Source organism: Vulpes lagopus, chromosome 10, assembly GCF_018345385.1.
Source record: "Vulpes lagopus strain Blue_001 chromosome 10, ASM1834538v1, whole genome shotgun sequence".
Classification (NCBI taxonomy): Eukaryota; Metazoa; Chordata; class Mammalia; order Carnivora; family Canidae; genus Vulpes; species Vulpes lagopus.
In genome coordinates this window covers 9995008-10067096 of record NC_054833.1, presented here as the reverse complement: position 1 = coordinate 10067096, position 72089 = coordinate 9995008, and the positions used below count along the sequence as shown (strand labels likewise).

Below are 72089 nucleotides of genomic sequence, written 5' to 3'. Positions count from 1 at the left end.
GGCTCAGTCCATAAGTGTGTGACTCTTGATCTCGGGGTTGTGAGTTTAAGCCCCACACTGGGTGTAGACACTACTTTAAAAATTTTTTTAATTTAAAATAAAATATTATATAGTAACCTGTGCATTGTATGGTGCTGACAACATAGTAAGAATTGTAATAGTAAGAGCTGTCTGTCCATGAATAAACATATAATCTAAATTTGACTATTAATAAAGGGCTGTCAAATCTGGAGAAAATACCCTGGCAGGGATTTCCAGGTCATGCTCAATCAAGAAGAGATGAAAAAAGAGAGTCTTAAAATAACCACAGATGCACAAAATTTTATCAGCAAGTCTGTCTATGTAATATATACATGATATGATAAAAAAATAGATAGCATCAATGACCCTCCTCTAAGGAAGCAGGATAATATATATTTTTTTAAAGTAGAGGCAATTCAAACATCCATCAACTGATGAAACAGGTAAATTTAAAAAAAAAAAGGAAACAGGTAAATAAATGTGGCACAGTCATGTAATAGAACAGTATTTAATCAGAAAAAGAAATGCAGTTCTAATAAATCCCACAACATGGGTGACTCGAAAATAATTATTCTAATTGAAAGAAGCCAGACACAAAAGACTACATATTGTATCATTGTATCATATATGAAATGTCTAGAAGAGGCAAATCCATGGGAACAAATAGATTGGTAGTTGCCAGAGTTTGGAGCAGGGAGGAATGGGGAGTCACTGATAATGCATATAGGAATTCTTTTGAGATGATGAAAATATTCCAGAATTAGGTAGTAATGCCCATGTTAAAAACCATTGAATTGTGCACTTTAGAAAGAAGAGCTTTATGGCATGAGAATTACATCCCAATAGGCAATTATTAATAGAAAAGGATTATGACAGAAAAGTAAGTCTGACTAGATCTTTATGATAAGAGACATGACATGAATAATGAACCCATATTTTTGATCAGTAATCAAAAAAAATCCAGTAAAAAAAGCAGGGGGAAATGATTCATAACTACAGAAGAAATTGTCCAATTCTGGAGCCAGCAGGATAATGCCTAATACAGGGATTTTGCCTGCTTCTATTTCAGATTTACCATGGGATGTAATCTCTTCATACTCAATACATTAATAATCCTACCCTTACACTACTTGAATTGCCAGTTGACTGTTGGAAGCTTTAATGTGATTATTCATTTATTCATTAAATATTTGAGGGTTAAGATGCTGGGTTCCTAAACTGTTGAAGAACTCTGCTTCCTCTGATAAATTCTGGTGGGCTCCCTGGAGGAATAGTGGTCTCTGCTGCAGCAAAGAGGGAGGATGTCCTGAAAGAGGTGGGGGCAGGGTGTTGATGACTGAACAAACCTAGGAAGCCTTCCACAGATCTGTCTGGAAGGAGAAAGTCTAGAATTGCTTGAGATTGCAGGAGGCATAGACTGGTTACAAAGGGAAGTTGATACAAAGTCAAGGTCAGGAATTATTAACGGCATTAACAATCAAGTTCAGAGCAAGTGGATACAGGGCTTGTTGAGGCAATTATAATTCCTCCCTTTGACATAAATGTGGACTAATGTCATCTATGACACAAACATCACTAACAATCCATGAGTCTTGCATTAGCATTACATTTGTTTCAGTAGTAGGCTAAATTGGTGAGATGCTATTAGGCTACTTTGTTAGGAAGAGGGTAAAGGACTTAGCTAAAAAGGGCAGAGCTGCCAAAGGTAGAAGGAAAGGTGCATAATCATAACTGACATTTACTGAACACTTAGTATGTCTCAGGCACGGTACTAAGGGTTGGAAATGTGTTAATTCTTTCAATCCTCACTGTGACCCTCTGAGGGAAATATTATTACCTCTTTACATGGGGGCAAATGAAGTTTAAAGAAGGAATAAACACTTGCTCACCAGGCATATGGCAGGGGAGCCACAATCTCTAACCAGTGTCAAACACCCGAAATTTCATTCTTGCCCCTTCCACTCCATGACCTCAGGGCAATGTGAAGGCCAGGGGTTGTTAAAAATAGAGATCATCTGTTCTAAAAAATGTGACCTTCATATAGGAAGGGAAAGTTGAAGCGAGAGTCAACAAGGCAAAATGAGTTATGAAAAAGGGAAGTTGAACATGAATATGTAATGAGCTTAAGCTCACTATGACCTAGGTGAGAAAGGAAATTTACAAGTAAATTTGACTCACATTGCAAAACAAGCAAAAACCGTACAATGAAGTAAAAGTGAAGAATCACTGTAATTAGCCAAATAAGCAGAGTACATTCCATAAGAATAAAGACCTTTATGAATTATTGGTGGGCATGAGTACGTAAGGGTTCATGTTACTGGTCAAATCAGAAGTTAGGAAAGAAAATATGTTAAGCATTGCTAGCAGGCATGTTGAATTCCAACTACACTGAATGCTCATTAGGTTGATGCAGTAATTTTGGAATATAATGGTGCAAACTTTTTTTAAGACTTAGCTTCACTTTTATTGAGCCCAAGTGAACTAGAGAAATAAAGCATTTTTTTAGCACGGAACACCAAAAATTTCTTGGAATGAAAAAGCAGATTTCCATTGGCCACAAGTCAGCAATAATTATGTGGACCAGGAATAATCAAAGGACAGACTTGCCTGGTCTGGGGTGGGTTGGGCAGGGTCATGTATTTCTTGATCATGTATCACTATTAGGTCATGTATCACTAGGTCATGTATCACTATTAACTTCCATGCTGAAATTACCAGGGCCCAGAGAGGTGGAAGCCAAGTACTCTTAGTTGATAGTACATCCGAGGAAAAGCCACCTACCTACCTACACATAGGTACTCCCCTTATCCTGGAGACTGGCATGGACTTCTAGATTTTCTTCTTCCCATTACCTTCCAGGTCCCTGATCAACTATTTCTCAGAATGTAACATCAGGTGTTTTATATGAGGAGTGAAAATAAATGTGCAAGATATAGTCCCCAGCCTTAGTAAGGTTTTAGTTATGTTTCAACTGAAACATAACTAATATTTGTGAAACAGGGAAAAACAACAACTGGTATGATTAAGCAATGAGCATGTTATAGACTTTAGGAAAAGGAGAAACTAATGTGGACTCTCATCATTCGTAGTAGGTTTGACGGGAAAGCTTGCACCTAAAAGGATTTTAGATACATGTAAGCTAAAGTGTACCCATCAGCTCCTATTGTATCTCTTGATGCTTTAGTTTCTGTTCAAAAAATGGAGGTAACACTTGTCCTGTCTTACAGTGTAAGGGATAATAGCCAAGATCCTTGGGATGAAGGTACCAGGATGCAGAGATACCTGAAGGAAGGATGTCATCATCTTTTTTTAAGAAAAGATTTTATTTATGTAAAGAGAGACAAAGAGAGAGAGAGAGAGAGAGAGAGAGAGAGACGGGGAGGAGCAGAGAAGGGGATGGGTGAGAAGTGCAGAGCCTGCTGCAGGGCTCGATCCTACGACCCTGAGATCAGGACTGACGTGGAAACCAAGAATCTGACGCTTAACCAACTGAGCCCCCAGGCACCCCAGGATGTCGTCATCTTAACCAAAAAAAGAAAAGGCAAGAAAGTCAGGAATAAGCCTCAAAACCTGCACAATTGCATCCTTTAATGTAACCCAGATTTGCCCAATGGCACAATATTGGATGTTTCCTGTGTAATGTTTCTCTAGCATTGTCTTGGGCGGAATTTAGTATGTGTGTCTCTTTTCACACATTTCTTATTATTTGGCAAACTTTGGAATCTTCGACAAGAGCAAATTCTATAGTGCCAGGGACTATTTCAAGAGCTTCAGAGACATATCGATACACTTAATCCTCTTGAAACAATTCTATGTGGTAAGTGCTATTATTATCACCTTGTTTTACTGATAAACTGAAGCACAGAGAAATAGCCTGCCCAAGGTGTCACAGCCAGTGAATGGGAAGTTCTGGATTTGAACAGACCGTCTAACTGGAGCCCATGCACTTAATGTCTAAGGGTTACGGGACTCTCCCAGCACACCATTATGAGGCTTTGCAGTTGGTCAATATTGCCAAAGGGCCAGCAGAAATGTCTCCTAGACAGAAGTGGTGCGAGAAGTATTGTACACAGGGTGTCCACAGATTGCAAAGTCGCTGGTGTTCCAGGGAGGGGTAAGAGGCCACCTTTACCAACCATCTGCACGCCTACCAACAATTCAAGCAAGACAGAGCCTAATATGGAAGCCATGACTAGAGAGGGTTGGGCACAAGAGAAACAAAAGACAATGATGGGAGGAGGCATGTGGAAGTGGGACAGCACGAATGGATGCAAAGGGAGATTAGAGTCTGGAAAGGGTTGGAATGCTCATTGTGTTTCATTGAAATAAAATTTCCTGGCAACAAATTATCTCAGTATCTCTTTTGCCTGTGCTGAAATATTAATGTAATGAGTGTAATTTTCAAATTGGTGGGCCAGCAGCACAAACTGGGAAATCTTTGTTTATTTAAATTTCTATGACAACAAGATTTGACCAGGGTTAGTTTGTGATCCTTGGCATGTTCACAAAGGTATGGTCAGGGTATTTTTCTTCTAGATGCTCTTAATCCAATTGGCAAATATTAATATTGTAAACACTTTGGAGGCACTTGGGTGGCTCGGTTGGTTGAGCATCCGACTCTTGGTTTTGACTGGGGTGGTGATCTCTGGGTCCCGGGTCGTGCTCCGTGTCCTGCCCTATGCCAAGTTCAGTATTGAGTCTGCTGGGGAGTCTTGCCCTCCTCCTCTATTCCTCTCCATGCTTGTGCACTCTCTCCCCCACCTCCCTCCCTCTCTCTCTCTAAAATAAATAACTAAATAACATCTTTTTAAAAATATTATAAACACTCTGGAGTAGACACTCTGGAAGATGTTGGGGAAATAATTGGAGAGGCATGGCTCCTCCCCTCAAGGATCTCACACTCTGAGGAGCAGTCAGACCCATATGTGATCAATGACAACATAGAAGTGTGACAAGAGAGGGTATTAGGTGCCAAAGGGCAGCGGGGGAAGAGTCTATTTAAGAAGGCTTCAGGGAAGAAGTGCCATGGCTGACTATTGCAAGAAGAATTGGATTCTGCAGGATGAAGGGGAGAACGAACAAAGAAGGACAATCCTGGCAGAAAGCACAGCTGGGCAGAAGTATGGAGGTATGAGAGAGCATAACGAAGTCATGCACTTATAAGAGGATGGTCTCTCTCTCTCCCTGTTGGTGTAATTTCCAGTTTAACCAGCACATATTTAATCTCGTGGTTTGGGTACTTTGGGTCAGGAGGCTGAGCATCATTTGATTGAGTTCTCTGCTTTGGGACTGCAGGACTGCAGTCAAGGTGGGTCTAATTTTAAGGCTTGACAGTAGAAGGATCCACTTCTAGGCTCATGTGATTGTTGGTAGGATTCAATTCCATGCAGGCTATTGGGCTAAGGGCCTCAGTTCCTTGCTGACTGTTGGCCAAAGGCCATCCTGAGCTCCTTGCCCTGACGGTCTCTCCAACATGTTAGCTGGCTTCATCAAAGCCAGCAATGGACAGAGTCTGCTGGCAACTTGAAGTTGCCATCTTATGTGGTTTAAATACAGGGGTGACATGCAACATCTTGCTGGATTCCATTAATTAGAGACAGATTACTAGGCCAGCCGGAACTCAAGGAGTGATACTGTATGAAGGCCTGTATACTAGAAGGTGGGGATTTGGGGGGCAAGGGCATCTTAGAGTCTGCCACAGACACACAGTTCTATTTAGGGATTAAGATCCTATTCCTTACCCCCATCTCCCTTTTATTCCCAATTAGGAATAGTCAGCAATAGGTCAATGGTAGGTGGTGGGGAAGGCAAGAGATTGGTAACTTTCGGCGCAAATGCCCTGCCTTGTAAGATACCCTCCCAACTGAAAACTCAGGATGGAAAATTCAGGCTGTATCTATAACATTCTCCTAATTTGCTTCTTTCCCCTTTATTTTCTCAGTCACTGCAAGGAATTGGTGCACCTCTCTGGTACCCATGAAACCAAGCTCCTTCCTAGGATGCCAATGGCACCAGATCCCAGTCTCTTATTTCCTGTCAATGGCGAATTGCTCCCTAATCTGATTACTACTATATTATTAGACTTCATTATCATATTATCCTTTTTAGCATATAGATAGAACTTTTAGTTTTCCTAAATACTTAAAATAATTTTACCCCTTTAAACACTATTTAAATGCTTTTCAATGCCTGTTATTCAATATTGGTGAGATTTATTCACCTCTGGCTCATTTCAAAGGGCATAGCATTAAGGAGATAACAGGTTTTGACAAGTTATTAAGGGAAGGGTTAAATCCACAGATTTCATTGTAATTCCTGGCACAGAATTTGAGGTAATATAGTACATTTATTTTGTAACATTTATCATAGAATCCCCCACCAGCTACCATCACCCAAGGACCTTACTATCTGAGAGCTTCAGTGACAAAGCTGGCTTGTGAGTTGCCTGAAAGAGATCGGAGGGTATCTTAGAAACAAAGTAGAATTTGTCTCTCTCTGATCACGATAACCAGAAATGGAAAAGAACACCGAACCAAAAATAGTAGCACCATTTACTCTGACAGAATAGGAAACTAGCAGCTTCTGCTTGTGAGTTTTAGGATCTCGAGCAAGCAACACCTCTGTGACTCCTTTTACTCATCTGTCAAACAGCAAGGATGATAGAGATGCAAATGTATTTCCCTAAACAGAGTCCAGAATTAGTACAATTTTGAGCCCAATTTGTACAGCTCTGAATTCAACCAAAAGAAAGGCCCAAAATAGTCAAGTAGTCCACCAGCCAAATGACAGGCAGAGATTGCCATGGGTTTTAATAAAATTCTGTTGACAGCCAGAATTCTGGTACCACAGTCACAATTGTCTGTTAAATAAAAGAAATACAAGATTATCGTATGCATCATTTAGAATGCAGTTTAACAGAACATTCTAACACAGAAATGAACAATCTTGAAGAACAATCTTTAGATGCTATGTGGGAAGGTAGAAAAATCACATGCTTTTGAGTCCAAAAATATGATTCCTAATCTCCACTTGGCTTCTGTGTGACTCCCATACCCACTACAGCCTAAGTCATTGGTTTTCAGACTTTTCACTCAAGTACCTCTACCTACAAAAGGGAGCAAACAAGTCACGTGCCTAGGAATTTGAGGGAGAGCCACCTCTTGTAATCATGACAACCCATTTAAACTATTCTGATTAGCCATAAAAATCTATTTGAACTTTGTGTTCTAATAATCCATTTTTATGTGTTCTTGGATTTTAAATAAAAATGTTCTAAATTAATAAGTATCATGTAAAATTTACCTTCCAGAAATTGTGCTATGCTTATCCTTCAGCCTTGAGTAGCCATTGGCACATTGCCATATATCTCATGGTGGGGGCAAGGAGGAACATATTCCCTGATTTTAGTTCTGAGCAAAGTGATTATACAAATGAGAGAACTAATATCACCATAAACTCATGATTCTCACCTTCCAGCACAGCCCAACTATATACAATGACAAATCCATCCTACACCCACTCTCAAGCTATGACCCTTCCTCTATAACCATTCTTCTGAGCAAATAATCTTTTCTCACTCAAAAAAGGACAGTGAACCCATCAGATAAAAACAGTCTCATGTTCCTTCTATACAACTCACCCAGCTACCTGTATCTATCTCAATCCCTCCTTCCTCTTTCTTGTTATCCACATACAAAGAGTCTGTCCTCCTATCAAAATAGTGTGAACTCAACTTCCTCTTGCCTTCTCTTGGACCATAGTCGGGGTTATTATCCCCTTAATCCTTTGCATCCTTGACCTCCCTATCTTGAATGCTTTCTTCATTGATACTGCCCGGAAGGAGAAACTCTTCCCCTACTCTTCAAAGTCTTCCAGTTGGACTAAGAATTTGGTTTACCTGAGACAGGTTAACAGCACAAAAATAAAATTTTCTTTTTTTTAAGATTTTACTTATTTATTCATGAGAGACACAGAGAGGGAGGCAGAGACGTAGGCAGAAGGAGAAGCAGGCTCTCCACAAGGAGCCCAATGTGGGACTCGATCCCAGGACCCCAGGATCATGCCCTGACCTGAAGGCAGACACTCAACCACTGAGCCACCCAGGTATCCCGAAATTTTTACTACATCCATATGGTGGCCCAGTATTGAAATTGAGACCTAAAGAGATGACCAAAGCAGGCAGTTGTTGTTATTATCTTTTAGACAAAGAAAATAAATTTGTGAGAAATTGACAGAAAAAAGAAAACAGATGTTTGGAAGCTTTATTTGATAAAGAATTCTAAGCAGAATTTGAATTGAGGTAGTAGATCAAGAAAAAGTAGATAGGTAGTAGAAAGGTAGTAGATTAAGAAAAAGTAACAAGGCTTGTTTCTACAGATTTCTCTGCCTTAAAGTTCCTATCCCTGGTGGCAAGGATGTCTTTCTACTTCTTAGTAAAGGGAAGGTGTCATATGGGAGATTTATTTCCTGTTTTCATGGTGACAGAGAAGGGTCTGAGTATCTTTCTTGCATTGTCATGTCTTAAGTAACTTTTATTTGAAATAACAAATATGCCAAAGTGGCACATTTGGGGGAAGCCTGCCTTGGCCCCTACTGTAAGTATCAAATATATTTTATCTTAAAAAGAAGGCAGTCAAAACAAGCAACCCTCCCTTGATCTTATCTCCTACTTCAACGAACTATTCTCTCCATATTCCTTTCAAATCCAAAGTTGTTCAGAGCTGTCCCTCATAGAGATTCTATTTCATTACCTCTCCTTTACTTTTAAGATTACTTTTGGGGCACCTGGGTGGCCCAGTCAGTTTAGCATCTGACGTTGGCTCAGGTCATGATCCCAGGGTCCTGGGATCAAGTCCTCCATCAGGCTCCCTGCTCAGTGAAGAGTCTGCTTGTCCCCTTTCCCTCTGCTCCTCCCCTACTAGTGCTTTCTTTCTCTCTCTCTCTCTCTTTCTTCCAGACAAATAAAATCCTTTTAAAAAGAATTCTTTTACATTTTTAATTAAAATAATACATGCATATAGTTTTAAAAATTCAAATATCACCAAGTATATTAAAAACAGTGTTCTGCACTACTCTCTATTCTCAAATCTGCTGAGAAATGGCAAATGTTTTCCATTCTTTTTGCTTTTTCTTTGGATATTGATATTCATATTTCTAAATAGCATTCTTGAACTTTATCTAACTCGTCTCAATACATAATCTTCTGCACATTGAATGTTTGGCTCAATGTTACATGTGTGAGAGATATTCATGTAGTTTAACCACTTTCACTACAGCTGTGATGTGTAACATTTTCTGTTCAATAAATATACACAAGTTTATATATCATTGCTTTTGAGATTGGTCATCTAAACTGTTTCTGGGTTTTTGCTTTTATGGACAATGTTACCTTGCACATTCTTACACACATCTCTGGGTGTGTGGGCAAGATTTTCTCCACATTTCTAAATATGCGACAGAGGGATCATGGGATATACAACTTGGTTTTTTATAATCTTTATGAAGCAGAGTTCTTAATATTCAATTAATATTAAAGTAGTCAAATTTATAAGATGTACCTTTTATGATTTGTTCTTTTTTTGTGTATCATTTGAGAAGTTGTTTCTTACTCTAAATAATGAAAATGTTCTTTCACATTCTCTTCTCAGAGTTTTTAGTTTCCTCTTTCACATTAAAGTCCCTGAACCATCTATGATTTATTTTGGAGTATTGTGTACCCATTTCTTTTTCAAATAATCTGACCTGGTTTTCATTTCCATCACTTAACTGACAAGTGCCTGAGGGAAGGTAACCAAGGGCTTCCATGTTGCTTAATCCAATTCTCCTCTACGGGCCTTATCTTACTTAGTAATCACTCTGTAACATTTGATCCAGTGGCTTAGTCCCTCCTCAAAAGATCCTCTCATCTTGGCTTCCATGATACCACATCCACCTCATTTTTCTTGAACATATCTAGCAGTTCATATATTGTCACTTTTGTATGCATCCATTTCCTATCTGACCTCTAAATTTTGGCATCCTCCCAGGACCAGTTCCTGGCCCTTGTTTCTTTCTATTCTGTTTTTCTATGAGGTATCATCTATTCATGAGGCCTTATGCTAATCATCCTTAAAATTGAATCCTTAGCCTACATCTTCCTCCTGAGCTCCAACCTTTTATCCCCATTTTGATAACTCCTTGACATTCCAAGTTATCATGTCTAAAACTAAACATCTGGTCTTCTGTTCCTCATCCTGTCTTCCCCAATTCAATAAATGTCACCTATCTATCCTGTCAGAATCCAACTCTGTGTGTGTGGGGGGGGTCATTCTGTATCCCCCCTTCTCCTCTAACCATGACATCCAAAATAGCAACACCTTTTACCCTGTCTCACTCAGAATACATCTGGAATCTATTTATTCCTCTCCAACATCACTATTAAGCATTCATTGTTTGTCACCTGATGACTATAATGATCCCCTAATAATTATCTATTCTCTAACTCCTATTCATTTTTTTCTCCAAATGGAAACCAGATTGGTCTTACAAAAATGTAATTGAATCCATGTCAATCCTCCATACAAAATCTTTCAACATTTATTATCATCCTTAGGATGAAATCCCAAACCCTGGACATGGCCTACTGGGTACTTGGCCTGAAATGGGCCTAGCCTGTTTCTATAATCCTATATACCTTAGAGTCGGCCTGAGATACTCTTCTCCAGGGTTTTGTTGTTTCTTCCCTTGAGCTTCAGGTTAAGTGTCAATTTTTGACATCACCTCCCATTATATAATCTACCACTAACTTAGACTTTCCTTTATATCATCTAATATAGTTTGTGATTAGAGTTTTGTTTGAGCATCAACTCATTATCTATGTTCCCACCAGACCCTGAGTTCCTGGGAGCAGGGATTATGTTTGTATTATTATTGTTGGTGTTATTAGTCCTCCAGTACAGCCCAGGCCAAGCACAGTGCCTTGCCTATATTAGGAACCCAATAAGCCTGTGTTAAATGCTGAGGCATATGGAGGAGATCATCATCCTCCTAGAAACAGGATCAGAGCCCATAGATGTTGAGTCACTTCTCCTGGGAACCTAACTGAGAAGACTGCATAGTCTTATGGGGTTCCTAGTAGATGTGACTCAACATCTATGGGCTCTGATTCTGTTTCTAGGAGAATGATGTTGAGGGATTCACTCTTCATGTCTCTGGGACTCATTTCTTTATCTGGAAGCTTGCCTGCACTTGTCCATTGCACCCCCACTCCTTACCTCATGATTCCCATCATAATCCCTGTTAAGGCTAAATTTCCTTCTAAGGGGAAGGGTAGTAGAGAGGAATAAAAGTTTTCCCCACAAAGCCTGCCCAACTATACAAGCTGCAAAGGCTGATTTTTATCGTTATTTTAAAGCAGATATGTAATTAGTATATCAGTACTTAATGGTATCAAAGACCTTGAGTAGCACATAATCCATTCACATAAGATTATTTTTATAGATGATTTGAACACAGTAATGGCAAGTTTATTACGATTTCCAGCCAGCATCGCCGTGGTGTTATCGCCCCCTGGTGGTGATATTAATTACATAGCCCTGTATGTTTGAAGACGCTGCTGTTTAAGACAGGTCCACAAATTTTCCTGGAGATCGTGGCGTTTACTTTTCTCCAAGTTAAACTAGAGACAAAAGCATCAGAGTATCCTCTTGATAAAATCTTATGTGTTGACTTCACCTGCACCTCTTCTTTAGGGGCAACCAATCTACTCTTTTTGTTCCCCTTCTCCTAGGAGGCGTTTTGTCCCCTCACAGGGAGGCAACTACCAGAGCCATGAAGCCATTTGGTCTCAAAGAACAACCCCCATTTTAGAGAACATATGTGCAATGATCAGTCTGATAGGAGCTAGCTTTTCCATTGGACTAAAGAGATTCAGGAATAAAAATTTTGCAAACGTATAAAATAATAGCACTGCCAACAATCAGACTGGAAGTCACATGTATTAGTTGCATATAATAATTACAATGCTAAGGCAGTGTCACCTGCACACATTTTCATAACTACATACATTTTTTTAAAAAATATTTTTATTTGTTTATTCATGTTTATTCATTCACAGAGAGAGAGAGAGAGAGAGAGAGAGACATAGGCAGAGGGAGAGGCAGACTCCCTACAGGGAGCCCAATGCAAGACTCAATCCTGGGACCCCAGGATCATACCCTGAGCCTAAAGCAGATGCTCAACCGCTGAGCCACGCAGGTGCCCCTAATGCATTTTCGTTCCAAATCAGAAACTGACTCATGAAACACAATTCAATTGCTCACAACTACACAGTCTTGTTCTAACTTTTAAGATGAAGTAGGAGAGAGGTACATATGGGGAATAATGTTTCTAATTGAAATTAGAAAGTGCTTTGGCAGAGTTTAAATATGTGTGTGTGTGTGTGTGTGTGAGTGAGTGTGTACACACACACACTAGTCTTTGCTGTATGTTCTTTCCAGCAGAGAGAGCATTTCCCAAAAGCTGAAGATGGCTGCATTTATCTTTAATGGAAACAATTCAATAAGAAATGACAAGCTGTTCAAAAAGCAAAACTAGCAGGGGAAACACAGATTCTCCTGATATCTGCCTTCCTATTTTTTCTCCATAGTACTGGATTTAGAATCAGACAGCTCTGGGTCTGAATCTCGACTCCTCCCTTACTAGCTGCATTACTTTTGGCAAGTTACTTAAAACTCCTAAACTTTAGGATCTTCCTTTCAACTACAAGATGAGTGTAATAATACCTACCTCACATGCTTGTTGTGAAGATCTAATGTGATATTATATGTAAGATACTGTGCAAAATGTCAGGCTCATGCATTCAAGAAATGGTGGCTGTTATTGTTACTGTAATTATTCTTAAGTTTATTCAAAACCCTCTCAATGGTCTTGAGGAAGAAAAATAATATAAAGCCAATCAAAACTAATTGTTTGCATCCAGGAATACTCAGGAACTTACAAGAGATTTTGAATAACAAATAATACCCTTTCCTATTCTTATTCCCTTCTCTCTCGGTGGGGAAGGTGGAACTCTAAGATAATTCTTAAAATCCCAGGACTCTGGCAGAAAACCCCCATATAATCCCTTCTCCTTAATGTGGCTGGCCCTGTGATTATGATGAGGTGTCACAGTCATGATTGGACTACATAGTATGGTAAAGGTGAAGGCATTTGCAGATACAGTTAAGGTTACACATTTGTTGATTTTGAGTTAAACAGAAGGGAAATTATCCTGAGTGGGCCTGACCAAATCAGGTGAGCCCTTTAAAGAAAGGTCTATAGGTCAGAGATAAAAGCAGCAGCAGTTTCTCCTGTTAGCCTTGAAGAAGCAGGCTGAAATGAGTTCCATAGCTGCCGGATAATGAATTCTGCCAATAACCACATGAGCTTGGAAGAGGATCTTAGGTCCAAAGTAAGACCCAGCCAACACCTTCCTTGCACTTGTAGGATCCTTAACAGAAGACCTAGCTAAGCCATGCGTGGACTTCTGAACCATGGAGACTGTGAGATAATAAATGTGTGTTGTTTCAAACTTAGTGGTTTGAATTTGAACAAATTTAGTGATTTGTTACAGAGCTATGGAAACTAATACACTTCCCAATTACTATTACTAGTCATAACTATTACTCACCCAAAATACTATCATGATACACACTGGTGTTTAAATTTCCCAAAGAACTGGGAAAAACAGATGTCAAGACTCTTTCTTTCCGTTATTTGGTTGCTGCTTTGACTCAGGGATTATTTAGAAGAATATTATTTGGTTTCCATATATCTGGGAGCTTACCCAGCAAGCATGTTATTGTTTTTCCCGTATGCTCCCAGTATATTTCCATTCTTCCCCTCCTGGCCTTTGTGCTATAATTGCTGTCATACATGGAACTTTCACATACAGTATAAACCCCACACTGCATTGTTATTATTTTTGTTTAAACAATCAATGATCTATTAAAAAGATTTAAATAGTAATAAAATCTCATCTATCTATGCATGTAGTTACCGTTTTCAGTGTTTTTCATTGTTTTGTGAGATCCATATGTCCATTGAATATCATTTTCCTTCTTCCTGTAGGACTTCCTGTAACGTTTCCATATATGGATCTGTCGGTGATGAATTCTCTCACTCTTTGTATATCTGAAAAGTCTTTGTTTTGCCTTTATTTTTTGATAGATATTTTTGCAGGGTATAAAATGATAGGTCACACTTTTGCTTGCAGTATTTTCACATGCTTTAAAACTACTTCATGTGCTTTAAAAGTTACTCTGCACCTAGTAGATTTTCTTTCTCTATTTGCTATTAAGATTTTCTCTTTGTCACTAGTTTTTTTTTCTCACTAGTTTTTTTTTTAAGATTTTATTTTTTAAGTAATTGCCACACCCAACATGGGGCTCGAACCCACAACCCTGAGATTGAGAGTCAAATGCTCCTCTCACTGAGCCAGCCAGGTGCCCCTTCTTTATCACTGGTTTGGATCAGCTGACTATGACATACTTTAGTGTAATTTTATACCTCTTGTGCCAGTTTCCTTGAGTGTCTTCTATCTGAGGGTTTTCATCTAATTTGGAGCTTTTTCAGTCATTATTTTTTCATATATTTTTTCTATCCTCCTCCACCCCCCTTCTCTTTCCTCTCCTTGGGAAACTGCAACTACAGGCATTTTAGGTTACGAGAAGTTGTTCCTGATGCTCTGTTCATTTTCCAGTCTTTTTTTTCTCTGTATGTTTCATTTGGGATAGTCTTTATTGCTATATCTCCAAGTTTTAGCCTTTTCTTCTGGACTAATTGCTCATTGCAATAGACTGAGTGCTTGTGTCCCATTCCACCCTGCCCCCCAATTCATATATTGAAGTCCTAATCCTCCAATGAGATGGTATTAGGAGGTGGGGCCTGGGAGGTAATTAGATCATGATCATGGAACCCTGGTGAATGGGATTAGTGCCCTTCTAAAAAGGACCCAGAGAGCCCTCTCTCCCTCTTTCCGTCATGAGAGGGCACAGGGAGAAGTCTGCAACCTGCAAGAGGTACTAAGTTTTGATGTTGTCTACAAATTCTAACATCTGTGTTCATTTTAGGTCTGTGTGGGCTGACTGATTTTTCTCCTAATTGTGGATCATATTCTCTTGTTTCTTTGCATGCCTGCTAAATTTTTGTTATTAGACATCTGATATGATCAATTTTGCCTTGTTGGGCCCTGGGTGGTTTGGTGTTCCCATATTCATTTTGACCAGAAGCAGAAGTCTACCAGGACCATGATGCATCAGGGAAAAGGGAAGATGGTGGGAAGCATCATTTCATTGTCCAGGATTTTTATGAAGCTGTCTAGGTATGGGATAATCATATCCTTGAGAAAGTTTTTCTGTTTCTCACTCTGTTTCTTTTTATAGAACAGACTGAAAGAAGAGGACAGGTGAGATGCTTCTTTTTTTTTCTTTTGTAACAACTTTGAAACATTCTTTTCTCTTCCCCTCCCCAACAGAACAGAAAAGAATTCTTAAGTTGTTGCTGAATTTAATTCAACCAAAGCCAGAAGGATAAGATAATAACACGCTGAGTATTTCCTTCTAGCGATATTCAATGATATCACATCTGCTCTGAACCATTGAAAGTACAATTTGGCTACATCATTTAGTGTCCCTTAAAATAAGATTCTCCCTGCTAGGTGAGTCTCACTGCTAATATCACAGCAAATACCTATCTCAAATGAGATATGAGATAGGTATTTGCCGGTTCAGCACTTAGCTGGTGAATACTCAGTCTAATTAATAGCCAGTTGGGATTAAATCTAGAGGGGAATGAGAATAAGCTTATCAGGAAGGTTTTAGATCTGCCCACTATGGAGAGTTGTTCAATTATTCCATTTGAGTCTTCAGACACTACCCTGAATGGAACTCATGGTGCCATTAGCTACAAAACCTGTTAGGGGAGAAGAGTGGTCTCTGCTGTGATGCTTACTGCAGCACATCACTATCTAAGCAACATTCTGGGTCCCCCATTGCTGCTAACACCACCTGTTTGCAAAGAAAATACATTGGTGGGGAGATAGAGGCCCTGAAACACAGTATTATTCTCTGCTGAGTGCCAGAGAAACTCTACTAAGGGAAGAAGAAATAGCAAGATCCATGCAGGCAAGGTGGACTTAGAAGTATTGGAGGCAGCTACATCCTGGGCCTGTCACTTGATAATTTATCCCCTTTTCTGATCCTCAAGCACCTCAGATGATTAGTGGAATCATACATGACTGCCTTGAGGATAAGAACTGGATGGTACTATTTCTTTAGGGGTCCCACCCAGTTTGAAGAACAATGATACTGACATTAGGTATCTCTCTGACCTCATCCCTACCTTCTCCTGTCTACTCTGCAGCCACACCAGTCCCCACACTCTCCTTCACGAGTTTCAAGCATGCTCCAGCACACAGCATTTTTGTCTACTGTTCCCTCTCCACCCACATACATACCTAAGGGTCATTTCTACTGTACCCTGCCAGTGGCTTTCTATTTATTTCTCAGTGTTTTTTGTTTAATTTTTTCTGCATCATACTTTCCACTTTCCAGCTCCTTTATGATATATGTCTACTTATATGTTTATTCTGTTGCCCCTCCATAAGCTCCATAAAGGCAGGGGCTTTGTTTTGCTTTCTCCCATATCCCTACACCATGGCACAGCACTTGGTGCCCAACAGATATTTGTCTAATGAATAAATAAGCAATCATGTAGAACAAATGGCAGGCTGACTGGATGTGTGTGGATCATAAGAAAGTTGGCTTGACTAGACCAAAGTAACAAATGATGTTTGGTCACAAATTAAAATGTAATATGTCTAGGGCACTTGGGAAGAGCCATCAATTAAGCCTCTGACTCTTGGTTTCAGCTCAGGTCAGGATCAGTGGAATTGAGCCCCACATCGGGCTCCATGCTCAGCGAGGAGTCTGCTTGAGGAGTCTCTCTCCTTCCCCCTCTGTCCCTCCCACTCTCTCTCTTTCTCTCAAATAAATAAATATTTTTTAATGTAATACATCAGGCGATTGGAGATACTATAGGAGTCTGTAGGTGTGAGAGCAAGGCCCATCTGGGTAGCAATCTAAGAACGTAATGAGGAAGGATTCATAAGAATGGGGTAAATGGCCCACAAGAAAATATCCCACAAGAATATCCCACAAGAAAGAACTAGAAACAAGAAGGACTAGAAGGACACAGCATAAACCACAGATCCTGTGCAGCCTCCCGCAGCAGGATGATGTAGACTCCATGGAGAAGGGACCCGCACAACCTTTCTGTGTCCTGCATAGTTAGCCGATAGTACTCAAAAACACGGTGGCAAGTTACCCAACTGTAATCAAAAACTATGAGCAGCCACCCAGGATGGTTTACAGAACTGAGCTGGAGTTTGGCATTCACACATTCCCCTTCCACTCTGGCATTTCTAACACAGACTTTTTAAAGAATGGACATTTTCTCATTTTAAGTCCACAGCATCTGCCTGAATCCTCTCTTCTTCTGACAGTTGTCACCATGACAATTCCACCTGCAATACACAGCCCAAAGCTGTGCCTGATGCAGACTTTACCATGAGCCAATGACAGGCCCTGCAGAGCGCCTGACCCTTCATAGGCCTCCAATCCATGTTTGAGGAATTGATTGGAATTAAGCCATTTCTGCAAGCAAAGATGTGGGTGCCCACTGGAGTGTGGATGCAACCCAATCAGGCACAGGGAAGTTGAGGATCAGAGTCCCTCTTTCCCAGTGGATGTTGGTCCAGAGTATACTCAGCACCTCATCTGTCTGGGAAAGTAGTCCCCTTAGGAACAATCTCTCTCTCTCTCTCTCTCTCTCTCTTCTCCCCCTCCCTCCCTCCTCCTCCATCCCTACCCCCAATAGCGTGTATTTCTGCCTGAGTTCCAAGTCTTCGCACAGAAAGAAATCCAGAGTAGCCTCTCTGTGATGACTCCTGGCGAAGCTCAATAGACTTCTTGGGAAGAAGAGCTATAATTTCACTCCAGGTATTTCCGAATCTGAGGCCCTCACTGTAGCTTGCTCTACAAGAGAACAGAGAACAGGCAGCTTGCTGTAGCTACTGTAATTGCAGAGCCTGATCAAAGGAAGACAGGGGGTGGAAGGTGACTCCCAGAATCATGGGGTTCATGTGAACCCTGCCTGTCTGTGCTCAGAAGGGGTTTCTCCATAAAAAAGAACGTTGGTGACATCTACTGTGAAGAGAACCAGGCCATGCTCGAGTCAGGCCTGTGGTAGGTGACACTTGATACTTGTGCTCTTTTCTTAATTTTTCTAGAGCTTTTGGGGACTGACACAACAGGCGAAGAGCAGTTGAACCGTCCTCACTGGTGTAAAAGTGAGATATCGTCAAGCTGGTGTTAAAAAAAATCAAAAACATTAAATCTTGTTTTAAAAGCCAGATTACTCAACCAAAAATTGTTTTCTTCACTCGCAGTGATGTTAATTTGATAAAGTTGTGAACTTCCAGTCAGAATTTACAATTTTATCAGGAACTTCATGCCGATGGGGATTCCTTGTATGTACACTTATTAAATTTATTTTATCTCATTAAAAAAAAAGAAAGATAAAATTTAGAATTTTATCTACTTTACAATAATGAATAAGTCAACCCTAAATGTCAAGATGTAGCCTTGGTCATCTTAGCTGCTGTTTCCTACATCATCCCTGTGAGTCAATGAAGTACTTTCTATGCCTGTTTTCCAACTTATTTTTAACCATAACCCTGGGAGGTAGGTATTATCACTATTTCCTATTTTAAAGATGAGTAAATGAGACTCGCTGAAATAATTTCCCAAAGGTCAAAGGTTGGTCTTCTCTCCAAAGCCCGAGTTCTTGCTTCTCTTCCGGCAGTGCAGCAAACCCACTGGTGCATTTGAACAACCCAAGAAAACTGGAAAATACAGATCCCACGGCACCCTCTGTGGAGATTCTGATCCAGTAGGTGTGTCCACATTGCTGGGAATCTGTGTTGATGACAAGATTTTATTTGTTTATTCATGAGAGACACAGAGAAAGAGGCAGAAACATAAGCAGAGGGAGAAGCCGGCTTCCTGCAGGGAGCCGGATGAGGGACTCTATCCCGGGACCTCAGGATCATGACCTGAGCAGAATGCAGACCCCCAACCACTGAGACACCCAGGGGCCCCAACGAGCTCATTTTGAGAACCAGGCGATCCAGGTGACATCCAGCATCTCCTAGTCCGGCCTCTTCATTAGAAGAGGGAGAGGCCAGGCCCCAGAAATCAAATACTTCCTGGAGGGTGGCCCACTAGCCCAGAATGGGACTAGGGTCAGAATCGAGCCAGCTGGCCCAGCACTCTTTCCACCACATTCCAGTGGGGGGGAAAAAAATCCAAGTCTTTTAGGGAGCTTTGTCCTCCTCCTAGTCTTTCAGGTCTGCCAGCAGCCCAACTCCCCTGGAGCGTCAAACAATACGTTCAAGGCCGCCCCGACAAAATCACACCAGCAATTCCAGATGTCTCGGTGCTTTGGGCCACGTACTGCCAAAATTGGAAACAGCGAAAATCATTTCAGTATTACTGTTCTTTAATTGTGAAAATATCGGTGTGTGAAAATTGCCATGTGTAAGCTTGGGAGCTGTGACAGCTTTCTCAAAAGCAAGCTTGCCTTTCCAACTGCCGCCCAATGGGTATTGTTTCTCCTTGTACACATCCCCATTAAGCTCTCCGCCCAGAATTAGACTCCTATGATGCCTAAATGTGGTCCCGAACAGGCTCTTAAGGTAGGTGTAAATGCAAGTCTTCTAATTCCATGACACTGTTACTGCTAAATTTATGGTCAAGCTGCCGTTCTCTGAGCCATTGCCCTGAGACTGGTGTTTTCTCTCTGCATTTACCCAGTTTGTGTTGAATGAGCAAACATCGAGCTTGTTGGCTTAATGCCAAAGTTTGGCAAACAATCTTCCCCTGTTGGAGGGCTCACTTCTCTATTTCTGGATGTTCTCTGCAAGCATCTGTCATATCAAGTCCTTTAAAGAGATGCCTGAGATGTGCCTGCCCTCTGCATTTTGAGGCAATGCCATTAATTCATTGCTGAGGTTACTGCAAGCATCCAGACCGTACCACAAAGATCTTGATGATGCAGATGTGTCGCTGTGTCTTTTTTGCAACAATATTCTGGTAGTTGGTCCTCGTTTACTAGTGGTAGTTCATAGACAGATTCAGGAGGTTTCTAAATGTGCATGGTACTGTCACGGAGGCAACCTGCCAGAGACGCAAACTTCAGAGGCCCCTCACATCTGAATGACACGATGTGAGTATAAGGGAGAGGACTGTTTTCCAGATAAACAATGTTTGGGTTGGAGTGTCTGACAAAGGAACATGGAGAACCAGAACGAGATGGGGGTTTTTAATTAGGTCTTTAAATTCAAGAAGACACTCAAAATGCCACTCGTTTCTGACAATCTGGCGCTCTCTTTTCTTTTTCCAGAAGCTACAATGTTCCCTGCACTATATCCCAGAATACAAAACAGCACTTCCACATAGTGAGGTGGTGTTCCCCACTCCCCAGATGTCCTGCTGAACGGGGCGCTCCAGGGAAGCATGGGGGTGGGAGGCAGGGGCTGGGGGGGGGGGGCTAGCAGCTGAATGAAGCCACTTAACAGAATGGTTTATAGGCCTGGGACTTCAGTTAGTTAATGAGACAAATTCCTCCTCTTTGTCATCTATTTCCCGGGAAACTTTTGCCTTTCTGGAAGCGATACAAACTCTCTTGCAGGCCATTAGGGTTCCACACAGTTATTTAATACCCTTGTGGGAATTGCTTTATCATTTTAAATCATAGATCAGCAAACATTCTCCATAAAAGGCTGGATAATAAACATTCTCAGCTTTGCAGGCCATATGGTCTCTGTCACAGCTACTCAACTCTCCCCCCCTGGCACAAAAGCAGCCCTCGATAATATGTATACAAATGGGACTGATTGTGTTCCAATAAAACTTTATTTATGGACACTGAGATTTGAGCTTCATGAAATTGTCACAAATGACTAATTAATGTTCTTTTTTCAATTTTTGTTTAAGGATTTTATTTATTTCTTCATAAGAGACCCACACAGAGAGAGGCAGAGACATAGGCAGGGGGAGAAGCAGGCTCCCTGCAGGGAGCCCAGTGCGGGACTCTATCCCAGGACCCCAGGATCACAACCTGAGCCAAAGGCAGACGCTCAACCACTGAGCCACCCAGGTACCTTCAATTTTTTTTTTCAACTGTTTAAAACCATAAAAACCTGTCTTAGGCCATGTGTCAGATGAAGATAGACAGTGGACCCAATTTGGCTTGGGGGGGCCAGAGTTTTCCAATCTGTGCTTTAAGTCAATAATTGACTAATAAAATAGAAACAAAATAGAAATACCAACATAGCCATCAGCCTCCCTCTCTCACTTAAGCCTTAGCAAGCACTCAAAAATGTCAGCCATAAGTGTTGTGATTAGTCATCTGGGACATGTTTGGGAATGAAGGTCAGCATGTAATTGTTCTACTCAGTACAGCCTGAAATCCCTCAGCTGACGGCACCGACCCTGCCCTGATGCACCAATGCTCTCGGCGCTGCAGGAGACGTCTCTGTCTGCCCTCTGCTTTACCCGCCATCCCTGGAAAGATCCCTATCTCAGAACAGACAGAGGAGGACAACCTAACTCCAGAGCTTGGGTGACAGCAAGTAAGGATTTTCTTTCCTTCCTTGCTGTGACCTAGTTATTCACAAAGACCCATCCTCTACCAGAGAAGAGGGATAAGAAGCTGGCGTGGCCCTGGGGCTCCTACTTGTCATTTTATGCTTAAAGGTACTTCCTAGATGGAAGTAAAATGAAGTATGGCCTTTGTGCTCATTCTCACCTATCATTCTCCTCCTCAATTCTTTCTCCTTCTTTCCATTTTTCCTTTTTGTCTTTTGAAGTAATGATTTAATATTCAGGTGCATTCTATAACCTCCCTACTCCAAGTGGGATGGTCCACCAACAGTAGGTACCCCTGGAAACTTGTTAGAAACGTGGTCTTGAGGCACCTGAGTGACTCAGTGGTTGACCATCTGCCTTCAGCTCAGGGCGTGATCCCAGGGTCCTGGGATCGAGTCCCGCATCTGGCTCCCTGCAGGGAGCCTGCTTCTCCCTCTGCCTATGTCTCTGCCTCTCTCTGTGTGTGTCTCTCACCAAGAAATAAATCTTAAAGAATGAAAAGGAAGAAATGTCATCTTGGAGCCTGGGCTCCAAACCTACTCAATGGGAATCTGCATTTTGTCCAGGTCTCTTGGGGAGTGCACATCACAGTCTGAGGGGCACCAGTCCTTATAAAATCCTCCTCACTCCCGAGATAGGGAAGAGCTCAGATCAAAACTCAGGTTTAAATCCTGTAGGGAAGTAGAGAGCTCACCTTCTTGGGATTATTCAAAACTGAAGAGCAAAACCAAGGATAGTAGCCAAAATCTAAAATAAGCAAGTGATGGGGCATCTGGCTGGCTCAGTCCTTGAGCATGTGGCTCTTGATCTCAGGGTGGTGAGTTTGAGCCTTGCCTTGGATGTAGAACTTACCTTAAAAAAAAAAAAAAAGAGTAAGTGATGCCCCTCTTTTGGTGAAAATCAGACTTTTTCACACTGGCAACCTTCAAAGTGGAAACAAGTTATCCAAGACCAGAGCATGATCGTTAAGGGCCTTCAGCACAGAGTCTCAGTACAAAGCTCCAGTGTGACAGGAGAAGGACAAATGATATACACACACGCTTCCATGCCTGGGGGTGGGGGTGACCACTTCACTGCAGAAATCAGAGAAGGGTAATCAAGTTATTCCTTGATGTTCTGAAATATAAGAGAAAGGGCCTCAGTATGATGGTAAATGTTTAATAACCAGCTCCAGGGATGGGAGTGGGGGGCAGAAAGTCCTGATTGTCACCTTTTATCAGTTTTCATTGGTGTCCATCTTCCTCTTAGACTGATTTCAAACTACCGATATGATGCCACTGGAGGTGGAGTTGGAAAGAGAGCCACAGTAGCACACCATGCACACACAATAAACATGAACAAACTCAAACACACAATAACAGTAAATTGTAATAAAATAATTAGGAATTGATGAGTTGTATTTATCAACTTTATTTTTAATATAACTAATTTAATTGTAAATTTATACAACTTAATTTTTAATAATGACCGTGTGTAACAAGGTCCGAATCTTCCTGACAATCAGCTCTCAGGAGGCAGTTCAAGAAGACTCTAGCACATTTCTAGAAAAACAGCATCTTCACAACTTTGGAAGTTACAGGATGCTTCCAGGGATACCTGCCCAACACATTTGGGTTCCACCCCATTTATTCACACTGATGTCCTAGCAAATCTCTGTTCACAGATTGCCTGAAAAGAAAGAAAAGAAAAGAAAAGAAAAGAAAAGAAAAGAAAAGAAAAGAAAAGAAAAAAAAAACCCTCTCACAATTCATCCATCCTGCAAATTTTCATTAAACTTTCTCAAGAACATTTCATTGGTGTCCTTTGTGTCAGATTATTTTAGTTGAGAATTTTTCAGTTCCCAGTTGGAATATTTCATGTGACTTACTACAACCATGAGTTAATACTCTCAGCTATGTTCCCCAAACACCATCTGAGCCTTGTTTCAACTTCATTCACAAATCCTTAATGCTCCTTGCTCGACAATTATAATGCTTCAATTTGAGTTTTATCCCATCTTTCCTCTCTTTTCAATTTTCGTGAAAGGAAAATTGACAGGTAACAACTATCTAAGCAGGAAGGGAGGCAGTGAAATGAGTTTAAATGCTATAAGAAAATAATCAGCCTCTTCTAACAGAGCTGACCAGTAATTTCCCAGGAAGGATCCAGGATTTTTACATTTCCAAGAATCCTTACTAGAATTTTCCTGGTGTTGTGGCTTCATGGACCCACTGAGTCAGGCCACCCGGTTCCTCATTCCAGATCACTCAGGAGCTAGCCTCCCCACCCCAATCTGAGTCATTCAACCTCTCTGAGCTTGGGTTTACAGCCTGTAAAATAAGGGGTTGATAGATGATGTCAGCTTTTTTTTTTTTTTTAATTCTTGAAAATAAAAATTAATTAAAAATAAGGCAAAAGGGGATCCCTGGGTGGCTCAGCAGTTTAGCGCCTGCCTTCGGCTCAGGGCGTGATCCTGGAGACCCGGGATCGAGTCCCACGTCGGGCTTGGAGCCTGCTTCTCCCTCTGCCTGCGTCTCTGCCTCTCTCTGTGTGTCTCTCATGAGTAAATTAAAAAATCTTTAAAAACAAGTAATAGGGCAAAAAAAGGAAAAAGAAAAATCTAGGAAAGAACTTGTTGCTTAGGTGAGCGGTCTTCCCGGTCTGTCTCTTTTGGCGGATTACACCATTTTCATTTAATTCTCTGCGACCAACATGCACAGCCCGCACCTTCCTGACCACTAACAGCTCATCAAATGCAGTTTCCATGAAAATGACTTGCTCGGCCCGTTTCGCGCCTGCCGGGCTGTCAGGAACCGAAGGCCTGGCTGTCTTCATCCTGGGCTTTCTGGGTGCGCGACGGTCCTCCCCGGGTCGGCCTGTGACTCTGCCGTCGGGGTCCGTCTGTCCGTCTGTCTGCACCTCCCGCCCCTCGGAGCCGCTGGCGCCAGTCGGGCCCCCCCGCCCCCTCCCAGGGTGCCTCCCCGAGGGGCACGGAAGGGGTCCCCGCAGGACGCCTCCCGGAGGGCACTTTGGAAAGCGGACTCGGCCGGGCGGCGGCTCCTCCCACCCCTCACTCCCTGGGGTCCGCCTCCGAGTTGTGAGTCCGGCGCCTCGGATCTCCCAGGTTCCAGTTACACAAGTCCCGCCGCCGCGCAGGGCCGGGGCCGCGTCTGGCGGTTTATTGTGGCAACAGTTCCCGGCAACTGCCCGGCTGCCGAGCGCCTCCAGCCCGGGCTCCGGGTGCGGGAGGTGGGACAGGCGGGGGTGCAGGGGCGCAGCAGCTGGGGCGGGGGTGCAGGGGCTCAGCAGCGGGGGCGGGGGTGCAGGGGCTCAGCAGCGGGGGTGCAGGGGCGCAGCAGCGGGGGCAGGGGTGCAGGGGCGCAGCGGGGGTGCAGGGGCTCAGCAGCGGGGGCGGGGGTGCAGGGGCGCAGCAGCGGGGGCAAGGGTGCAGGGGCGCAGCGGGGGTGCAGGGGCTCAGCAGTGGGGGTGCAGGGGCGCAGCGGGGGTGCAGGGGCTCAGCAGCAGGGGTGCAGGGGCGCAGCAGCGGGGGCGGGGGTGCAGGGGCTCAGCAGCAGGGGTGCAGGGGCTCAGCAGCGGGGGCGGGGGTGCAGGGGCTCAGCAGCAGGGGTGCAGGGCCGCAGCAGCCGGGGCGGGGGCGCAGGGGCGCAGCAGCGGGCGCCCCGGGAGGGCGAGCATGGGCTGCGGACCTTCCCAGGCTGCGGAGGACCAGAGACGCGTGCCCGCGCCCAGGAAGGGCTGGGAAGAGGGATTTAAGGTAAAACGAACACGCACGACATCGAAGCGGGCAGAACGCCTTTTGCCAGGCTTGGGGCGGGGAGGGGGGCTGGAGTGGCCTGCAGCTGGGTGCCCGGCAGTGGGTGGGCCCCCTTCCCCGAGACTCATGCGCCAGAGGCCTAGCTTTGGGAGCCTTTTGTGTTTCAAGAACCTGAGAAGGTGATCACACCTCAGAGCAGAGGCAGGGGGAGCAGGTGTGTTCTGTGCGGAGCTGGGGCTGCTGAGGGGAGCTCCTGGGAACCGTCTCACTCCGTTGGCTTCCAGAAAGGGGGCCCTTTGAGGATTACTTGGCCCTCAAAGAGATTTTAGAGGCCTTCCGTCTGGCTGTGCCCTCTCGCTTCCCCCTGAGGACCCAGAGAGGTGGACGTCTTGCCTCAGGCTGCCCAGCTTATTTGGGGGCAGAGCCGGAGATAGAATCTGATTTTCAAGACTCTCATTCCAATGCTCTCTCTCTTCTCTCTTTCTCTCTCCCTCTCGGTTGCAAACCCCATGATTCTTCTGGAGACACAAAGGGGAATTTTTTCCAGAGTGGGGCATGGAGGGATGGGTTGGTCCCGGCAGAAATGAGCTCCAGGATGTCTCCCCATCCTCACCACCATCAGTATTCCACGAATGAAGCTGGGAACCCACAATGGTATACATTGGAGAGGGGTCACCCAAAGGTAATATTACCATATAATCTGTCATCACAGCAAGATACTTTTAAGAGTGAAAAGGAACACTATTAACAAATTGGCCCAGCCTGACTTAAGCTCATACAGTCTGCAGAAAACCAGGGTTTATGGTCACCCTTTTGAAAGGCCCTTTTTGGAGCTACTGTCTAAAGAGCACACCTTTCTTTCAGTAGACAAAGTGCAAGATGCCATTTGGTGCCACTTACAGCACCTACTGTGTGTGTGGCACACGTGCTGGGTTCTTGGAGCACATCATAAAACAAACCAGAGACTTGGGCTTAGGACTTGGTGCCCACCCATGGTGACACTGTTTTCTATTTTCTATCCCAACTGCCTCTTCTGACTTTAGGGTCCTATTACCTCTTACTGGGTCTTCCTGCCTCTCCCATTGGCACCCTACCCCATCTGCGTCCTACACTACCACTTGTCTTTCTAAGAAAAAATTCCCTGGAGTGTGCAAAACCTTTTACACATGGTCCCACTGGTCTTTCTAACATTATCTTGTCCAGTTACAGACACTTGCAGACTCTCGGCTCTGCCTCAGGAACCTGCAGTGCTCCCTTCCTCCAGTTATCAACATGGTTCCATGCTGTTCCCCATGCCATTCCCTCTTCCTGGAATGCCCTCCCCAGACTCCCATTTCCAGTCAGCTCACCTGATGAATTCCTACTTATCCTTCAGCACTGAGCCCAAACACTACCCTTGTGACACTCCCTTCTCACGTGGTAAATGTTTGTTTAAAGCTCCTTCTGGGGGCGCTTGGGTGGCTCAGTCCCTTAAGCATCTGCCTTTGGCTCAGGTCATAATCCTGGGGTCCTGGGATGGAGCCCCACATTGGGCTCCCTGCTTAGACGGGAGCCTGCTTCTTCCTCTGCCCTTTCCCTGCTTGTGCTCACACACCCTTTCTCTCTCTCTTACTTGTGCTCTCTCTGGCTCTCTCTCTGGCTCTCAAATAATAAATAAATCCTTTTTAAAAAAAAAAAAAAAGCTCCTTCTGCCTCATAGATTTATGGGCTTCTTAGAAACAATTTGGTCGTCTTTATTACTCATTACTGCTTTGGATGAATATATAGGAATACATTTTCTCCCTTTTTCCAAAAACTATATTAACGTGATTTAAAATATTAACTTATTGTGCTTTTGTCTTTTTTGTAGGAAAAAATCTTTATTTTTTAATTTACTTTACTGTCATGCATGTGTATAAGACTTCCACAGAAGGAAATTTTCACTATTCGTGTTTCTTATCTGGCCATTATTATTTGTTTCACTTCATGGTTATTACTGAAAATGATGTTGTTGCATAGAGCAGGAGGAAATGCTAAAAAGACAATCCTCTGCATGTCAGATCCACTAGGTCCCTATAAGCCAAGCTTCCTCAGGCTTCGGAGGGTTTCAGTGTTTTTTCCTGAATTCCCTGGGTATGAAAGTCATTACCTCTCTGTTGGATTTTTGTTGAGTCTCTTAACTGGTCTCTCTAGATCCTTCCTCCACTGCCCACCCCCACCTGTGCTCCAGGCTTCTGCATGACCTTGAGAGCAATCCTTCTAAGGTAAAATCTGATTATGTCATCCTCTGGTGACTAAACAGTTGCCAACCCATTAGGTAGTTATACAAACCAGTGGTCAAGAATATCGTTACTTCAGTTTGACTTCTGGGTTCACTGTTAGCTGGGTGACTTTGGTCAAGTTATCTAACCTCTCTGTGCTTATCTGTAAAATGAGGGTAATTCTAATACTAGCTATTTTATAGAGTTGTCAACAGAGATTAAATCCACGGGAAATGATCATACCAATGCCTGGCACAGAATAAGTGTTTAATATGAGTTAGTACAACTGTCGTTATCACAGTGATTTATGTAAGATAAAATCCTAAATCCTTAGCGCATCTTACCAGCCATCCTTGAGCTGCCTCCTGTCACATTCCCCTGCTTCATCTCTTCCCACACTCATTTCTCATTCAAATCTCACTACTCATTGCTCTCCAAACCCATTCGGTCTCTATCTCCATGCTTTTGCACCTGTTGCTTACCCTCCCTTCGGACTCCCCCCTCCTCCCTGAGGGACCGCATGCAAATATATACCCATCTTTCAAGACAACTCAAGACCTCCTTCCTGCCTCTGTCCCCCTCACCCCTGCTATTGCCACCATGCTGGCAGAGTTAACCTTATACCTTCTCCTACCATGTTTCAAAACATCTATTGTATTTATTTTCTGTTTTCATATCTGCTTCCCATCCTGAGTTACTACATTCTTGAGGACAGGAAATGGTTTTTTTGTCTTTGTGTCTCCCACGCTTACTACAGTGCTTGATGCAGACCAGGCACTAACAAACATTGCTTGAGTGACTCCATGTCCCCCCTGGCTCCTGCTTGGTATCTTCTTATCTCTTAGTCACATAACTAAACTAATGACAGTCAGCAAGGAGGAAATTCAATATTAAAATATCCTGGAAATAGACTCAGAGTCGATTCAGGCATATCCCTCCTTCCCCACCCCAAACACTTTGACTTTGAAAATCTGATCCAGCAAATGTATGATTATTAATTAAATGCTCTCTAGCTATCAGAACACTGCTGCTTTTGCTAACTTCCTAAATGCACAGGCTGAAAGTTCAGTAGTTCACTGGTGTCTTTAAAATGAGATGAACATGGTTGCTTGCTTGAAATATTTATGTTTCGTAGTGGTACAACTTTAAAAATTCTGGGTCGAAGTTCTTGAGACCTGCCTACTGGCTTTCTCCTCCCTTGTATCTTAGTCTAAAGTGCTAAAAAGACACGGTAATAAAATAATGCATAATTAGAAAAAACCTGGGAAACTTTTCTCAGTTGGAGAAATGTTCTTCTGTATGATGAACTCCGAGTTCTGGGCTTATTATGAGAGGGAACAGACTAGATTGAAATAGATAATCTCTAAGGACCTTTCACAGATCTTACCTAATCTTTGACAAGAAAAGTCTTATTTATCACCAGTAAACAGGACTAAGTGACCTTGACCAGTCCAAAATTTTAAAAGATGATATTCCGGGGTGTTTTTTGGAGGGTTGCTATTTGTTTTTACCACTCACTAGATGTAAGCTAGAAAAATCAAGTTTTGAAGAATACTTTTTTCCTATATGTCTAAAGACAAATACATTTATAAAATGCACCTGCCAATAATGTGATTTAAGATTCCAGCTCAGGGGACACTTGACAAATGACTCCAAACTGGCAATGTGTTTCCCAAAAGCTTTAGAACACAACCTATAGTACCTCCAGACCCACAACAAACAAAACAACTCTCTCTGTAGTTAAAAGTAATATCTTTTTTGGAATGCTGATGGTTCCCACGTGTAGCTGCTAGCTTAGCATTCACTGCTTTCCAATTCTGTCTAAAATTGATAAGATTTGGGATGCCTGGGTGGTTCAGTGGTTGAGCATCTGTCTTTGGCTCAGAGCATGATGCCAGAGTCCCGGGATCGAGTCCCATATTGGGCTCCCTGTATGGAACCTGCTTCTCCTCCCTCTTCCTATGTCTCTGCCTCTCTCTCTGTGTCTCTCATGAATAAGTAAATAAAATATTTTTAAAAATATATAAAACAAACTAAAATTGATAAGATTTTATCCCCAAGACAATGATGTATAAATCATTGATGTATGGATCATTGATGTATGGAATCAATACAAAATATGGAAACTTCTTGAATCTGTATTTCTGCCACAACTGCATCTCAAAGAAAAAATAAAACCTCCCACCCACCTCCCCACCCCTTCCGCCAGCACCATGGCTGAGAGACTTCTCATTGGTGTGAACATGTACACCCTGAATGAATTAAAAAGAACAAGAAAACTGTTTTGCCATATCCCTGAGAGGCATAAATAATATAATTAATTTGTAAATATCTCTGGTCTTTGAACTCTGTCTATTCTCAAGCCTAGATTATGAAATTTGGTTAAAATTTTAGAATGTGTTGCACATAGATAAGATATTTGAAAGGCATTCTTAGTTTTCCAAAGAGAAAAACTTGACATTTCTGCTCATGAGGGCTGAAGGCTGGTATATGTTATTTTATGTCAAAAGATTGTGTTTCATCTGTTACCATTTAAGCTGTGGTCGCTAACAGATCTTGAAGGCAGACTGGATCTAAGGAAGCATACATGGGTGAAGCATTCATGGCTTTGATGAAGCCATTGGGAGATCATTATGGGTTGTGGCACTTGTGAAAAACTACCATTGAGATTGAGAATATTCAAATTTGCTCTCAGCTCCAATATGGGCATTTTTGTTGTTGTTGTTTAATTTTTCAAGGTCTCCAATAGGAAATGTTAAATGGCAAAATTCATCCCTGTTGGGATCCCTGGGTGGCGCAGCGGTTTGGCGCCTGCCTTTGGCCCAGGGCGCGATCCTGGAGACCCGGGATCGAATCCCACATCAGGCTCCCGGTGCATGGAGCCTGCTTCTCCCTCTGCCTGTGTCTCTGCCTCTCTCTCTCTCTCTGTGACTATCATAAATAAATTTAAAAAAAAAAAAATTAAAAAAAAAAATTCATCCCTGTGTTTAACTCTGTGCCTTGCTAGGCTCAAGAAACAAAGGGTGTGCAAAACAAAACAACTTGTGAAATTACCTGTCAGTGCAGATGCTGGTTTTTAGTATTTTATTTGGAAAGAGGGGCAAGAATACCTAACACGATCTTTGCTTTACCTTCAGTATGAACTGTGAGCCCCTGAAAAAGCATCAGTCTCCTTTCCTTTTGTTATATGTAACAATATATATTTTTATATATTTGTGATATGTGTGTGTATAAATGTGTCTGCGCACGTGAAAGAGAAAGACTGTGATAGAATAAGATTTTAGTTATAGGATAATTATAATAATACATAATATACATTAGGACTTTTCCTGGGTCAGCTTTCTGTACAGGAACTACACGGCAGTAACTGTGTCTATGAAGAAAGACAAACGGAGGGAAAGAAAAGCACATAGTTGCTCTCATGCTTTCTCCTTATGCCATTTGTATTTCAACTCGGTTGACTTTTTGTTTGCTTACTGGTTTGTTTGTTCAGTTGGTCGCTTTTTCATGCCTTCCCGTGTAATCTTGAAGCACAGAACTAATTAACCCTCAGCACAATGAAGTGATGTTGATTTAGCTGGAGCGATTGTGCTGTGTAAAGATGGTGATAAGGAGCTATGTGGGTCTCCCTACAAACATAGGAGAATCCTTAATTGAGTGACAAGAACCTGAAGGTGTTGGAGCTGCCATGACCTAGCTGCTGTGATCTCTACTTTAGCCTCTGAGGGATTTGAAAGCACTTTGGAGAGCTTCCAGAAAGTGAACAAATGTGCTTATATATATTTTTTTAATTTCCATGATTTTTATTGTGGGAGTACCAAGAGTTTCAGGCTGATGTCCTATTTCTTTAATTCAGTTTTCCCAAAGGAAATGCTTTCTGTTTAGTCCCTGGAGTCATAACTTTTAACCAGAGAAAACCCTTTCCTTTAAATGGAAGTTCTGAGGAGTGTGCTGTCTTCCTTCCTAATGTTTCTGGGCCCATCTCTATATCCCAGTGTCACTGCCACTGTCTTAGTTCATATTCAATAGGACCTCACCTGGACAATTGCAATCGTTGTTACTGGCTGCCCTCCTCTGTCTCTTCATTGCTTCCTTCAGCTCCCCTAGTTTGCACTAACCCCAGTGATTTTTCTAAAAACACATTCCTGATCGTTTTATTTTACTTCCTTTGTAGGATATCTGTTACATTTAAAATAAAATCAAACTCTTTAACTTCTCTTTCCTACCTCAGCACCTACCCTTTCTGCCTTCTTCTGATTCTGCTCCACTGGAATAATTCAAGTTCATATGCTCACAATATCGTTTCATATCCTGACTTTGTTTGTGCTTAGCCTCTGTCTAGAATGACCTTTTCATCTTGCCAACTGGAAACTCATTCAAGACCCAATTCAAGCATCTTTTCTTCTTCTACACCTTCTGCTGCCCCAACAAGATACAATGTGGTATTTAGTGTATCAGGGCATTGCTGGAAATAGTGGGGTTTGGAGGTGGGGTCCTGGGGCCCTCAAATACTCAGAGGAGAAGAAGAATTGGTTAAACAAATTGTGGTATATTATGTAATAGACTATGCTACAGTCATCAAGTAAATGACTACTCCCCACCATTAAAGAGAATGAGGTAGACCTATATATACTGATATAAGCAAATGTCTCTGATATATTGTTAATGGAAAAAAAACAAGTTACAGAAATATAATACAATACCATTTAATATATAGCCTGATTTATTTGATTCATAAATATCTTTATTAAAATATAATCCACATATCATACAATTCACCCATTTAAAATGCACAATCCATAGTCATCACCACAATCTAATTTTAGAGCAGTTTTATCCTCCCCACAAAAGAAACCACTATCCATTAGTGGCCAACCTCCACTTCCTAAGCAACCACTAAATTTATACTCTGTTTCTATTAATTTGCCTATTCTGAATGTTTGGTAAATGGATCGATCTTTACATCTGGCTATTTTCACTCAGCATAATGTTTTCAAATGTCACCTATGTAGCAGCATACATCAGTACTTCATCTCATTTTTTGCCATATAATATCCCTTGGTCTGGATAGACTACATTTTATTTACCCATTCATCAGTTGATTGACATTTGGGATGTTTCTACTTTTTTAGATATTATGAATATTAATTTTGAACATTTGTGTGCCAGGTTTTGTGTAGACATATGTTTTCATTTTGCTTGGGTCTATATACCTAGAAGTGGAGTTTTGGGATCAAAGGCTAACTCTCTTTTTGACTTTTTGAGAAAACTGTTTTTCAAAGTGGGTGCACCATTTTACATTCCCACAGCACTGTACGAAGGTTCCATTTTCTCCACGTGCCTGTTCACACTTATTCTGTGGTTTTATCATTATAGTCATCCTGGTGGAGGTGAGGTAGTCTCCCTTTCTGGTTTTGGTCTTGCAGTCCTTACTGACTAGTGAAATTGAGAATCTTTTCAGGTGCTAATTAGCCAATTCCAATTTGTTTTTAAAGATTATATTTCTTGGAGCAAACACATCTGAGAAGTTACATACTAAGATGTTAATAGTGCATTTGTCTAGGGAATGGTACTTACTTTCTACTGTGTTTCTGATCATTCTATTTCTACCAAAAGAACAGAATCAAAATTATGGCTGGGGGCTGGAGAGAGAGAGAGAGAGAGAAATAGATAGATAGATAGATAGATAGATAGATAGATGCATTACAAGGAATTGGCTTATGCAATTATGAGCCCTGGCTAGGCAAGTCCAAAATCCACACAATAGCATAAGTGGTCAGAAAGGAAAGGCTGGCACTGAAGGTGCAGTCCACAGAATGAACTCCTTCCTCAGGGAAATCTCAATTCTACTCTTAAGACCTTCAACTGATTGGATGAGGCCCACCCAGATTATCAAGGATACTCTTTCTTACTTAAAGTCAACGGATTGAAGACATTAACCACGTTTACCAAATACCTTCACAACAGCACCTAGATTCATGTTTCATTGAATAATAATACTATATGGACTAGCTTAGTCAACACATAGACTGATCATCAATAATTTCCTTCTATATTATTTATGTTTACAAGGAGCCTGTATCTTTTAATCAACAAAAACAATAAAGATACTTTCACTTAAAAAAACCTTTTTTTACACAACGATATCTTTACTTTTCACATTTAATGAACGTTTCATTGTGGCGTCATCTGAGGTGCTCAGCATAGTAGCTTGTATCTGATAGATTCCTGTAAACACTATATTCATTTCTATGGCTGCTATGACAAATTATCATACATTTGGTGGCTCACTACCATACAGTTTTATTCTCTTCCACTTCAGGAGATCTGAAGTCCACAGTCAGTTCCACTGGGCTCAAGTGAAGGTGTTGGCAGGGCTCTTTCCTTTCAGGGGCTATGAGGAAAGAATCCTCTTCCTTGCATGTCCTGGCTTCTAGAGTTGCACTGCTCTCACTCCTTGGCTGGTGGCCCTTCCTCCCTCCGCTGCCAGTAACATCTTTGATGAGTCTCTGCATTCCTGGCACATCACCTTCTCCACTTCTGTAGTCACGTCTCTGTCTGCCTCTGCCTTGTAAGGACACTGGTGGTTACACCTGGGTAATCCAGGATAATCGTGCTATCTCAAGGCCCTTAAAGAAACTGTTTTCTAAGAAATCCTGACTCTCATGAAGCGGTTCCCTTTTCGCAGGCTGACATCCCTGTGACTCATTCTGGGGAGGGCTGCAGGCCCCAAGATGAAGCTGCATTTCCCAAGGATTCAGGGAGCAGCCCCAACGGCCTGGAAAACCTGGGAAGCTTACCTGGAACCATACCAGAAAGCTCCCCATCACTTAGTGAAAGAAACAGAAGAATAAATTCAGGTAATAGCTCTCATTTTTATATTCATCATTACATTGTATGATGTGTGTTCACAACCCTTTCATCACAGTTTTGTGGGCCAGGCAGTGCTCCAGATGGCAAAGTCCCTATCTCTGGGACATTAAGGTGTGGCTTTAGGCCTTTATTATTTGAATAAATAATGCGAACCATTAATCATCTTGTAGATAAAGCAATTGAAACCATCTTGGGGGATGCTGGGGAGGTGGCTCAGTAGTTGAGCATCTGCCTTTGGCTCAGGTTGTGATCCTGGGGTCTTGGGATCGAGTCCCTGCATCAGGCTTCTTGCAGAGAGCCTGCTTGTCTCTCTGCCGATGTCTCTGCCTCCTCTCATGAATAAATAAAGTCTTTAAAAACACACACACACAAAACCATCTTGGTTTTTTTTCTTTTTCTTTTCCTTTTTTTTTTTTTTTAAGCTGACAGCCCTTGCTGGCAGACCTTGGGAATAGGAGTCACACAGGCTGTGGTGAAATTCCTGTAAACTTCTGCTGTATTCACATCTCTCCAAGAGAAAGTTCTACATTTGAAAAAAAAAATAAAGAAAACCTACATCAAACTGTTTCCCCTCTGTCTCCCATTCAAAGGATCACCAAGTATACAAAACAATCATCTTTCAGAAACACGGAACAAATGATTATGACCTGGTGTGCCCCTAGAAACTATTTTGGTTTTTCCCGTGGTGGTTTTGGCTTTACTGAAGTTACCCCCCTGGTGTTGATTGAAGAGCCCCTAGTTATATTTTGTCAGCTTCTGAGACAAACTGAACTCGACAGAACTCAAGGGAATGTGCTCTGTTTTATTTGAGGGGAAGGCTTTCGTGTCACTCCTCACCACTGTCCTGTCTTCCCTAGGAAATAGATGGGTTTGTAAATGAGATTCTTTCCCTTGGACTTTGGTGGCTCACTCTACTTGTGATAGATTTCAGATTAGCCTTGATCTTGTGGTTCTGATGTGAGGCAGACGAGACCTCAGAGGACGGTGGGAAGGGTGGGGGGCGGACAGCAGGGAGGCCCCTCCTCTCTCTGCGTGTCAGGCCAGAATGTATAGTTCTTGCTGATAATTTTGTCCCTGGGAATCCCTCCTGGACAGTGTCTATGGCGCTCACAGACTGAGGACTGTCAGGTGCACAGGGACCTGGGGGTGCCATCAGTCACTCTGTCCAGTGGGCTAGTGCTGTCAGACACACCAGCCTGTAGAAGGAGTGGAAATATTCAAGCAGGTGTTTCCAGGGGCACCTGAGTGGCTCAGTGGTGGAGCATCTGCCTTCAGCTCAGGTCCTGGGTTGAGTCCCCCGTTGGGGTCCCCGAAGGGAGCCTGCTTCTCTCTCCTGCCTATGTTTTTGCCTCTCTCTCTTTGTGCCTTTCATGAATAAATAGTCTTTGAAAAAATAATAAAGCAGGTGTTCCCAAAATGTGGTGTAGATTAGTTTCCAGGAGAGACCTTGCCATGGAATGAATAAGAACCAGTGCCCTAAGCTTTATATTTGTCCTCTGCCTGATTTCTTCCCTGTCTCTTTTCTGCATCCCTGCTCTGCCCATCTTTAGAGTATTTGTTACAGATTTCAAGTTTCACAGGAACACTTCCCAAGTCTTTCCTTTAAAAAAAAAAAAAACAAACTTCTTATTATGAATAATGTCAAATGTAAGTAAAGTTGCAAAAAAACAAATACCTGTATTCTTTCCCCCCAGATTCCCTAAATGCTAACATTATGCCACATTTGTATGTGATATAATTGCATGCATCGTGGTCCCTCTCTGTCCCCCTCTCTCTCACACACACACACATAGATTTTTTTTTCTGAGAGCAAATCCTAGACATAACGACACTGTACTCCTAAGTACACCAGTATGTTTCCTAAAACAAGGATAGTCTTTGTATAATCACAGTACAAGGATCACAATCAGCAAATTACCCCTTATGCAGTGCATTATCTCATCTGCATATTCAAATTGTATCAATTGTCTCACAAATGTCCTTTATAAATAAATTTCCAGTTTGAGATCTAATCCAGAATCTCATGTTTAATTTAGGTATCATGTGGTCTTTTTCTTCTTTTATCTGGAGCCGGTCCCTCAGCTTTTCTTTGTCTTTTATCTGATTGATGTATCTGGAGATATAAGCCATTTTATTTGCTAGAAACTTCCTCAGTTTGTGTTTGATATTTCCTCACGATTAGTTTCAGGTTATCCATTTTGAGCAAAAATACCAAAAATGATACTGTACTCTGTTTAGTATATCAAATCAGGAGGTTTGCAATGTCTGCACTTGAACTTTATTGCTTTTTTTTCTTTTTTGCCTTGCAAACTATTTTAATGTAAAATTTATCAATCTTTTCTTTTACTGAATCTGGATTTTGAGTCATAGTTAGAAAGCCTTTTCCTATGCCAGAGTTAAAGATGAATTTACTTTCGTTTTCTTGTATAGCTTCACTCTTGACACTTATGAAGAATTTTTAACCTTGTGAGAAAATGCTAATTTATATGTTAAGTGCATAGGAAACATAATTGTATGTTCAGTATGATGTCAAATTTGCAAAAATAGAATTTGATATATCAATCGTGGTAATCTCTGAATGGTAAGAGGATCACATTTTTTTCCCTTTTTTTATTCTTTTCTATATTTCCCAAGTTTATTATGATAAGCATGTACTACTTTCATAAGCTGAAAGAAGCTTAATGTCACTTTCAAACACTCCTCCAATCGTCTTCAGTATCCCAGGAAATCATGAGGATTTAGTTGAAATGACTGCCATAGCAAGGGGTCTCTCTGTAGGTTAGCCACTGTCAATGTCAAGCCAGCATTTGGGTGGACTCAGAAAAATAATTGAGAGATAGTTAATTATTTTTTTATTTCATAATCATTTTAACAATGTAACAATTGTATAATGTTAGTGATAGTCATCAACGATGACATTCTCTTTAGAAACATCCTGGGATGGAAATGGACCACACAGTGGAGCTCTTTCCTTGACCTTAGAGAATGCAGTGAGGTGGCTGAGAACATAGGTACTGAAGTCAGACATTCTTGGATTTAAATCTTAGTTGATTCTCTTCCTACTCATGTCACCTTCCACAAGTTAATTCACCTTTCTCATATAGTTTATTTATATGCTAGAGAATCATAGAATTCACAATGTTATAAAATATATAAAGTATCTAATAAGATGCCAGGCACATAAGTGCTCAGTAAATAGTTAACTATTATTTTGACCTTTCCAGAGAAGCCCACCTTCTAAAAGTTAAAAAAAAAAATCCTTCTGGGATGCCTGGGTGGCTCAGTGGCTGAGTGTCTGCTTTTGGCTCAGGTCGTGATCTCGAGGTCCTGGGATGGAGTCCCGCATCAGGTTCTGCACAGGGAGCCTGCTTCTCCCTCTGCCTATGTCTGCCTCTCTCTCTGTTTCTCTTGTGAATAATTAAATAAATATCTTTTAAAAATCCTTCTAATTCTTTGAAGATAATTTACCTCTTTTTATTGCGTTTTTTTTCTATTGTTTCAAGCTCTAGCTTACGAGTTTACCCACCTGAAAGACATGCTTTACCGTTCTGTACCAAAATCTGTATATAGCTCTTTAAAGTGAACATTGAGTCTATTCCAAACACTAGAAGACACAGCACTGGACGAGAAATGAGATTATAGTTGATTTGTTGAAGTTACTTGCATGGTCAATTAGAGAGGTCTCTTGTAACAACAAGGTGAATATTCTGAAGTGAGAGACATCTGGTTAGTGTGTGTGTGTGTGTGTGTGTGTGTGTGTGTCTGTGTGTGTGTGTGTGTTTTGCAATCTTTTCCCTGCACATTCGTGAAAACTGTCTTTGTTAACCAGTGAGATCAGTTTTCATAAAAAGACTCTGTCTACTAGATGGGATGAATTTGGTTACTCTCAGGACTTCCTGATGATTACAAAATAGAAGGTAGCTCATGTCTGAGGACTCCTCATTGCACCTTTATTGTATGATGTGAGTCTGTAAAAACAGATGCTTGCTTGCTTGTTTGTAGAATTGGGTGATTTGTAGTTGGGGGGAGGCTTAGTACAGGTTATAAAGGCTTCCCAAGAAAATGTTTCAGTGCCATTTTTAGAATCAATAATAAATTTTTAGCTGATATCATTTGACTTCAATTGTGATTTGGTTCAAAGACCCTTTTCGAAAAAGCATGCTCTTACATAGATTTAGCAGATGGCGTCATTGTAAACTCAAGGTTGCAGAACTAGAAGTCTCTTGGCAACATCACACTGTTTATCCTTTGTATACAAAGCATAGAAACCAAACTGCAACTCAGAGGAGTCACTGGAAAGATATCTTCTGCTTAGCTGCGCTTTAGCTTCATAATTAGTGTAAAGAACCCAAGTAGTCATACTCAAGTGTATAAGTGTTGTTATAACAAAAAAGTAGTACATAGCAGCACATGAAAAAGACTTTTTGTTATGTTAATATGAGGCCTGCTAAGTAAATAGTATATTATGCTGATGTGTATCCTCTGTAAGAACATTAAGAATTTGAACTTGAAACGATTCAAAGATTTATAATGGAAACATATGTAGGTAAGAGTGTTGAGATTAAGATTTAGTTAAGTAGCATGATTTATAAGGCATCTGTTTAGCATCTGATTGATAAAATGTTCATATTTAAATTTTTATTCCTTCTTTTTTCTTTTCCCTTAGACCTAGTGACCAGTGGATTAATCCATAAACCCCAACCCCTAGAAAGCCGAGAGCGACAAAAGTCATCAGACATTCTGGAGGAATTAATTGTTCAAGGAATAATACAAAGCCACAGCAAAGTATTTAGAAATGGAGAATCCTATGATGTCATGGCAAGTAATTCTATAATTAGCATTAGTTTATTGTTAATAATAGCAATAGAATATCACGAGTTAGAATCCCCAAAATCTTCGAGTCAACATGCAAATTGTGACCTTTAGCTAAGCCAGTTTTTCTCCCATAAATTCTCTCACCTGTCAACACATCACTCTTCTCTACAGATTTAGGAAGTACTCTATTCATTTTTTAAAGCTTATTTATTTAAGCAATCTCTACATCCAAAATGAGGCTTGAATTCATGATCCCAAGACTAGAGCTGCATGTTCCACTGATTGAGCCACCCAGACAGCCCAAGAATTACCCCAATCTTCAATGATTAATGAGTCCAACAAAACATATCTTGGGTTTTACTGAATTTGAGAGACAGTAAGCCCCATTGAATAACATACCTTCATTCTTTGAACAATTTTTATTAAGCATTGCCTGTATACTAGGTATTATGACTATAAAACTGAACTCTGATTTAAGGAAAATAGGAAATAGGAAAATAGGCATGACTGCCAAAACTATAATAGATATGCTTACACATTTATATATACACAACCTGGGGTCAAACATAAGAAAATGAATACAATGACAAAAATCTTAATATTCTTGTTTTTTTTTTTGTTGTTGTTGATTCATTGTTGATTCATCCAACTGATCATCATAGTGTGAGCAGTATTTTAATTTCGATTTTAACTGGTTGTGGCCCAAGTCTTGAGTCCTTAATTTTTTAATAAGTTCTGTCTAAACCCATGAAGAGGACGGCAGGTTTTGTTGTTGCTGCTGTTTTGTTCTGTTCTCTCTTTTGTTTGCTTGTTAACCAAAGCTCCCAGGCAGCCCTAGTCATCCTCAACAAGATGAAAAGAAGAATTAAGGAGAAAAGAAGCCTAAGGAGAAATGAATGAGAAAGAAAAGAAAGACACAGAAATGATGGAAATAGGGACCAGAGGTTAACATCAAAAGGCTCCTCCATGGTTGCCCATCCCAGTCTTGTAGGGAAAACAATCAACTGGGAATACAAAAAAATGCATTATGTAAATCAAGTTTGCCACCTAGACCAAGTCACTTAAGTATTTGAATAAAGGTAATTTCCTTCTCTGTGTGTAGGAAATGCTGAGAACTCATGAATAAAAGCCAAAGTGGCATTTTTCTTTTGAAGAAGAAAATAAGTCCTGCAGAAGGTATTTGGGGAAAAGAGAGGAGATTGCTAAGCCTCATGAATGATATCATCAGGCTGCCAATAATAAGCAGATGTAGGGGGCAAGGAAAGGTAAAAAGAGATTATATAATGGAAAAGATAATGCCAGTAGAATGGCAGTTTACGTCTGGGCCACGCTATTGTGATACAAGGCACTTTAGAATGCCCTATCTTATTTGAAAGTACTAAAAGAAGGGTCTTTAACATGGAAAAGGAGGGGAGAGATTTTTTTTCCTAGTTGTGGGTGAGTCTCCAGGGGTCAGAAAAAAAGGAAGTTGTGTCAAAAGGAAAAAGACAGAAGAGTAATCTGGAGGAGGACGGGTTGTGGAAACTTTCAGTAGCTAAGTGATGCCTCCTTTAGGGAAATGCTGTAGAACCCTGATGCTAACAGCAATGGAAATAGAATTAAAACATTTTTCAGTGATTCAAACGCCAGAGAGGAATGAGTTCAGACTGAGACCTTCCTTAAAAGGGCACCGACAAGATTAATTAACATAAACTCGTTGTGAAAGAAATGTATCTATTGAAAAATGAAAACTATGGGCTTGACTTTCAATGACATCATTAAGTGAGCCCAGGATGAGGACTGTGTTCAATGGAATGGTTGTTAGGAGCCTAGCTGGAGTGTTCTCAAAAAGATTTAAATGTGGCAGGACCACAGAGGTAGGCAAGAATAACACATTTCATTTCTTTTGCTTTTTGCTTTGCAATTAGGTCGTGATGTCCCAGCATAATCCAGACCTGCAACAACACAGCTACACAGCTGTGTTTTATTGCTGAGGGCCATGGTCCTTAACCTGGCTGCACATTCCAATCACCTCGGATGCTTTTAAAAACCCCAGTGCCCAGGTCCTACCTGGGACCAGTGGCTGGGGGTGAGCCCTGGCTATAGTGTTTTTGAAAGCTCCCAAGTGACTCCAGTGGACAGTCCAGGTTGAGAACCACCCCTGAGGATTCTACCAACGTGTGCACACAACCCTCTAATTCATCCTAAAGCTGGAAAGAATTACAGCTTTTTTTAAAAAAGGATTTTATTTATTTATTCATGAGAGACACACAGAGAGAGGCAGAGACATAGACAGAGGGAGAATCAGGCTCCCTGCAGGGAGCCTGATGCGGGATTCAATCCGAAGACCCCGGGATCACAACCTGAGCCAAAGGCAAACACTCAACCTCTGAGCCATCCAGGCGCCCCAGAATTAAATCTTCTGAAATTAAATTCCCCCATTCACTATGAAAATGAACTCTAAAACCTTCTTGAAAAGATGTTATTATAATGTTATAAGTATGTTATCATAATGTTATAATAACATATTTTCAGGTAGAGGACTAAGGGTATACCTAGGAATACATGGAAATGAAGGAGAGATAGAGTTGCTCAGTATCAGAGGTAGAGTCTCTCAATTCAGGTGTAGCTGAGAACAAATGTATATCAGACATCTTCATATTTTAGGAAAAGTTAGGAGGCCAATGTAGAAAGATGAGTAAATCCTGAAAGAAGGAACATACTGAGGGCAGAAATATTATTAGGCAGTTCACACTTTTAACTATCCAATACTTAATAATATTTTTTCAGAAAAAAAAGAACAGATGATAAAATTGTCTAAAAATACAAACCAAAAGGATATTAATGTTAGTTACTACAGTGCGATGAAGCCAACTAGACATGTGACACAGTTTCTTCTTTGGTACCAAAAAAATCTTTTAAATCAAACATTAGGGGAGAAATGGAATAATAAATGTGAGAAAACTTTAAAAACAAGATTTCTTAGATAGACCAAGAGTATAAATACAAGTGAGTGTTAGATCCATCCCCTTCTTTAATTTGTTTCTCATGCAGAGTGAAATATAAGAAAAGATGCTATAAACTGAGGGTCCTCCACTCATCCACTGAATAAGGAGACCAGCCTGTGGGCCAGTCTCTCTCCCCAGAGGCCCACAGGGGTATCTGTCCACCTCAGGCTCCCCGTTCATCTTTTCTTCTTTTTATCATTTGCTTGTTGGCAAGTATTACAGCAATTCCCTAGTGCCTCCCCCTTCACTGCAGATAACATGCTTTCAAGCAGATTCGTACTAAGAGTTTACTCTCATTCGGAAGGAATTGCAATGATATGTAAGGAATATAATATTAAGCGAAATATCAGACAAAGAGTATCTTTCAGGATACTTTAAAACATTCTAAAGAGACCTAAGTGGTTGTATGATAAATATGTACAGACTTTATATACACATGTAGCTATGTGTTTGGATTGGTATAGATCTCTATAAGAGATGTAATTGGCTCTCATTAATCCACGTTGGTATCATCCATTTGAGGCATCTTTTATCCCAAACTCATTTCTCCCTGCCTCTTAGCACGCCCAGGGTCTCCAAACATAATACTCTAATTTCTCTATCGACTCCCTCTGTCTCTGGTCAAAGTTGATTCCCTTCTCTAGGCAACTTCTGTGCTTGGTAACCTTCAGTGCAGTCAGGAAATTGATTCCTCTTGCATCAGAGTCTCTAACAGTATTTGTTGAACCTCATGGGGAGTTTTTGAAGGAGGAAAACATGCACCTGGTAAGATTAATGTCGACTAATGTGGCTTGGCCTGGGAGGCCTCACAGGGACAGGGCAGGAATGGCAGGTCTCCTAGAAGCTCTGGCCCATTCTGGGCACCAGACTTTGGCGAGGGAACATGGCCAAGGTGGGTTCATCTGCAGGTCAACAGTTAATTAGGGCAGCTCCAAGGAATCCAGAGTGGCTGCCAGCAAGGTTGGCTGGAAACAAGTTCCAAACCCTATCACAGCATCTTTGGGGTGGCAATGTTTCTGCTGGTATTCTTAAAGACAAGAATTGAACTAGTAACTTCAGTAGGTTTTGTAGTCCATTTTTTCAGAGTTTCTAGTAGTAGCACTTCTCTATGTGTAATGTGACCATTGTTATTTTTAAGTGCCAACAGTTGGTAAATCCTGACTTCATAAAATCCATTGGAAAGGAATGCAGATATTTTCCTTTGGGTCTTGCAAGGCTTTTACCTAAAATGTCAAACTCAGGAAAGAATGAAGGCTGCACAGGTAGGATTAACTTCCAGAAGTGAGAGGAAGTACTTGATTTTGTAGGTATAGCTAGGAGAAAGCCACAGGAAGAGTCCACCCAGACCAGAAATCCCAAGTCTCTCAGAACTTCCTATCTACTCCTTTAGTCAAGATTCAGACTTCTGTGTAAAGCCGTACAGTCTCTCTTCACTGAATCTGGGATTAGCATTTCATGTTCTTTTAGCCCTCGATGAGTGAACTTCCCTAAAAAACTGTTTTCATACTAATTTCACAGTATCTTTAGTTGAACCACTACAGCAAGAACATCCCTCTTTGCAGCAAATGGCTTTTGCCAGCAGGGAGCCTGAGAGCCAATTGTCATAAAAATAATACAGTGATGGGGGAGGGGGAGCTTGCTTTGACAAACAGCCCGCAGTTTTCATGTAGTGAAAAACTTCTCACCACATAAAACTGTCTGATGGCTGTAACTGAGCCAAAACTTCAACAAATGCTTCCCTCTGAAAGGCTTTCCGGGAATCATGGTTCTTAAAGCTGAAAGGAACCCTGTGGTTCTCACCCTCTTCATTATTTCTACATATGAGGAAATAAGAGTCCAAAGAAAAGAAGTACCTTGTCTCAGGGGACACCATGGGAATTAGTGGTCAACTCAGGTTAAAGCTCAGGCCTCCTGCTGGCCCCTGTGATCTGGGTTTCCATTCCTACCATTCAAGACAAATACTGTAACTTGGTGATGATTCTGTGTGCTGTCATTGAAAAAAGTCAGTGCTTGAACACATGAACAGACATCTCTCCAAAGAAGACGTCCAGATGGCCAACAGACCCAGGGAAAGTTGCTCAATATCACTCATCATCAGGGAAATGCAAATCAAAACCAAAATGAGATGGGGCGCCTGGGTGGGTAGCTCAGGAGTTGAGTGTCCTCTTTGGCTCAGAGTGTAATCCCAGGATCCAGGATCAAGTCCCACATCGGGCTCCCTGCATGGATCCTGCTTCTCCCTCTGCCTGTGTCTCTGCCCGCTCCCCCCTCCCCGTGTGTGTGTGTGTGTGTGTCTCATGAATAAATAAAGAAATCTTTTTTAAAAAACCACAATGAGAGATCACCTCACACCTGTCAAGATGGCCAAAATCAAAAACAGAGAAAACAACAGGTGTTGGTGAGGATGTGGAGAAAGGGGAACCCTCGTGCACTGTTTGTGGGAATGCAAACTGATGTAGCCACTGTGGAAAAGAGTATGGAGGTTCCTCAAAAAATTAAAAATAGACCCCCCCCCCATGATCCAGTAATTGTACTACTGGGTATTTACTCAAAAAATACAAAAACACTAATTCAAAAGGATACACACATCCCAATGTTTTTAGCAGCAGCATCTATAATAGCCAAATTATGGAAATGGCCCAAGTGTCCATCAACTGATGAATGAATGAATAAGAGGTAGTATATATACACATGGAATATTAACCATAAAAAAGAATGAAATCTTGCCATTTGCGACGACATAGATGGAACTAGAGAGCATTATACTAAGAAATCAGCCAATCTGAGAAAGACAAATACCATATGATTTCACTCATATGTGGAATTTAAGAAACAAAACAGATGAGCAAAAGGAAAAAAAAGAGAGAGCACAAGCCAAGAAACACTCTTAACTATAAGAACAAACTGATAGTTACCAGAGAGGAGGTGGGTGGTGGATGGGAGATGGGGGAAACACATGATGGATTCAGGAAGGCTCAGTAATGAGCACTGGGTGGTATATTTATGTGTTAAATCACTAGATTGTACACCTGAAATAATATTACACTGCATGTTAACTATACTGGAATTAAAATTTAAAACTTCATTAAAAAAGTCACTGCTTGGGGGCTCGGGTGGTTAAGCATCTGCCTTCGGCTCAGGTTGTGATCCCAGGATCCTGGGATGGAGCCCCATGTTGGGCTCCCTGCTTAGCAGGGAGCCTGCTTCCCCTCTCCTCCCACCCCTTGCCGCCACCCACCACTTGTGTTTTCTCACTCTCTCTCTCTCTCAAGGAAATAAATAAAATCTTTTAATAAATTATTTTTAAGATTTAAAAGTTATTGCTTTCACTGAATGAAATGTAATTACCATTTCCTGAGTGATTACTGTATAACTCCTTAAAATAGAAAATCCCGTGAAATAAATGTTAACCCCATTTTTAAAATGATGAAAGCAAGGCCTACAGAGCTTGAGAACTGCCACAAAAACACCCCGTGGCCCAGCCAGGGCTCAAACCTAGGTCTGTCTGAGTCTTGTTCTGGTATCTTTTTCTACTATGTTAGGCTACTACCTCTCTGTTGGATGTATTTTCTCAGTACTGGCAGTTTTACAGCATAAAGAGACGGTCTCTTAGACATTACATCGGATATCAATAGGTTCTTGATCTTTATGAGTCTTTAGAGAAATTGCCTAGAATAATCAGTTTATTTATAATGAAGCCCTGGAGTTCGTTGAGACCTTCCCCAGTTGTCATAAATCTATATAGTCTGACCTCGAAGGATGCCCATAAGAAACCAAGTGAAGAAGGCAAATTGCAGAGCCTGGTGGGGGTATAATCCCATTTCTGTTTGGTTTAACGTTACAGATGTCCTGCACATACAAAGGTAGATGAGTACATGCGTGTGGAGAAGACACATACCAGACTCTTTCAAATAGTTCATGCTGATGAATACAACTAGGGGGCCAGGTGGTTAAACAGAAGACTATTTATATATCACTTTACTTTTTCATGAGCGACGTAGGTTATGAAAAATTAATTTTTAAAAAGAAAAAAACACGTATTTAGAACTTTCTTTACAAACCCTCTACAACAATTTAATTCTTTCATAACTGGAAATTGTAATCAGAACGTCACTATCGCTGCCTTGAACTACAGAGAGGGTAGTCAGTCATGTGAAATAGTTGGGGATTTGTCCTGCTGTCATGAGAACCTTCTCCAAGTACTGACAGCAAAGGCTAGCCCAGTGTCCCTGCTCAGTAATTGTGAATTCTCTCCCGCACGAGACCCAGAAAAACCCATCTCGATCCCAAATGAAAGGCATTTGGAGCCTGTGGAATATTACAATACTATCAGATGTAACTATTTTTTTAAAGACTTTATTTATTTATTTGAGAGAGAGAAAGTACACAAGCAGGAGGAGGGGCAGAGGGAGAGGGAGAGGGGGCCTCCATCCCAGGCCCCTGCTATCATGGCTCCAACCAAAGGCACACACTTAATGAGCTGAACCACCCAGATGCCCCCAGATTTCAGTTTTTACCATGAACTACATGTTCATCGCTCATCTGCCTTGTGCTTCTTCTCCCAAATGTTTCCTTCTTGTGAGTCTTCATGGGGTTCCAGAACACCTTTGCATTTTTTCATGGATTTCAGGAAGGGCCTGTTTTTTCCCCCTTCTAGGCTTCTAATAGATTTTTTTTTTTTTTAAGGAATTAGTTCCACTGTTACCAGCGTCCACATTGTGGTTTGTAGCTCTGCCAACATATCTGTTTAGATTCTTAGGATCGACATTTGCACCGTGTGTTCTGCACCCCTCCTGGCTCTCTCCTCACCAGGGAATACAGTCCATTTCTCCCTTTTGAAAACTGTCTTCCTCCAGGTAAGCACGACGATGCCCCTGAGAAAGCCACCAGCCAGGCTGAAAAAGCTTAAGATCAAAAAGGAAGCAAAGGCTTTCACGATGAATGATCTGGAAGAGAAGATGCGGGCGGTGGAGAGCCGCAGGAAGGTACCCGAGCTCCCCGGGAGCCTGCCTCCCCCTGACCTGCGCTCCGCGCGGGCCTATCCCACCTGCTGCTCTAAGATTCGCATTAAGTACTTGTGGGCTTCCTGTGCTGTTTAATTTTACCTTAATTCTTTGTGTGGTGGAGGAGTCGAGCAACAGCTTGAAGCTGGCCAGATGCTGGTTCCATCGATGTAGCCTCGGGAAGCAATGCTCACTTCTGAGGATGGGGTTTTCTTCATGTGGAAAGCAAAGGGCTCCAGTTGGGGCGGGAGTGGGAGGAGGTGTGGGGTGGAGGCTGGAAGCAGAGGAGAGGCCGTGTAGACCTTCAGAGGACACCGGTCCCCACCACCCTCTGTCCCCCATCCTGCGGGGAAGCCACCTTCACAGCTGTGGGCCACCAGCCCCTGTCTCCACCCCTTACCTGGCCACTCAGAGAGACCAAGGCCTACCTACCTTGGCCTGTGTCTGCCTTCCACCGTCATGCCTCAACCTAATGTTTGTTGAGTGACCCAGTGATGAAATGGAAAAGCCACCCAGGCTCTTTTCAGGCATATTCAGGAGGAAGTTATTTGGGCTCATTTTTATTCTTTCATACTGCTTTTCAGACTAAAGAAGAAGACATACGAAAAAGGCTAAGGAGCGACCGACTTTTGTCCCCGGCCAATCATTCGGATGCAGCCCAGCGGGGTAGGGCTGAGGTTCCCTTTGGCCAAGGACTGGATGCTGTGGGTTCGGTGGTGGTTGAGCCGCCCCAACCTCAGGGGGGAAGGCCCTTGAAGAGGAAGAAGAGCAATACATCCTCAAGTGAAAGAAACTTTGGTTATGAAGGGTTTGGGGTGGTGGAGTCAGACTTGTCCTACAACCAAGTGGATGATGTGTTTGAATAGGCCACCTTGCTGGAATCTCATGAAGCAGCACCCATTGTCCCCACTTGTGATACTCTCGTCTGTCTCGTGCTTTTCTGGAGCCCTGATCTCACCCCACTGGGATGCCCCAGGGGTGGGGGGTAAGGAAGGATTGTATGAGCTGCCCGGGCTGAACTCAGCTGAGGGAATTCAATGCCGATGCTGGCAAAACGGGGGCAAAAAAAAAACAAGATTTGACTCACTTCCATATTATAAAGTTGGCTTTCTCCTCCAGTGAAGCTTTAGACATCGTGAAGATGTCTTTATGAATACTTTCCAGCTTATATCAATGTGCTTGTGCCAGATGAAACCCTTCTTTTTGGCTCTGGCCCCTGAGCTGTGCCCATCCTCTGAGGGTCCCTTCCGACAAACTACAGGGATGTGTTTTATGCATTTTAATGACCTGTATGCTTCTGATCTGTGTGTACAGTTATTTCTTTTAACACTTTTCATGTTGGGAAGGGTTAAAGCGGTATCTTGAAGCTGGTGGAGTTATAGCTTCATCCATATAGCGTAAGCAAACAATATCCAATTCTGAGAATTAAGTAAGTAGAAAGAAAAACTTTTGTTAGGTCTAGGGAATGAGAGAGAGTCCAGGAGAGGGTGAGCTGGGAGGAGACCCTAGGTTTGCTTCCCTGTGGGCACTCTGAGCTGAATTCCTGTCCCTTAGCTTCTTAGGATTAGGCTGGGTCCTTTCCTCTGCTTTACCATCCACATCCAACCACTGACGAGGTCTGATGCATCTTCATTGGGAAGATCCCCCCCACGCCTTGTCACATGCATCCCCTCTCACCACCCAACCATCCTTCAACTGGATCACAATTCTTGTTGATCTTTATATCACAGTTCTCTGGTTAAAACCCTCTCTTGGGGGCACCTGGGTGGCTCAGTGATTGGGCGTCTGCCTTTGGCTCAGGTCGTGATCCCGGGGTCCTGGGATCGAGTCCTGCATCAGGCTCCTCGCAGGGAACCTGCTTCTTCTCTGCCTGTGTCTCTGATTCTGTGTGTGTTTTTCATGAATAAATGAATAAAATCTTTAAAAAAAAAAAAACACCTCTCTTGGCTTCCTTTCATTATCAAGATCAAGTCCAGACTCTTTTCTGCACCTGGTAAGGATCTCTGCTCTCACAACTCACCTGCACTGAACTTTTTATTGTCAAACTCAGCATGCTGTCCCTAGCCTTGGGGTCTTTGTCCAGGCTGTTCCCTTCTTCCCCCTCTTCCTCCCACTACTTGAGCTGAACAGGCAAATGCCCTCTTGTTCATGTGCCCACTCAGACCATTTCCTCCAGAGCTCCTGGTCAGGGTTGGTGCCCTTTCCTCATAGTCACCTTCTGGCACATTGGCCTGCTCATCCTTGCACTTGCCACCCTGGGCTGTAATTGCCTGACACGTTCACAGCTTCCCCAACTAGATATTTCAATATTAATGGGACAGGAGAGGAGTCTGTTTTGTTCACGGTTGCATTTTCTTTTATCCCTCAGAAAGTGAATGGCATGTAAGTGCTGTGTGAGTATTTTGTTAGCAAGTGAGTCAGTGTACCCATACATCTTCCAGAAGCAGGACAGCTCTAGAAGACAGGAATCCCTGGCTGGGGGCAGTGCCAATTTGACTTGAGGACCGTGAGCACCTTCTGTTTATTCCCTTTGGAATTCCCTTTGGGATATTGTGTTCCTATAGCCTGTAGGATTGACGACTCTTGCAGCCAGTGAGGTATGATGGTGGTGGCGGAGGCATTTCTTTCAAAACTCACTCCAGAACAAAACTTTTAAGACACTTCAGAGCATCCATCATACAAGTGCGACGTGGGGAGTCCTGGTCCAGGACTGTGTCTCCATCACCTCATATGTTAATTTGGGATAACCTCCTTTATGATGTACCAAATAAAATAATAGGTTTAAAAGTACTGCTTCTAATCCTCCATGAGACAAAGAGAATTTTTTAAAAAGCTAACCAAACACATAGATAAGCATACAGATCATTAAAATGGCATTTAGAATATGCCATAATATTATAAAATATTATTTATACAAAATCCCATGTGAGCAATGGTTTCCATGTGTCCTGAGATTTTTGTCTGGAGATTATCTTGTGATATGTGCTAATCTTATAAAATATCAGAGTAGCTACAATAATTGCATTAGGCCACTTAGGAAAAGATTTGGGGGTCATTCCCATCTCTGTAAATAATAAAGTTTAAGTGACCAAAACATACATCCAATGCAAATGTAGAGTAACTATTGTAAATTAAATTCCCCAATTTGATAAATACCTCAATAATACTTTCTCTTGAACTTTTATGCTCTTGCCTATGCTACCAATAGGGACTTGGGTGACCTGTCTGCTGAGTTAAAACACTCGAACTCCAGGTGTGAATATCATCACTGATACCCTGGCTTGGAAACCTCTCTCCATATAGAGTCAAATACGCCAGAGTCACACATCCCAAATCACTAGCTGCATATCTACTCAGCAAGAAACACTTGGTCAAGGTGGGAAGTGAGGCCATGGAAACAGACACCTGGACACAGGGAAAGGCTCTACAGCTCTAAGCATATTAACTATTCACCAAAACAAGCAGAGATTTTGGGGATGAAGAAACAGGCTCAGAGGCTCTAAGCACCTCCCACCATCACAGAGGGCCAGCATCCATTGGGGTGCCCCTTGCCTTTGAACCCGTGTGTGCTGCCCCCAGAGCTATCAACCCATCCCTGCAACTTATTTCTTAACTTCAAATGTCAATGTGACTTTCTTCCATGATCCTTTTTTTTTTTTTTTTAACGGTGATTTATACTGAAGAGTGATAGAAAGGAAAGAGATTTCTAAAATATAGCCTCTGGGATCACATTAATTTTATGTGTTGAAATAACATCATTGGCTTTCTCGTTCTTAAAACACAAAGTTTGGAACAACCAACAGGGTATTTGGACTCAAAGCCAACAACAACCTTCAGGAAGTCATGAGTCAGGAAGACAAGATTAAATCATTTTAACTGGAGGGCAACAGAAAAAAATGCCTATACAGATTTCCTTGTAAGAGATGATCTGGTCCCATCTAACAGAAGGTAATCTTGATATTTAGCAAATCCTCTAGGTTTTTTAGGGGGAAGGGGGAGAGGAAATGCTTGCAGATAACTTATAACTAAAATAATATTTAAAGGGTATATTTAAAATATTGCACATATATTTAAAATAATACACTTTGTAAGATTCTTATGTTAGATCAAAAGTAACTTTGCAATCACAGGAACAAAAATAGAATTTATCCTAGAGTGTTTCTATAGTGACTACCAGTAATTTATGACTGGGCCTATTTCCGTGTTTTTTTATTCCTACTCAGTAAACAGCTAGTATTTGAAGTAGTAATTATGTGGTAAATACTGCATTTTAAAGATGTGTGATGCTATGGGGTGTCAGTGGATAGATCACTTTGCACTCATGTAACCTGTAGATGCCACACATCTCAGGTCAGGAAAGTGCATTGTTTTTTTTTTTTTTTTAAGATTGTATTTATTTATTCATGAGAGACACACAGAGAGAGGCAGAGACACAGGCAGAGAGAGAAGGAGGCTCCCTGCGGGGAGCCCCATGAGAGACTAAATCCCAGGACCCCGGGATCACGCCCTCAGCCAAAGGCAGACGCTCAGCCACCCGGGTGCCCCAGGAAAGGGCATTATTTTAAAATAAACTGTGGGAGAGGACAGCTATGGTCTTTCTGTGTCACTTGTATTTATTTCTTTAAAATAATAGCTGCCTCTTTCTTAAATTATGCAAGTAATATGGAATGGCAAAAACATAAGAAGCAAAAAGCACCAGGAATCCAACGTGGTGTCCTCTAGCTCAGATAACTGCTGGGAACATTTTGCTGGCCGTATTTCAACACTTGTTCTCTGCAAAAATGGACTCATGCTATATAAACTTTCTTCTGCAGCTTGCTTTTTTCACTCTTCCATGTAAATAAATCTACTGAACAGTATTGTCCTTAATGATGTAATACTGTTTCCTTATTTCATTATTGCTTTTCTAAGAGTTCCATGGCAAAAGACAGAATGCAGGTTCACTTTCTGTTTTTAAAAGGCTGATAAGTCAAATGACTTGAGCATTTCCCCCAGTGAAAGCACAACGGTCTGAAGGCCTGGAAGGGCAGGCTGCCTTGCTCGCTTTCCCGACAGGTGCTTTCTGTCCTCCTGTCCTTTCGGTGCAGGACGGCCAGTGCAAACAAACACGAGGTTGGATGCAACCAGTTTTGTAGACCAACCTCCAGACTCTGCTCCTGACTTCGTGTCATTGTGATGACCAGTTAGCTCACAGAGACCTCAAGGATCCTTCAAAAGCCCATGTGATTCGGACACCTGGGTGGATCCATGGTTGAGCATCTTCCTTCGGCTCAGGTCATGATCCCGGGGTCCTGGGATCGAGTCTCACATCAGGCTCCCTGCAGGAATCCTACTTCTCCCCATGCCTATGTCTCTGCCTCTCTTTCTCTGTGTCTCTCATGAATAAATAAATAAAATCTTAAACACACACACACACACACACACACACACACACACACAGCCCATGTGATAGAAAACAAGAATGACAAGTACATCTTATCTCCAAGCTCGCTTTTCATAGATCGGGAATAAAGGAGAGCTGCATTTGCAAAGTATCGTTGACAGAAAAGCATTTGCAGTGAAGCATCTGAAACCTTTTCTCTCCTCATTCAGAAACAAGAAATTACAGTCCCCAAAATAAAGCGATTGGCTATTTTAAGCACAGAATGCCATCATTCTAAACATCAGGGTCAGGAAAGCAGTAATTCAATGCCTAATAATTTCTAGTAATTAATACATAAATCTCCTCCCCATGTAATACAACTCATTCCCGGGAGTAAACACGACATATCATCTAAAATGTACATGACAACAATTCATGCCTTTTCCTCACTTAACTTAAAATAAACAGCAATGCTCACTTGCTCGGTGGGAGAAAGACAGCCTAGAGGATTGTTACCAACTCCCTGGATTGACCCGAGCCAGCGATTCTCAGAGTGTGACACCCCCCAAACCACCAGCCGCACCAGCGTCACCTGGAAACTTGTAATCAATGCACGTTCTCAGGCCCCACCCCAGACCTTCTGTATCAGATGGTGGCGCCCAGTGCTCTGGGTTTGCTCAAGCCTGCGAGGAAATTCTGAGGTCCACCCAAGCGTGCCCTGTGCTTCCATTTACAAGTAGGCACACAGCACATATGCCCACGGAAGCTGCTCCCTTGAGACGAGTGACAGGCCCAAGCACAGCTGCCCCCAAGGCTTGAGTTAAATATTTACCAAGTCAGTTATGTTTCTTCTAAGGTCTATTAATGCCATTTGTACTGGTATTATAGTTCATTTTTAACAGCTTCTGTATTTTAAAAGTGGTCTGTAAGGGAATAGATCAGATTGTACAAAAAATCTTCAAAGTTTCTACACTCACATCATTCCATAAGATGTACAGACTTCGGCCTCCAATTAAAACAACTAAAACTCCGGTTGTGGATAATGCATTCTGAATGTGGTTGGTGTGAGAATTCTGTTCATGCCTTGCTGTTATATTCAACATATTTTCAAGTGAAAATCTAAGTAAATGTTGTAAGCTAAAATAAACTACTTAGGGTATATATGCATTGCTTCTTACGACTCCCTGGCGATGGGGCACCTGGGTGCTCAGTGGTTGAGCATCTGTCTTCAGGATCGAATGATCCTGAGATCCAGGGATCGAGTCCAACATCGTGCTCCTGGCAGGGAAGCTGCCTCTCCCTCTATGTCTCTGCTTCTCTCTGTGTCTCTCATGAATAAATAAATAAAATCTTAAAAAAAAAAAAAGACTCCATGTTACATTAACTGGTTTTTATTAACTAATAATCTCTCTGATTCTATTATATTTCAAAGGAATTTTATAGTATAGCCTTTAATATATGGGTCAAAATTATAAAAATATCTTTTTATTTAAAATCAGTTTTCTTGGGGCACCTGGGAGGCTCAATTGGTTAGGCATCAGACTCTTGATTTTGGCTCAGGTCATGATCTCAGGGTCCTGAGATTAAGCCCCGAATTGGGCTCTGCACTCAGTGCAGAGTCTGCTTGAGACTTTCTCTCTCTCTGCCCCTCCCCTGATCGCATGCATGTTCTCTCTCTCTCTCTCTCTCTCTCTCTCTCTCTCCAATAAATAAATAAGGGGTACTTGGGTGGTTCAGTCAGTGAAGCATCTGCCTTCAGTTCAGGTCATGATCCCAGCATCCTGGGACCCAGCCCCCTCTCGGGCTCCCTGCTCAGCAGGGAGTCTGCTTCTCCTTCTGCCCCTCCCCCTACTTGTGACCTCTCTCTCTCTCTCTCTTTCTCTCTCAAATAAATAAATAAAATCTTTAAAAATAGATAAATAAATAAAATCAGTTCTCTCTCACACACCACTCATTTGCTGAAAATATTTTTAAACCATTGAAGGGGATTTGCATTTCTAAAAAAGTTGGAAGATACTGCTGTTATTTATTTAATTAATCTCTGTTACAGGAGGCTTCAGTTACTTTCAATTTCTCAGTTTCACAAGTTATTGTAAGTCATTCTGCAGTCAACATGCAAATGCTAGTTTATTACACTTGTCTTCCACGTCTTCAATTTCATCCTCTAAGTTCTATGCAAAGAATATTTTCATTTTACCTCTTGCCTTTACCATTGCAGAGAACTTGACGATGCAGGAAATTGCCGTTTCCACAGATACCCCAGCAACGAGTGACTGCTTGATTAGCCCAAACGGCTTGGAACCATTTGTGTGATTCTTCAAGGAGGGACTGCTTCTTCTTTCATGGTTCCAAACTTGTAATCTGTCCAGCTTGAATGCTGGAAATCCAAACAAGAAAACAAACAAACAAACAAGTGATCTCCATGCAGCTGCCTCAGCAGAGGTAGAGAAATTCGTCTGGACTTGAGTTCTCAGGCCAAGGCAAACAATTGCTGGCCTGTGAATCAGTTGCTAGAAAGACTAACATCTCTAGGTGATGGGCTATGTAGCAAGAAGGAAGTGATGCCCTGGGTAGACAGGCTTGGAGTATTGGCTTGGCTAAAATATTACATTCCGCTCTCTGTAATATAAAACCCAGAGGTTCAATATGGTCCAGTCATTGGCAATTTCATGCCACTCAACCTGATAAAAGCCTGCTACTCCATGTGATTAAGGGACATAGAAGAGCCTACGCAGGCAATGCTCCCAATTCAGTGGGAAACACCGGGACTGTCACAGTATCTTCTGGAACCTCTGAACAACCAGTCAGCTTGAGCCCTCCCTGAGGTGGTGGCTAACCAACCATCTCTCCAATATACCCTATATCACCTCAATAAGATCAGTGAATACTCTTCAATGTATTTTTTCTCCTTCTTCACCTAGCCTTTTTTTTTTTTTTGAGAGAAAGAGAGAGAGAGAGAGAGAGAGGGAGGGAGAGTGCAAGGGAGGAGGGGCAGAGATGGAGAGAGGGAGAATCTCTAGCCGGCTCCACACTGAGCACAGAACCCGAGGTGGAACTCCATCTCACAACCCTGAGCCAAAATCAAGAGTTGGACACTCAGCCACCTGAGTCACCCAGGTGCCCTCTTCTTCACCTGGTCTTAACTTGAAAGTTTTTGAGTGATTTTAGTTACTACTCCCTCCAATTCCTACGTCTGAGATAATTTAGTACTTTTGATTTAATATTGTTAAATTATCCATAAAGGATGTTCTTCTGTTTCAAGAGTTCATTACTACACTTCTATCCAGATTCCCAGATATGGGCATACTACAGATGTAAATATCTCAAGTTTCATTGCCCCTGATGGTTTCCTGTCATCCTCTTGCCTTATTGTCATATCTCCCTGGGTTTTGTGGGTTTGTGGTCTGCTTAGAGCATTTCCTTATGAAAATTCTTCCTTTGGGACCACTTGAGTGATACCGTCTCTGAACTCATGCGTCCTTCAAGTTTCTTTGATATGGGAAATGGTTATCTTAGCTAGGTATAGGATTGTGGCTTACAGTTCTTTTCTCTAAAAGTCCAGATCTGATTCTACTGTCTTTTTTTTTTTAAGATTTATTTGTTTATTCATGAGAGACAGAGAGAAAGAGAGGCAGAGACATAGGCAGAGGGACAAGCAGGCTCCCCAGTGGGAGCCCAATGTGGGACTCAATCCTGGGGCTCCAGGATCACACCCTGAGCCAAAGGCAGATGGTCAAAGGCTGAGCCTCCTAGGCATGATTCTACTGTCGTCTTTTTTTCTTCTTCTTCTTCTTCTTCTTCTTCTTCTTCTTCTTCTTCTTCTTCTTCTTCTTCCTTTCTCATCCTCCTCCTCCTTCCTTTTTTGTCTTTCATCTTCCAGCATTGCATGTGAGATGTCCAAGGCCAGTGTGATTCTTTTTCTTTGGAAAGTGATGTAGTCTTTTTTGCCTGAAGGTTTTATGATTTTCTCTTTGGTTCTTGAACTCAGGTACTGTATTGGGATTTTTCCTAAATCTGTGTCTTTTCTCATATACACAGTCTGGAAATCAGTACACCCTTTCAATCTATAGGCCACCAATATCTATTTGACTTACAGAAATTTTCTTTTATTATTTCTTAAAGTATTGGCTCCTCTTCTAGAGCTCCATTATAGAAGTAGATGTTTAGGCCTGTTCTCCAAGTCTCTTATCTTCTATCTATATCTATATCTATATATGTATCTATATCTATATCTATCTATCTATGCCCTGCCCCCCCTCCATCACTGAAATAGTCCTTGGACTTGCTTTCTTAAGCCCTTGGGTCTCAACAGCAAACTTGTACTGATCTTTGGAATTGCTTAATTGATAAATCATATTTTTTAGCTTCAAAAATTCCTGCCCCAGTTGCCTGTCCCAATTTTCCCTACAAAATTGTTGTCTCTTTCAGCAGCTTCATTTCCTTGAGTATGTATTCTATTTGTTACAACTTGTCATTCTGTCTTTGACTGCAGACCTTCCTTGCCATTGCTGTTGCTGGACGTCTGACTGGAGCACCCAGGTAAGATCATTTAAATTCCCCAGGAAAAGCAGCTGTGACAGGAAGAGGGAAGCAAACTCCATCCCAGAGAGTTCATGAGAAGAAGTCAGGCCACCAACTCCCAATGATATACATGGGGGTGAGTTCCCTGACACTGGTCTCCATGTACTTTATCAATGTCACTGGCATAAAGGGCTTAACTAACCCTGTTAACTACTTAGCAATTTGAAGCCCAGTGGCCAAGCATACCTTGTCAGGCAGATGTGCCTTTTACCAGGGGCTTCCTCTATCTCCAAAATCTACATTCTTCCCAATATCCACCATTGTCAAACCTCAGCTCCCCAAAACTGGCCTCCGGGTAATCATCCTGCTCTTGGGAGAGAAAGATGTATGTTGGCTCTCTTCACTGGAGTCCGATCAAACCTAGGACTTTGCTCTCCAGCCTCCTATAGGCCCCAGGAGCTGCTTGGCTTAGCAGACCCACAGAGATGGAAGTTGGATTGAAGGGACAGAAATGTCCACATTAGGTGGCTCTGTCCCCAAATGCTTCTGCATTCTCTGAGAGAGCTTATACATATTTTTGTATTCATTTTCTTATTCTTTGACAAGGGAATCTCGCACTCACAAACATATTTTGAATTTTCCCAAATGCTCCTTTAGTATATGTCAAAATGGATTCATGGTTTCTCTCCTCTTCCTATTGATGGAATGAATTATTATATCAACATCTTTACCAGTACCCAACAGCATTGCCACTTCTGAAGTAAACCCCTAGCCAAGCCATTTTATCAGTTAGGATGTTCTCACCTAAAAATTATAGAAAAACCAAACTAGCACCAATTTTAAGCAATAAAGAAATATGTCTAGGTACTTTGCAAAACTGTTGTACACTATCAACCAGGATATTGGCATCAATAAAGTCAAGATTCCTGACATTTCTTCAGTGTGAAGATCCTCTATATTACCCTTAAAATACTTTTTTTAAAAAATTGTTTAATTGTGGTTAAAAAAAACCACATAGCGTAAACTTTACTATCTTAATGTTTTTGAGTGGTACAGCTTGGTATGTGAAGTAAATTCACATTGTTACTCAACTAGCTTTACTGTTGAGGGCTTTTTCTTACTCCAATTTTTGGCAAATATTAAACATTTGCTTTATGCCTGGACCTGTACTAGGTTCAGTGGTATGGTGGGTGTGTCCCTAGAATATTTAAATGAGTATCTGATTACAGAAAACCTTAATGACCTAGGGTGGGGGTAGGGTTGGGTGGGGGGGGGAATACATGTACACATAAAAAAATAGAATGGATATATATTCTTCAAAGGCCAAATTATAGATGAGACAACTCTTCTGTCTTATTCCTGCTTCCTTTTCTTTTTATCCCTTTGTGCGTCCATTCTCTAACTTCCCCAAACTCAGCTTCCCTTGGAAGTCCTTCCTCTTCCATTTCTTCTCTAGGTATTTCAAAAACCAAGATTTGTGAAACTGATTGCCTCTGGCTAAATACCAGAGTGATTATCTAATTAATCACAGTGCCCTGAGAACTTTTCTATTTTTCTCCACTTGCCACGAAATGTATTAAAATCACACGGAGGACTGTCCCCTAGAGGCTTCATCCTTATAGTTACTTGCTTTAGCCTGTGTCCAGCAGGTGGCGCTCACGGATAATTAATCGAAGTCGACATGCCTCAGCCTACACGCCTGCTGGGTTTTATGGCATTTTGAGTCATTCTATTTGATTGCACAATAATCAAAATTTTGGACAGTCTATCCCTCGACTATTTTAGCTCCTGGGTCACTATCATACTTTCCAACATTTCTCTTGTCCCTGTTATTGGCGCTGTCAATATCTGTGTGGATATTCCTTCCACATCTTTATTTCTCAGTTCCTTGACTTCCTCATATCCCTGATCTCTCCCCTTTATACAGCCCAGGACATACGTTTTCCTTTGGGCTCCTTTTCTTTCCTACCTACATCACCTTGCTACAAATTGCCATCTATATGCAGATGTCTCATGACTTCATAACCAACACAGACATCTTCCCTAAGACCAGGAGCCACCTGATTGTCTCATCAGCATCTCAACCTAGGATGTTTCAAATAGAGCTCTCTGTCGGCTTCTCACACGGCCCTGCCCATCTCAATGAATGGCAGCCCTGCTTCCATAGCTTGGGCTCCCAAACCCTGACATCAAGCTTCTTCTCTCTTTCCCTCTCATTTTCTGTCCCATCCTTTGCAGATCCTGTTGGCTCTTTTTTCAGAATGTATCCAGAATCTAATCCTTCTCACCACCTGTGCCCTAAGTCCCTGTCCAAGCCATACCCATCTCTCACCAGAATTGTTATCACGATCTTCTCATTCATCCACCTGCTTCTGCTTTGTCTCCCTCCTGTCTACACTGAAGACAGGAGCCAGGAAGACCCTGCTGAAGCATAAAAGAGAGCCTATCCTTTTTCTAATTACAAAGACTTCCCATTGCACACCCAATAAAAGCCCAAATCATTACAACGGCTGGCATGACCATATATGAGGAACCCCTCCCCCATGGACCTCATCATCTTTCTGGACCTCATCATCTGGTCCTCTGGTCCTTTCTGGACCTCATCATCTGGTCCTCTCTCCCACTCACTCTGCTCTAGCCTCACTAGCACCTCACCATCCCTAAGCACCCCAGGCCTGGTCCCACCTCAGAGCCTTCATTTGTGCCTGCTTCCTCAGCCTGGGAGGCTCATCCCAGGTCACTTCTCCACCGCCTCTGGGTCAATGAGCCATTGCCTGACCCCCTGGTGGAGAACCACAGGCTGTCTACTCTCCTGATTCTGTAGCCTTCTTCCAGCTTTCTTCTTCTCCATGGTGATTTACACACACACACACACACACACACACACACACATACACACACCATACACATACAGATGTATTTGGTTTATTGCTTGTCTCCCAACTAGAGTGCAAGATCCATGTGGGCAGGGACCTGGGTCTGCTTTGCTCACTGCTGTATCCCCAGGGCCAACCGGAGCACCTAGCACTGGACCAGCCCTCAACACAAACTCTTCTCTTCGTAGAATGACGAATAAACAAAAGATTACTCTGCACCACATTAGTGGTTGAATCCCAGAATATTTCTGGGCACCCAAATACCACCCACCACTCATGATGGTACTTTGCCATTCTGAAGCTACAAGCTCAGGCTGATCGCCAAGCCCTCGGTCAAGGTTTTACTGAAAGGAAAGATTAAAACTCAGAACAAATCAACTCACACGTCTTCATGAATCATTTACCGGCCCCTGGGCTGTCAACAATTCCCTTTCCTTGAGCCAACTTTTATCTGAATGTACAACTCCAAATGGCATAAATTCTGCACGGCTGAACACAATGGCATGTTTTATAAAATACCAGCCGGTGACGGAAAAATATCCTCACCCTTAAAACCGTCTCTAAATGTAGGGTTTCCCCAGCCTTGCTAAGTTTTAGAAACCTGAGGATAAATGAGTGTAATTTAGTTTTTCTTTCTTGAATGACACTGACTTGCTTCTGTGGCTGCTTAAGTGTCATTAAGCCCTAAGATACTTGCATTTATCTTAATAAAAGGAGGAACCTCAGGTCTCTATCCTCCAAATGACAGCATGTTCTATATTTCAAATGTGAAGGGTGTTATCAGGTCGTTTCTCTGACTTTTTGTCGCTGAAATAATTGCAGTTATATTTGGTCAGAAGAGGAGACCACGCCCAAACTCTCTTTTGTACCAATCAGATTTAAAATGCTAATGTGTTTCTGGAAGGGTGGGGGAAGGATTGGGGAAAATGGCATTAATTCCCATGTAGAGCAGACAAGGGTCTGAGACAATTCTGGAAATCTGCATGCATATTTTCCATAGTGTTCAACGTTGCAAACATTCTCCAGTTCCCTCTAGCTGACATGCCCAACCTCCATCTAACAAGTCAGTCTGTCTTTTCATTTTAAGTATTTTTATGTTATAAGGGAAATGTTACCCCACTCTTGGCTTATATGGTCTGCCCTTGACTGTCCAGTTTTTCATGCAGCAAGTGCTCAGCTGGCATGTATTTTGTGCTGGCAACTGTGCTAGGTCTTCAGGATACACAGAAGACAAGGATAAAGAGAACAAGTTGAGCTTTAATTCTAGGGTCTCAGAAGGCATTAATGAAATGTGCAAACAGATCATCAAGATGCAATGTGATGTGTTCCAAATCGGAGCACAGAGGAGAGGAGAGGAAAATTGTATTACTGAAGGGATCTGCAATGGCTCCATGGAGAAAGTGATATTTAGGCAGAAACTTGACTGATGAGTGGGAGTCTACCCAATATAGAAGCAGGAGGGGGAGACTCTAGGCAGAGGACGGGATATGCAAAATCTGAAAGTGTGAAGGGACCAGGCACAGAGGCGGTAGAACAGGGAAATGTTTGCTGTGCCTGAACCAGAGATGCTCAGTAGAGAGAGATGTCCCCAAAAACCCGAAGTGTCTGCGTGCTCTGCTTGATAGTTGGCTTTATCCTGTAGACACATAAGGGTTTTTGGTGGTGAAGGATGAGTATACCAGTCTGTTTTAGGGCAATAACTGGGGTACAGTGCTTCCCGAGGTGTGGGCCACACCAGCAGCAGGGTCCTCACCTGGGAACCTGATAAAAATCCAGATTTTAGGGGTACCTAAGTGGCTCAGTGGTTGAGCATCTGCTTTTGGCTCAGGCTGTGATCCTGGGGTCCTGGGATCTAGCCCCGCATCGGGCTCCCCACAGGGAGCCTGTTTCTCCCTCTGCTTATGTCTCTGCCTTTCTCTATGTGTCTCTCATGAATAAATAAATTAAATCTTAAAAGGAAAAACAACAACAACAACAGATTCTGGCCCCCACCTCAGACTTCAGAGTGGGAATTCAGAATTTCTGGCCATGGGGCTTGGGAATCTGTGTTGTACCAAGGCGTCCAGCTGATTCTGATCTACATTCAAACTTGAGACGCACTGTCCTAGTAACAGTTTGGAAGCTGAGGGAGGGGAAGGGGAAGACAGATTGAAGCTACATAGACTGTTCCAAATAGCTCAGCCCTGAAAAAAGAAAAAGCCAGGGGCGTGAGTTTAAGTGGGACAGGAGGCCCTAGAAAGACCTTTCTGAAACCTCATGTTTGGCAGGAGACAAGCAAAGGGTATCTCCAGATAACCAGTTCTTGAATCTCATCAATTACGCAAATTATCTGGGTGGCTTTTTAAAACTACAACTTCCCAGGTCCTACTCTTGCTTAGGGAACAGAATCAGCATCCTATTTGGGGCTTTTCTTCCTCTGCTATTCTTTTTTTTTTTTTTTTTTAAGATTTTATTCATTTACTCATGAGAGACACACAGAGAGAGAGAGGCAGAGACACAGGCAGAGGGAGAAGCAGGCTCCATGCAGGGAGCCCGAGGTGGGACTTGATCCTGGGTCTCCAGGATCACACCCTGGGCCGAAGGTAGGCGCCAAACTTGCTGAGCCACCTGGGCTGCCCTTCCTCTGCTATTCTTAAGTCCTCTTTCTGTTTTTCATTTCCTGTTCATGGAATCTTTCCTCTTACTAAAGTTGTTTGACTGCTTGCACTTTGTGGGGATTTCTGGTGAGTACACCTGCCTTCTTGAGAGCAGGAGATGGACAGCCTTACAGCATCAGAGCTAGGTGGGTCTGTCACATGAAAAGATCTGTGTCTCTCAATTAGGGAAACTCATTAAATCTTCTGTGCAGGTTTGTTTGTTTGTTTGTTTGTTTTAAATACTAATGGTCAGATTCAACCTGAAGCAAAATAAATTATATTTCCTGGGACCAAAGTATTGCTAAAATGCTCCCTTGGTGATTCAATGTGCAACCAGCACTAAAAAATGGCAATTAGTCCTACAGTTTCGTTTTAGCGTGAAGGAGTCCAAAACAAAAGAGGTCCTGGGGTCACACCAGAGCATATCACAGAACCGGGTCAGATAAGGGTATTGTCAACTGCATGAAAAATGCTGAGGAGGCAGAGGGGGATGAGTACCAAGAAAAGATCATTCCGTTTCATAATGAGGACGCTGCTGTTGGACTTCCAGGCACAGATGGCCACACAAAGCCAACTCATAGAATCTCTCCCCAGTTGCTAAAGCAATGAGCAAAACATTGCAAACAAACACAAAAGCCAAAAGGAAACAATGAAAACTTAGCAGGCGTCATCAAACAAGAAAAAAGAAGTCCCTCCACGTCATATACTTTGAAAAAGAGGCAGGGAGGAAGGATCCAATGATTCTGGAGTGGTACAGTCCATGTGGTTCCAGATGGGTCTCTCCTCCCCTGGGAGCACTAACGGAGGAAAGAGGAGGAATGAGTCAATAAACTCTTGAGGCTTCTCACTTCTGATCTGTGGAGAAGTCAACCAAGGGCATGGATTGGCATCCCTGGAGAAACTGTGGCCAAGTCTTCCAGATTAGAAGCCCTTCTCTCTGTTGGGGCCTGGAAAGACTTGAGAATGATGAGGAAGACTCCCCAGCCTCCAAGATGTCCTGTTGCATTGGGGTCATGAGCGCAACCTGATGGCGGTTTGTTGTCCCCCTGGCTGGGTTGAGCGGGCCCCAGCACGTTCAGAACTCATGCACCCAGGCCAAGATATTAGCCCCAGCCGGGATGTTAGCCTCTCTATCCCTCTTCATACCACCAGGCTACAGAAAACAGAACTGAAAACAATTATCTCGCCTTAAAGCGGGCCTCAAAATAAGATGAGGAACACATCAAGTAGAACCCACTCCATAGAAGAGCAACTGGATGTCGGAGCAGAGCTGTCTACTTGAAGCATGAGTAATCTCTCTCTGCTCTACAGGTTTTCCATGGATAAAAGCCACACTACACAAAATTAAACTAAACAAAAATTAAAAGGAAAAGAAGAAAGCTGCAGGACATGGACAAAGAACCTCATCTGGAAGAAAACATAAGCAAAAAATTGAAGTAGATTTCCTGTGAGTGCATCATGCTATAGAAGAACATTTTATTCCAGAAAGTTCCAACACTCTTCAAGGAAATAGTTTTAGAAGAGTGGTGAACTACAAACCAGATCCCAAAGAGCAAAAGACTGAGCACAGGGCAGTTACGGCTCTATTCGGATAATGAGAAAAGAAAAACATAAGTTTGAGGGTTTATCTGAGAAAAAAAGAGGAAATTATTTTTAAATCGCAGCCTATGTGATGAATGTTTTTTTTTAAATTATTAGTTTCAGAGGTAGATATCAGTGATCCATCGGTCTTATATAATACTCGGTGCTCATTACATCACATACAAGAGGGACGCCTGGGGAGCTCAGTGGTTGAGCACTGAGCCTGAGCCTTTGGCTCAGGGCATGACCTTGGGGTCTCGGGATCAAGTCCCACAGCGAGGGACTGCTTCTCCCTCTGCCTGTGTCTCTGCCTCTCTGTGTGTCTCTCATGAATAAATAAATAAATATTTTTTTGAAAAGAAATCACATACAAGAAAGGAAATCATTATTTTTTATTTCTATTGCTATGAAATGGAATTATCGAGCATGTTTGTAGGCTAAAAGAAAACAAGTAATAAAATTAGTTTTATCAGTCTTAGGAAAGAAATTCTGACACATGCCACCACATGGATGAATCTTGAGGACATACATGATTGAAGAGAAATAGGCCAATCATAAAAGGACAAGACCATATGATTGCACTTATGTGAGGTCTCTGGAGTAGCCAAACTCATAGAAACAGACAGCAGGATGATGGTGGCGGGGGGGCCAAGAGGTGGGGGAGATGGGGAGATGGCGGCCAGTGGGCACAGAGTGTCAGTTTTTCAAGATAAAAAATTTTTAGGGATCTGTTGCACAACAGTGTGAATATACTTAACCCTGGGGCACACTTTAGAGTGATTGAGATGATGCATTTTATGTTATGCATTGCTTTTTTATCACAATTATCAACAAACAAATGAGCAAAATAAAATAATCTTAAAGTCCAAATAGCCACTTTTTATCATCTCACTCTCAGGGCTGCTGCTCATCTGTTTAAAATGATCTCCATTCTCTCTGATGGAAATAAAACAAAGAAAAAAATAAAAGCCAAAAGGTGGAGAAAGGCTGAAATAATCATCTGAACCCCTGGGTTACACCTGAAACAATAAACCGTTGGAATTTTAGTTAGGAGACACCATAAAACTCCTTTCTCTTCTTAAAGCAAAAAGAAGAAAGGCATTCTATTGGATCCAGCCTGGCTTCTCTGGTCCTTCAGACCATAATGTAGGAAATGACATGGACTAAATCATTTCTAAAATAATAGGCTAATAACTTTTGTAATAAGCTAATGATAGATTACAAGCACGCTACCACAAGTTAATATGCATGGAGCTCAGTGTTAATTAATTGGCTGTGGATTGTCCGTGGCACACTCTGCTGAACAGTCTGGAAGCTCTGGCTGGGTTCATCAGTTCACTGGCAGTGGCTTCTCTGTGGAGCAACAGCTTTGCCTTCTCATATGTGGCTGTTTCCATTCTACTCCAAAGCTCCAGCATCCATCCGAATTCTGGAATTGTCACAGATGGATTTGCGAGGTAAATCTGATTCATTTTGTAGTGATTCCCCTTCTATGCATCCATGTTCCTATTTGGTTGTGTCTGCCATTCCTGGAGGTGGAGGTTCTGGTCTCCCTTTCACAGGTCATGCCTCCAACCAGGTGGTCAGCAAGGCTCTTTAATTCAAGAACATCTGGAAATTTCCAACCTGAAGGGGAAGGACCTTAGGAATAGACCACTTCAAGGATGAATGGAACAGGCTTGTCATTTCTCCTCTATGTAATATGAAGGGAGAACTCTCACTGGACTTAATAGCTTCCCCTTTTATGATCTCTGGTTCTTCTAAGGTGCAAGATAGGCAGTCAAAAAAAATTTTTTAATTGTTAGTTTCAGAGGTAGACGTCAGTGAATCATCAGTCTTATAAAATACTCAATGCTCATACACATACAAAGTGTGTGTACCCATAGTCCTAGTAACTTCTGATGGAAAGGACCAACAGCCATTTCAAAGGGTAGACAGTTTAAAGCTTTTATTTAGGGATCCCTGGGTGGCGCAGCGGTTTGGCACCTGCCTTTGGCCCAGGGCGCGATCCTGGAGACCCAGGATCGAATCCCACATCAGGCTCCCGGTGCATGGAGCCTGCTTCTCCCTCTGCCTATGTCTCTGCCTCTCTTTCTCTCTGTGACTATCATAAATAAATAAAAATTTAAAAAAATAAAGCTTTTATTTATTTGTTTATTTGAGAGAGAGAAAGAGAGAGAGAGAGAGCAGGGGGAGGAGTAGAGGGAGAAGGAGAAGCAGACTCCATGCTGAGCACAGAGCCTGATGTGAGATTTGATCCCAGGACCCCAAGACCACGACCTGAGCTGAAATCAAGAGTTGGTGCTTAACCGATTGATCCACTCAGGTGCCCCCAGAAGATAGACAGTGTAGATCGAAGATCTAAATCCAAAACGGAGCCATCATAGGCCAATCAACCTAGCAAGCAAATGTTTAGTGTGTCAGAACAACAGCACTCCCAGGAGAGGAATGCTTTGGAGTTGGATATGACTTTCTAAAAAACCCAATGGAATCATAGTTTGCAAACTGTATTATGCCACGATTTATTTACCATCAGAGCACAAATATTTTATGTGCATTTCTGTTTCTATCAATATTTATAATGGCTGTGTAATATTCCACCCAGTGGGTAGATCGCTTACATATCTTTCCTAACCTTTCTCCTGTTTGATGCTTTGGCTGTTTCTGATATTGCACTATTAGAGATAACCATGATGAGCATTCCGTCCATGTAGATTTTCCTGAATTGTGAATAGTTTCCTTATACTAGATTCTCAGAAGGGGAATCATGGGGTCAAAGGGTAAACATTTTGATCATCCTTGACCCATGCTGTCAAAGGAACCTCAGTTTTACTCTCTCCCGGTTAACACTGAGTATTATCAGCAAATTTTATTGTAATTAAGAGGAAGAAATGTTCACTTGCCCTCATACTGTTACTCCTGAAATTAAATATGTTTAATATATTTTTATTAATTTATTTCCTTTTTTGTGAATTACTTGTTTATATGATAGTCTGTAAACCAGTGGCAGAGGTGAAGTTCAATTCTGGAACCTTCAAATACCCTCAAACTCTTCTGTTCTTTCATCCCAACTACTGTGACCATCATGCCAGAAAAATTCCCACAATGCTCTACTGTGACACCAGGCAACTCTTTAGGGATGTGTTTACCGGCAAATCTCAGGGGCTTCTGTGTTACCCACTTCCATTTTTTTTTAAGATTTTACTCATTTATTTGAGAAAGAAAGATAACACAAGTGGAGGGGAGGGGTTGGGATGGAGGGAGAAGCAGACTCCCTGCTGAGCAGGGATTCCCAACATGGGACTCGATCCCAGGACCCCAAGATCATGACCTAAGTGGATGGCAGATGCTTAACCAACTGAGCCACCCAGGGGCCTCCCACTTTCTTCATCTTGCTGCCTTCAACCACTGATGAGAAGTGAGACTGCCATTTCAGCATTTGGAGAATTCCTAGAACCAGTGGTTCCCAACACTGACTTCACATTAGAATCATTTGGAGAATTTTTTAAATTCCCAATACCCAGGAATTAAATCAGAGTCTCTGGGGTGGGACCTGGCATCAGTATTCTTGAAAGCTCTCCTGAGGATCCCAAAGCCACAGCCGAAGTTGAGAACCACTGCTTTAAATCCATAGTCATGGGAGCACTATACTAGGCACCCAGGGTGCAGAGGCCAGTATGCAGGGTTGCTGCCCTCAGGGAGCTCACAGCTGGGAGGTTTGGGTAGCAAACACTCTGAATGTTTCAATATATATGCACAGAATATAGTATGTAGAATATATACACACATACATAGACATACATGCACACACATACATATAGGCCACTTCACTAACTATATAACCTGCAACTTCATTAACCAGTGGCATCAATTCTATAAAATTTTGTGCACTAAATTTTTGTCATTAAGAGGTAAAGTGTATGAAACAAAGAGACTTATTAGAAACACATGTAACAAAGGCTGAGAGATGGGCAGCCCAGGTGGCTCAGTGGTTTAGCGCCGCCTTCAGCCTGGGGTGTGATCCTGGAGACCCAGGATCGAGTCCCATGTCGGGCTCCCTGCATGGAGTCCGCTTCTCCCTCTGCCTGTGTCTCTGCCTCCCCCCCCCCCTCTCTCTCTGTGCCTCTCATGAATAAATAAATAACATCTTTTAAAAAAATGGCTGAGAGAGTTGTGACAATCTCTAACTGCACTACTAACTTATAATACTGATTTTTTCCATACAGAACTGATTTTTCTGAAAGTTTTGATTCTCTAAAATATTTGATTCTCTAAAAATATGGATTCTCTACATAATGAACTGATTTTTCTAAACCTTTCTTTAGAAAAGTTCATCCTTTAGAAAGCATCATCATTCCTATTTGCGTTAGGAAATTGTTGGTTATGTTCACTATGCTATATTTATCAAGGCAAAGTTTATGTGGACATATTAGAAAAGTCATTTTAATTTTTTAATGATTTTATTTATTTATTTATTCATGAGAGACACAGAGAGAGAGGCAGAGACAGGCGGAGGGAGAAGCAGGCTCCCTGCAGGAAGCCTGATGTAGGACTCGATCCCAGGATCCCGGGATCCCACCCTGAGCCAAAGGCAGACGCTCAACCTCTGAGCCACCCAAGTGTCCCTAGAAAAGTTATTTTAAAATGAGGCAACAAAGGCTTTTTGCTTTCTCTTAAAGTCATTGCGCTGTCCCTCCCTGTCGCTTCTGCAGGTCTCTCCACTAGGTGGCGCTCTGGACAAATTCACGAGCTGTGCTGTGCGCTTCAGAGCAGCTTCTCAGACCTTCAGGGTCTGGATCTAAAGCAAATCAGAAGTGGTTTTCTTACCTTTTGCGAATTGAGAAATAAAGTTAAGCACCCTTGCACAGTATTTTATAAAATGTTGCCTTTAGAACTTTAAAAATCTACTTTATTATTTTATTGAATTCTGGTGCATTTCCTCCCAATCATGAAGACAATAATACTCTAAAAGGACTTTACAAGCTTCATCTTACATTTAGTCCCTGCTCTTCCTAGTAAAGCCAATAATGAAATATAGCTCCCATTGTCTCCGTATAAAGATCCAAAACACACGTCAGACTTCAAAGAATTGGATTTATTTTTATGGGTTGAAGCATCTGAATGTTATCTGAGACAGAATTAAATGGCAAGCATTCCTGACTCTTCTCAACAGAAATAGGACAGTCCTTGGCCTGGAGCCCGACAGTTGAGTCCTCAGCTGTAAGAATATACAGTATTCAGCAAAAGACAGGTTAGGCTCCAAGGTACCAGTCAGTGGTTGTACAACTTCTTGGGAAGTTTGATCAGAATTTCCAGAGGCAGCTGGTCACTGCCATTCCTTTCGGCCCTTCTGGAAGGGGCAGGATTTTTGAGTGTGCCAAATTATAGCCCATGTTCATCCTCATGCATCCACTGGTGCTGCCTCATGGGTTCTTCTGCCTGACATTTATGTTGACATAGATAGACCACCAGAATGAGCATGGACTCTTCTGTTGTAAAACTAAGCTTGATACCCAGAGCCAGAGAAGGCTGAAGACATGTATGCTTCCTTCTAGCCCTGGGAGAAATGTCGCCTTGGGCAAACCGGATATTAATGAGCACAGAAAACAACCGTAATATATCATCCTTCTGTTGGCAATGGCCAAGAGTTTGGCTGGCCTCAGATCCTGCCTCAGCAAATGTGATGCACTTGACATTCATAGCGGTTTCTTGGATGAGGATCCTGGTGCCTGAGGGTTTATATGGCACTATTTCTGATTGACACTTGACTCTCTTTCCTGTCACCCTCCAGGGACCAGGCCAGCCGTGGAAAGGACCAGCCAGCTCCCTCACTTCAGTGTGTCCTTCAATCTGCTGCTGATGCTTTTACACAAACACTGTGTTCTTTTTCTAAGACACGTTCTCCAAAGAACATGGGGGATATGTGGAATGAGCCCACAAGTGAGTATGAATGTTGGACAGAAAGAACTGGATCACCTACCGAGTCATAGCTTTTGAAAGACTAATACACTACTCAAGACAAACTTCTCATCCCAATGGGACAGCTAGACACATGGGACAGAGGACACTCCATATCAGATGGTGCTCTTCCCGTGTGAGGTCAGCCGGCCAGAAATGACCAAGTGTTCATGTGAAAACAGTAGAGGGAAGGGAAGCTTCCAGTGAAGTGATGCCACAGGAAGTAAGGCTGACATGAGTGAGGCTGGTCCCCAATGCCCTTCCAACCTGCCCTGCACTGGGGGCATACAAAGGACCAAGGAGACAGATGAGGACAACCTAGAAAAGGGGTGAGGTCAGAGTATGGTTGGGACCCAACAGAACTCTTGCCCAGTAATCATGTGCCAAGCATATTACACTGAGAATCTCCTTTAAAATGCAAACCAACGCTGTGTAGAATGATCTCAACTTTACAGATGAGAAAATCAAAACTTTAACGTGTTCCATATTATATTCAGGCTCACACAGTAAGTAATCGAGTATCAATCTGTACCCAGGACTGTTTGCCTCCAAGTCTCATGCTCTGTGCTATATCCCAGTGAGATGGCACTTCTGGCCTTCGTCCTCATCCTTCAAAGGGGGCAAAGACGTATTCCTGAATGAAGTGCTAGCTGCTCCAAGGAACCAGGAATGTGGAATGCACAGGATAAGGGAAGAATTTTACTCCATTAAATAATGATTCAGTGCAACAAAGCCTAGAGAAGAATCAGGTCTGCTTTTCTGTTGCAACCAACACCTGTTTTTTTAAAGGATGGTGACACCTATTGCCGATACTCTTATTTTTAAAATATGGGGTTTAAGCAGCTCAGAGCTGCTTTTATTAACTACCTTTTTTATTTTTTTAAGATTTTATTTATTTATTTAAGAGAGAGAGCATGAGTGGGGGGAACAGAGGGAGAGGGAGAAGCAGACTCTCCGCTGAGCAGGGAGTCCAATGTGGGGCTCAATCCCTTGGGGTCATGATGTGAGCCGAACACAGGTAATTAACTAACTGAACCACCCAGGCATTCCTCAATTACCCTTTTAAATCTCAGCTTTAGATCCTTAACAAATGAAAGGTTACTTAAAACAGAAAAGATTTTTTTCTTGCTGGATACAATATTATACTGTTTGTTAAATCTATATCCACAGCACCAAGTATTCTTTATGCAATAGCACTTAACACAGAATTTTAAACAAAATATCTCACCCATTTTAATAAACTTGGAATAGCAGACTTTTTGCTGGGATGGTTATTTCTACTGTTCTGGAAAGGTTCTATTGAAGGAAAAACACTATAGTATTCAAAGCATCATTTCTTCAAAAAGAGGCATGCGCACAGCAAAATAATCAAGATTTGCATTGCCTAAAAGAAGAGGTGACTTAGAGGCCATGACCTCAATATAAGTTCATGAATTGTCCAAAGGAAAGGACTTTTCCAGGTATCTGTGACCCCTGGATCCAGGAGTGATGGTCTTGCCTAAGCGGAACCAATCAAAGCCCTTTCCTTGGCATTTTATTTGACTGTGGGACCAAGAGAGAGTGAGTCAGTCTTGGTCTAGTTGTGGCCTCAGAAAGATATAAAATTGGGGCTCACCTGTGGTGGCAATGAGATCAATAAGTAGACAGAAGCGTAGACAAAGCCCAAATCCTTGTGATATTTCAAGGCTCTCAAGGTTCTTCCTTGAGTCGAGCCACATCCTTATCCCTTTCACC

General features: G+C 42.1%; 1 protein-coding gene across 1 annotated transcript; it reads left to right on the top strand.

Moving 5' to 3' along the window:
- The first annotated feature begins 25342 nt into the window (after positions 1 to 25342).
- On the top strand, positions 25343 to 49248 carry STMND1 (stathmin domain containing 1). The gene is made up of 5 exons (XM_041771056.1): positions 25343 to 25503; positions 34432 to 34603; positions 39283 to 39434; positions 47275 to 47403; positions 48006 to 49248. Exons 1-5 carry the CDS (start codon positions 25423 to 25425, stop codon positions 48285 to 48287), a joined length of 816 nt encoding a protein of 271 aa, XP_041626990.1. The 5' UTR covers positions 25343 to 25422; the 3' UTR covers positions 48288 to 49248.
- Positions 49249 to 72089: the final 22841 nt, after the last annotated feature.

Bases quoted from the DNA above. Each gene is read 5' to 3' on its own strand.
- STMND1 (XM_041771056.1), top strand. From the start codon at position 25,423: ATGGGCTGCGGACCTTCCCAGGCTGCGGAGGACCAGAGACGCGTGCCC. The intron at 34,604-39,282 runs GTAATAGCTCTC...CTTTTCCCTTAG, and splicing joins AAACAGAAGAATAAATTCAG to ACCTAGTGACCAGTGGATTA. The intron at 47,404-48,005 runs GTACCCGAGCTC...ACTGCTTTTCAG, and splicing joins CGGTGGAGAGCCGCAGGAAG to ACTAAAGAAGAAGACATACG.